Genomic DNA, 72,089 nt, shown 5'->3' on the forward strand with positions numbered 1-72,089 from the left:
CTTGTTAATAGGTTAGTTCCGGAAAATGCACGAATATGACATAAAGTGTGCATAAAACATGTAGGTATCATCAATAATATGGCATAGAACATAAGAAATTATCGATACGTCGGAGACGTATCAGCATCCCCAAGCTTAGTTCTCGCTCGTCCCGAGCGGTAAAACGATAACAAAGATAATTTCTGAAGTGATATGCCATCCTAACCTTGATCATACTATTTGTAAACATATGTAGTGAATGCAGCGATCAAAACAATGGTAATGACATGAGTAAACAAGTGAATCATATAGCAAAGACTTTTCATGAATAGTACTTCAAGACAAGTATTAATAAGTCTTGCATAAGAGTTAACTCATAAAGCAATAAATCAAAGTAAAGGTATTGAAGCAACACAAAGGAAGATTAAGTTTCAGCGGTTGCTTTCAACTTGAAACATGTATATCTCATGGATAATTGTCAACATAGAGCAATATAACAAGTACAATATGCAAGTATGTAGGAATCAATGCACAGTTCACACAAGTGTTTGCTTCTTGAGGTGGAGAGAGATAGGTGAACTGACTCAACATAAAAGTAAAGAGAATGGTCCTTCAAAGAGGAAAGCATCGATTACTATATTTGTGCTAGAGCTTTTATTTTGAAAAAATGAAACAATTTTGTCAACGGTAGTAATAAAGCATATGAGTTATGTACATTATATCTTACAAGTTGCAAGTCTCATGCATAGTATACTAATAGTGCCCGCACCTTGTCCTAATTAACTTGGACTACCGGATCTTTGCAATGCACATGTTTTAACCAAGTGTCATAATGGGGTACCTCCATGCCGCTCTGTACAAAGGTCTAAGGAGAAAGCTCGCATTTTGGATTTCTCGCTTTTGATTATTCTCAACTTAGACATCCATACCGGGACAACATGGACAACAGATAATGGACTCCTCTTTAATGCATAAGCATGTGGCAACAATTATTATTCTCATATGAGATTGAGGATATATGTCCAAAGCTGAAACTTCCACCATGATTCATGGCTTTAGTTAGCGGCCCAAAGTTCTTCTCTAACAACATGCATGCTCCAACCATAAAGGTGGTAGATCTCTCTTACTTCGGACAAGACGGACATGCATAGCAACTCACATGATATCCAACAAAGAATAGTTGATGGCGTCCCCGAAGCATGGTTATCGCACAACAAGCAACTTAATAAGAGATAAAGTGCATAAGTACATATTCAATACCACAATAGTTTTTAAGCTATTTGTCCCATGAGCTATATATTGCAAAGGTGAATGATGGAATTTTAAAGGTAGCACTCAAGCAATTTACTTTTGAATGGCGGATAAATACCATGTAGTAGGTAGGTATGGTGGACACAAATGGCATAGTGGTTGGCTCAAGTATTTTGGATGCATGAGAAGTATTCCCTCTCGATACATGGTTTAGGTTAGCAAGGTTATTTGAAACAAACACAAGGATGAACGGTACAGACAAAACTCACATAAAAGACATATGGTAAACATTATAAGACTCCATACCGTCTTCCTTGTTGTTCAAAACTCAATACTAGATGTTATCTAGACTCTAGAGAAACCAAATATGCAAACAAAATTAACAAGCTCTAAGTATTTCTTCATTAATGGGTGCAAAGTATATGGTGCAAGAGCTTAAACATGAGCACAACAATTGCCAAGTATCACATTATCCAAGACATTATAGCGTTTTACTACATGTATCATTTTCCAATTCCAACCATATAACAATTTAACGAAGAAGAAACTTCGCCATGAATACTATGAGTAGAGCCTAAGGACATATTTGTCCATATGCTACAGCGGAGCGTGTCTCTCTCCCATAAAGTGAATGCTAGGATCCATTTTATTCAAACAAAACAAAAACAAAAACAAACCGACGCTCCAAGCAAAGTACATAAGATGTGACGGAATAAAAATATAGTTTCAGGGGAGGAACCTGATAATGTTGTCGATGAAGAAGGGGATGCCTTGGGCATCCCCAAGCTTAGACGCTTGAGTCTTCTTGGAATATGCAGGGGTGAACCACCGGGGCATCCCCAAGCTTAGAGCTTTCACTCTCCTTGATCATATTGCATCATACTCCTCTCTTGATCCTTGAAAACTTCCTCCACACCAAACTCGAAACAACTCATTAGAGGGTTAGTGCATAATAAAAATTCACATGTTCAGAGGTGACACAATCATTCTTAACACTTCTGGACATTGCATAAAGCTACTGGACATTAATGGATCAAAAAAATTCATCCAACATAGCAAAAGAGGCAATGCGAAATAAAAGACAGAATCTGTCAAAACAGAACAGTCCGTAAAGATGGATTTTATTAGGCCACCAGACTTGCTCAAACGAAAATGCTGAAATTGAATGAAAGTTGCGTACATATCTGAGGATCATGCTCGTAAATTGGGTTAATTTTCTGAGCTACCTACAGGGAGATAGACCCAGATTCGTGACAGCAAAGAAATCTGGAACTGCGCAGTAATCCAAATCTAGTACTTACTTTACTATCAAAGACTTTACTTGGCACAACAAAACATAAAACTAAGATAAGGAGAGGTTGCTACAGTAGTAAACAACTTCCAAGACACAAATATAAAACAAAAATACTGGAGTAAAAACATGGGTTGTCTCCCATAAGCGCTTTTCTTTAACGCCTTTCAGCTAGTAGCACCAACGGTTCGAAGAAAAGGTCTTCCCAATATAATGGGGCAAGATGCATTGCATTCAATATCCAAGACAACAAAATCAACTGGGACAAGGTTATTGTTAACCATAATATGAACATTATCAACTTTCCCCAAAGGTTTCTTTTTAGCATTATCGGCGAGATTAACATCCAGATAACAGTTTTTCAATGGTGGCAAGTCAAGCATATCATAGACTTTTTTAGGCATAACAGAAATACTTGCACCAAGATCACATAAAGCATTACAATCAAAATCTTTAACTATCATTTTAATGATGGGCTCCCAACCATCCTCTAGCTTTCTAGGAATAGAAGTTTCAAGTTTTAGTTTTTCTTCTCTAGCTTTTATGAGAGCATTTCTAATATGTTTTGTGAAAGCCAAATTTATAGCGCTAGCATTGGGACTTTTAGCAAGTTTTTGTAAGAACTTTATAACTTCAGAGATGTGGCAATCATCAAAATCTAAATCATTATAATCTAAAGCAATGGGATTATCATCCCCAAGGTTGGAAAAAATTTCAGCGGTTTTATCACAGAGCGGTTTCAGCGGTTTAGCGGTTTCAGGTAATTTTGCGCGCTTTGCACTAGGAGTAGAAGTATTGCCAACACCAATTATTTCACCATTGATAGTAGGAGGTGCAGCAACATGTGAATCATTAGCTTTGCTAGTGGTGGTAATAGTCCAAACTTTAGCTACATTTTCCTTTTTAGCTAGTTTTTCATTTTCTTCTCTATCCCACCTAGCACGCAGTTCAGCCATTAATCTTATATTCTCATTAATTCTAACTTGGATGGCATTTGCTGTAGTAACAATTTTATTTTCAATATCCCTATTAGGCATAACTTTAGATTTCAAAAGATCAACATCAGAGGCAAGACTATCAACTCTAGAAACAAGAATATCAATTTTATTGAGCTTTTCTTCAACGAGATTTGTTAAAGGCAGTTTGTGTACTAATAAATTATTTAAGCATGGCTTCAAGTCCAGGGGGTGTATTCCTATTTTGGTTGTAAGAATTCCCATAAGAATTAGCATAACCGTTACCATTATTATAAGGATATGGCCTATAGTTATTACTAGAATTGTTCCGATAAGCATTGTTGTTGAAATTACTATTTCTAATGAAGTTTACATCAACATGTTCTTCTTGGGCAACCAATGAAGCTAATGGAACATTATTAGGATCAACATTAGTCCTATCATTCGCAAGCATAGACATAATAGCATCAACCTTATCATTCAAGGAAGAGGATTCTTCAACGGAATTTACCTTCTTACCTTGTGGAGATCTTTCCAGTGTGCCATTCAGAGTAATTAACCATCATATTATCAAGAAGCTTTGTTGCTTCACCAAGAGTGATGGACATAAAGGTACCTCCAGCAGCTGAATCCAATAAATTCCGCGAAGAAAAATTTAGTCCTGCATAGAAGGTTTGGATGATCATCCAAGTAGTCGATCCATGGGTTGGGCAATTTTTAACCGAGAGATTTCATTCTTTCCCAAGCTTGAGCAACATGTTCATTATCTAATTGTTTAAAGTTCATTATGCTACTCCTCAAAGATATAATTTTAGCGGGGGATAATATCTACCAATAAAAGCATCCTTGCATTTAGTCCAGGAATCAATACTATTCTTAGGCGAGAGATAGCAACCAATCTTTAGCTCTTCCTCTTAATGAGAAAGGGAACAATTTTAATTTTATAATGTCACCATCTACATCTTTATATTTTTGCATTTCACATAGTTCAACAAAATTATTGAGATGGGCAGCAGCATCATCGGAACTAACACCGAGAAAATTGCTCTCGCATAACAAGATTCGATAAAGCGAGGTTTAATTTCAAAGAATTCTGCTGTAGTAGCAGGTGGAGCAATAGGTGTGCATAAGAAATCATTATTATTTGTGCTAGTGAAGTCACACAACTTAGTGTTTTCAGGGTTGGCCATTTTAGCAATAGTAAATAAAGCAAACTAGATAAAGTAAATGCAAGTAAACTAATTTTTTTGTGTTTTTGATATAGCAAACAAGACAATAAATAAAGTAAAACTAGCAACTAATTTTTTTGTGTTTTTGATATAGCAAACAAGACAATAAATAAAGTAAAACTAGCAACTAATTTTTTTGTGTTTTGATATAATGCAGCAAACAAAGTAGTAAATAAAATAAAGCAAGACAAAAACAAAGTAAAGAGATTGAGAAGTGGAGACTCCCCTTGCAGCGTGTCTTGATCTCCCCGGCAACGGCGCCGGAAAAAGAGCTTGATGGCGTGTATTTCACACGTTCGTTGGGCAACCCCAAGAGGAAGGTATGATGCGCACGGCAGCAAGTTTTCCCTCGAAAGAAACCAAGGTTTATCGAACCAGGAGGAGCCAAGAAGCACGTTGAAGGTTGATGGCGGCGGGATGTAGTGCGGCACAACACCAGAGATTCCGGCGCCAACGTGGAACCTGCACAACACAACCAAAGTACTTTGCCCCAACGAAACAGTGAGGTTGTCAATCTCACCGGCTTGCTGTAACAAAGGATTAACCGTATTGTGTGGAAGATGATTGTTTGCGAGAGAAAATAGTAAAAACAAGTATTGCAGCAGATTTGTATTTCAGTATTAAAGAATGGACCGGGGTCCACAGTTCACTAGAGGTGTCTCTCCCATAAGATAAAGCATGTTGGGTGAACAAATTACAGTCGGGCAATTGACAAATAGAGAGTGCATAACAATGCACATACATGACATGATAAGTATAGTGAGATTTAATTGGGCATTACGACAAAGTACACAGACCGCCATCCAACTGCATCTATGCCTAAAAAGTCCACCTTCAGGTTATCATCCGACCCCCTCCAGTATTAAGTTGCAAAGCAACAGACAATTGCATTAAGTATGGTGCGTAATGTAATCAACAACTACATCCTCGGACATAGCGCCAATGTTTTATCCCTAGTGGCAACAGCACAACACAACCTTAGAACTTTCTGTCACTGTCCCAGGTGTCAATGCGGGCATGAACCCACTATCGAGCATAAATACTCCCTCTTGGAGTTAAAAGTAAAAACTTGGCCAGAGCCTCTACTAGTAACGGAGAGCATGCAAGATCATAAACAACACATATGTAATAACTTGATAATTAACATGACATGGTATTCTCTATCCATCGGATCCCGACAAACACAACATATAGAATTACGGATAGATGATCTTGATCATGTTAGGCAGCTCACAAGATCCAACAATGAAGCACAATGAGGAGAAGACAACCATCTAGCTACTGCTATGGACCCATAGTCCAGGGGTGAACTACTCACTCATCAATCCGGAGGCGACCATGGCGGTGTAGAGTCCTCCGGGAGATGAATTCCCCTCTCCGGCAGGGTGCCGGAGGAGATCTCCAGAATCCCCCGAGATGGGATCGGCGGCGGCGGCATCTCTGGAAGGTTTTCCGTATCGTGGTTTTTCGCCTCAGGGGTTTCGCGACGGAGGCTTTAAGTAGGCGGAAGGGCAGAGTCGGGGGCCAGACGAGGGGGCCACACCATAGGGCGGCGCGGGCCCCCCCTGGGCCGCGCCGCCTTGTGGTGTCGCCACCTCGTGGCCCCACTTCGTATGTTCTTCGGTCTTCTGGAAGCTCCGTGGAAAAATAGGCCCCTGCGTCTTCGTTTCGTCCCATTCCGAGAATATTTCGTTACTAGGATTTCTGAAACCAAAAACAGCAGAAAACAGGAACTGGCACTTCGGCATCTTGTTAATAGGTTAGTTCCAGAAAATGCACGAATATGACATAAAGTGTGCATAAAACATGTAGGTATCATCAATAATATGGCATAGAACATAAGAAATTATCGATACGTCGGAGACGTATCAGCTACCCTCAGTTCGAGCCACGAGCGCCGCCCGACGACAGCGACGACAGCAGCGACGACGACGGCGACAACTTAGAAGGCGACGACTACCAGTACAACGGCGGCGACTATGAAGACTACGAGTATGCATATTATACGCCTAGGCAGGAGTATGACTAAATCACTCCAAATTTCATGTATCATCAGTGCTATCTCGAATCAATCGAATCATTCGAAAATGGACACGAGAACACATCACGGATAATATAATTCACATGATCCATTCAACAAAGTTTGGCACAATAAATTATTACACATCATTTCTTCCGTTGTGTCCCTGCTTGCTTACGATTGGGCCGTATCCATGGAGCATCCTCATCATTTAACTTAATGCTTGGCTCGGTGTTCACTTTGAAGGGCGGAATTTCACCAAACATATTATAATCTTCTGACATGTCTGTCTTGTCCTCCACTCCCACGATGTTTCTTTTCCCTGAAAGAACAATGTGGTGCTTTGGATCATCGCATGATGTATTGATCGTTTTCTTATCTTTCCGTTTCCTCGGTTTGCTAATCATGTCCTTCACATAGAAAACCTGAGCGACATCTTTCGCTAGGACGAATGGTTCGTCAAGGTAACCAAGATTGTTGAAATCCACCATTGTCATTCCGTATTGCTGGTCCACCTTTACCCCACCTCCTGTTAGCTTGAACCATTTGCACCGGAACAAAGGGACCTTAAAGGAGGGTACATAGTCAAGTTCCCATATCTCCTCTATGTAACCATAATATGTGACCTTTTGCCCATTCTCGGTTGCTACATCAAAGCGGACACCACTGTTTTGGTTGGTGCTCTTTTTATCTTGGGCGATCGTGTAAAATGTATTCCCATTTATCTCGTACCCTTGGAAAGTCGTTATAGTCGAAGATGGTGTCTTGGCCAACATGTACAGCTGATCTACAACCTTATTGTCATTCATTAAATGTTTTCTCAACCAACCGCCGAAAGTCTCCATGTGGGCCTTCCTAATCCAGGATTCAGGCTTCCCGGGTTGTCCGAGCGTAAAATACTCTTGTGTTTCTCAAAGTACGGAGCCACCAAGCTGGAATTTGTCGAAGCTGTGTGGTGTGCTTCGGTCGGAGAATGGCCATCCATACATATCGTTGATTTCCTTCCGATCGTGCCTTTTCCACTTAGTCTCCCCTCGTGCCGCGATCGAGGAAGACCAATCGGCTTAAGGTCGGGAACAAAGTCAACACAAAACTCAATTACCTCCTCATTTCCATAGCCCTTGGCGATGCTTCCTTCCGGCCTAGCACGGTTACGAACATATTTCTTTAATACTCCCATGAACCTCTCGAAGGGGAACATATTGTGTAGAAATACGGGACCGAGAATGGAAATCTCTTCGACTAGGTGAACCGGGAGGTGCGTCATAATGTTGAAGAAGGATGGCGGGAACACCAACTCGAAACCGACAAGACATTGGACCATATCGTTCGTAACCGTGGTAGAACTTTTGGATTGATTACCTTCGAGAGATTGCATTGAGGAATGCACATAGCTTCACAATGGCTACTCGAACATTTTCCGGCGGGAGCCCCTCAAAGCAATCGGAAGCAATTGCGTCATAATCACGTGGCGGTCGTGAGACTTCGGGTTTTGGAACTTTTTCTCCGCCATGTTTATTATTCCCTTTATATTGGACGAGAATCCGGATGGGACCTTCATACTTGCTCGGGCATTCAAAAAAGATGACCTTCTCTTCTTTGGTCGGAGCGTAGGCGGCACGACCTTGAAACCATTCCGGATGCCGGTTATCGGGGTCTTTCAAACGTTCGCTGGTCCTGCCGTGCTTCCTTTGTATCATTTGTCTTCCCATACACGCCCAAGAAGCTTAGGAGGTTCACGCAAATATTCTTCGTAACGTGCATCACGTCGATTGCAGAGTGGACTTCTAGGACTTTCCAATATTCTAGCTCCCAGAATATAGATTTCTTCTTCCACATGGCTGCGTGCCCGTCAGCTCCCTTCGGAACTGATTGTCCACCAGGACCCTTTCCAAAGATGACTTTCAAATCCTTGACCATATCAAATACCTCAGCACCAGTACGTTCGCTGAGGCTTCGGCCGGTGATCTGCCTTGCCATTGTAATGCTTGCCTTTCTTTCTTACTTGGATGAATTTTCGGAAGAAATCGACGATGCCCAAGGTACACGTTCTTCTTACAATTTGGCAAATGTACACTTTCAGTCTCATGTAAGCGGTGCGTGCATGCATTGTATCCCTTATTTGACAGTCCGGAAAGGTTACTAACAACGAGGCCAATCGTTGATGGTTACGAAAAGCAACGCTCGTAGGTCAAATTCCTCTTCTTTGTGCTCATCCCACACACGGACACCAGGTCTGCCCCACAGCTGTAAAAGTTCATCAACTAATGGCCTTAGGTACACATCGATGTCGTTGCCGGGTTGCTTCGGACCTTGGATGAGCACTGGCATCATAATGAACTTTCGCTTCATGCACAACCAAGGAGGAAGGTTGTAGATGCATAGAGTCACGGGCCAGGTGCTATGGCTGGAGCTCTGCTCGCCAAAAGGATTCATGCCATCTGTACTTAGACCAAATCTTATGTTCCTTGCGTCAGCTGCAAAATCTTTGAACTCTCTGTCGATCTTTCTCCATTGCGTTCCATCCGCGGGGTGTCTCAACTCCCCGTCGGACTTACGGTCCTCTTTGTGCCATCGCAACAACTTGGCATGCTCTTTGTTCCCGAACGGACGTTTCAACCGTGGTATTATAGGAGCATACCACATCACCTTGGCGGGAACCCTCTTCCGGGTTTCGGCCCTCAACATCGCCACCGGGGTCATCGCCTCCGATCTTATAACGCAATGCGAGTGCATACCGGGCGTTCATTCAAATTCTCGTATTCACCGCGGTAGAGGATGCGATCGTTGATGCATGCATGTATCTTCGGAACCTCTAAACCTAGAGGGCGAGACAACCTTCTTTGCTTCGTACGTATCGGCGGACAACTCGTTATTCTTTGGAAACATATTCTTCAACATTTTCAGCAAGTTTTCAAATGCCGAGTCAGCTACACCTGCATGTGCCTTCCATTTCAGCAAATCCAGTGTGCAGCCCAGCTTTTTCAGACCATGATCGCATCCGGGGTACAGCGCCTTTCTGTGATCCTCTAACATGCGATCCAAATTCTCCCTCTCCTTTTCAGTTTCGCAGCGTCTCCGTGCATCAGCAATGGTCCGACCAAGATCATCAACGGGCTCATCACGTGCCTCTTCTTCACCTTCCCCTTCACCTTCCCCTTCACCTTCGAGCATCCTCCATGAAAGTATCACCGAAATGAGCAAGATAGCTTTCATCGATGAAATCATCCCCTTCTTCATCTTCTTCCATTATAACCCATCTTTCTCCATGCTTGGTCCAACAATTATAGCTTGGCATGAAACCGTGCCGAGCAGGTGCATGTGAACATCTCTTGAGGAAGAGTAACCCTTCCGATTCTTACGGTTAACACATGGACAGATAACAAAACCCCCTGCTTGTTCGCATTAGCCACTACGAGGAAATCTTTCAAACCCGTAGTGAACTCGCCGGAGAGTCGGTTACCGTACATCCATTGCCGATTCATCTGCATTATTATAATATAAATATATAATTAACCATCATGCATTTGTTAAACTAACTAGCTACAAACAATATAAATTAAACAATGAACTACACACATGCATATTTTATCAATGACACATGAAAAGGTTCAAGTTGCTAACCGCGATCGAGGAGGAAAAATAAATAAGGAAGCTCAAGTGTGGCTCCAACACTTCATATCATGTTTGTTTCATGCTCTTGGGGCATTTTTATCAAACACCTTGTGTGCATAAGAGGAACCAAAAGCAAACCTACATCCCTTGTGAAGCTTGTGAAGAGAAGTGGCACCAAATGGCTAAGTGCTGTGAGCTGAGGCCCTTTTATAGGGATGGGCCTTTAGTCCCGGTTGGCCTGGCCAACCGCGACTAAGGCCTTCGAGGACTCTAGTCGCGGTTGGCCTGGCCAACCGCGACTAAAGCCCCTCCCGTCCACCAGCTGGCCGGTGAGCGCGGCTGGGCCCAGCTCTTTAGTCGCGGTTCGCCACCCGAACCGCGACTAAAGACCCCATTAGTCGCGGTTCCTATATTTTGGCGACTAATGGGGCTTCCCGGAAGGCCATTTTTCTACCAGTGTTTACTTTCTAAAAATATTATAAGCATAACCTTTGGGATAAAGGTAGTATTATGTCGGGTGTCATTACATTCCCACACCACACTCACCTTTTTTTCGAAATGGGGGTGTACCCCGGCTTCTGCATCATGACGATGCACACGGCCTTTTATTAATGATAAGTTTCAAAAAGTAATGTTTACAACTCACGCATGACCGAGGATTGATACAAGAATCAACCATCGAAAACAAGACATACTACGACTAGAACTCAACATAGTCTTCTAGTATGCTGCCAACCAGCCTGGCACAAGATATACTGAGCGACCATCAAGAGACGTGTGCATCCAGAAGCCATGATATCCCGCATTCCCTCCGGGGAAAGTAGAGCTCAAAGATGGACCCAATGGAAAACCATGTGAATAACCTGTAAGAAATGAAAAGAGACTTTTTTATTAAATATTATATCATTTCTGATCCTCCAAATGGCCGGACCAACATAAAGCGGAAATCCCAATCCAGATAAACGCCTTAGATTTTCTATCTACACCCCACTCACCTGACGCGGGGAATCAAACAAACCACATTCAGTTAACTCTCGAATAATCTCATGAGCCGGTCGAATCCACGGACAATCTACCAGATTAGTGCAACGAATCTGGTTTACTTATTCTTTCCTGGAAAGCCTGATTGGCCTTCTTTCTGCAAAATGTCAAACTATTTTTTTAAAGTAATGTCAAACTATTTAATCGTTGAGAAAGTGATGCTTTTGCCTTTGCCATTGCCAGGGCACCAACACTAATCTATTCCGCAGCTAGTTAAGTAAGATAGAAAGTGCGCACGTTCGCACCACGTGCGGCGCCGATCGAGGGGATTTGCATGCGTGATTTCACAAGCTGGATACACTCAACTAGTCCACGAATTGACGACGATGATGACCACGACGTATCGATGGATGAGGTGAGCTTCCAGCTCGCCAGCATATCGATGGATTGTCACGGCAGCGTTCGCAAGTCATCGTGCATGCCATATCGGGAAACTCTCATTTGCAACTAGTTGCGCCCGCACTCTCATACCATACCCTGTCAGTTACATTTGAAGTGTTCGACTTTAGCTCCTGCAGCAGCTGCAGCAGAAGGCGTCTCCATTGTCTTCTGGCGTACGTGGCATTATATCATGGCATGGAGTGCATGGAGTGTGAAACACGGCTCGTGCTTTGTATTCACGCACGGCATGAACCTTGCGTGCATCACTACCGGAAAAACAATCACTGTCGTGATGCGATACTTTGCCGTGAGCCGTCCGCACGGTAAAGAAACCTTTGTTGTGCACAACCAAGAAAATGCACGACAAAGCACACAAGAAATGCACGGCAAAGAGGATCGCACAAGAAAAGCTCGATGAAACACACGGCAAAGAAAGACCACACGGTAATGACACAAACTAGCGCACGGCAAAGAATCGCAACGACGCTCGGCATTGCCGTGCCTTACCATTTTCCGTGCGCGAGGCTGTTACGCACGGCAACGACGCCTTTGCCATGTGTTCTGCCCTTTGCCGTGCGCCACATGGCATTTTCGTTTCTATTTTATTTCATTCAATACTCATATTGATTTTTTCAATTAGCTTTACTTTTTGTTGACTATTTATTAGTGTTACTTAAGACAATGTGTATATACCCATAATTTTTGCAATACAACAAGTACTCTACATCTTCATCCCCCACATATATCGGGGTTTCGGAGCAAACCACGCTTCGGGGAATCTGCTAAGCGTTATCGCCCGAATGCGAGGAAGATCACACCGGGGAGCAATGTTTGCACCATTACACCTTCCACCACACTTTCACACATATCATAGGTTCACATGAAATATTTGGTGGGATTCCGGTGCTCCGGCGGCCATACCCCCCCCCGAAAATGGCGATACATGTGCCCCGGCGGGTTTACCCCCTAGATTTCTCCGCACGAGGTTCCACCAATGTAATTTTTCATAGGTTTAGGTTTCTTTAGGCCACAGACACATGGAAAACTAGGTTTGTCACCCTTTGGCACATTCTAGCCTCCAGTATACCAGCAGCGGGACACTCAGCGAAATCTTTCAATTGTTATCGCCCGAATGTGAGTAAGGTCACACCGGGGAGCTATGGATTGCACCATTTGGTGAATAACACCTTCCACCATACTTCCACACGTATCCGATGTCCACATGCAAAATTTGGTGGGATTTCGATGCTTCGGTGGTCACTTTCCCCCAAAAATTAGCAGTATGTGTGCCCCGGTGGGTCTACCCCCACCCCCACAGATTTCTCTCTGTGTGAGGTTCCACCAATGTAATTTTTCATTGGTTTCGATTTGTTAAGGAAATAGACACATGGAAAACCAGTCTTGGGACCCCGTGGCACATTCTAGTGTATGGATTCGTAGCATAGAAAACAAAAAATTTCCTACCGCAAGAACGAATAACAAGCCAATATCTAATCTAGTAGATGATATCAACGAGGTGAAGATCAACATACCCTCGAAGATCGCTAAGCGTTAACGAGATAAATCTCGTGGTTGATGTAGTCGATCACTTGCCGCTTTTAAAAGCGCGTGGAAGATCTTGACGGTGCCACAGTCGGGCGTCACCTCCGCACTCGGTCACACGTACGGTGTCGATGAAGATGTCCTCCCTCGTTCCTGCGGGCAGCGGATGTAGTAGATCCTCCTCGGAATCCCGACAACACGACGGCATGGTGACGGTGGTGGTGGAGAACTCTGGCAAGGCTTCGCCTAAACCGTGCGGGAGGTATGAGGAGGAAGGGGTAGGGTTTGGGAGAGAGGGGGCTTGGGGCACCGGGTTTGGGTGCCCTGGGTGGTGCGGCTACTTGTGGTGGCTGGCCCCCTCCCCTCTCCTCCTCTATATATAGGTGCAAAACCTAGGGTTCCCCCAAAAACCACTTTGGAGTCCAACTCCAAAACTTACCAAAATTGGAAACGTAGAGGGAGAGGGATTCCTCCCTTTCCTTCTTGTTTGGCCGACCAAGATGGTGGAGTCCACCATGGACTCCACCTTCCCACTTGGTGGGTCGGCTAGGGCTGGTGGAGTCCCTTCGGGACTCCACCTACCATAGTGAGTTGTTCCGAATGATTCTAGAACCTTTCTGAACCTTCCATAAATTCACCGGACCATTTCCAAATTTGGAATGTGACTTCCTATATATGAATCTTATTCTCCGGACCATTCCGGAACTCTTCGGGATGTCCTGGATCCCATCTGAGACCCCGAACAATATTCGAACTCCATTCCATATTCCTTATCTACTTAAAACGACATCGAACCTTAAGTGTGTCACCTACGGTTCGTGAACTATGCAGACGTGATCGAGATACTTCTCCGGTCAATAACCAATAGCGGGACCTGGAGATTCATAATGACTCCCACATATTGAACGATGACTTCATGATCGAAAGAACCATTTACATACGATACCGATTTCCTTTGCCGCACGATATTTTACTCATCCAAACTTTGATCATCGGTATCTCTATACCTAGTTCAACCTCGTTACCGATAAGTAGTCATTACTCGTACCGTGATATGACATCCCTTGTGAGCTAGTCACATGCTTGCAAGCTAATTGGATGACATTCCACCAAGAGGGTCCAGAGTATATCTATTTATCATTTGGATGGACAAATCCCACTATTGATCCACGTGCTTCAATCTATACTTTCCAAACACTTAATGCCACCTTTATAACAACCCATTTATGAAGTAGTGTTTGGTGTCATCAAAGCATCCATCCGGTGTAGGTGATTAACATGATCTCATGATCGATGGATTAGGTTACTCTGTATCTTAAAGCTTGAATTAAAGCTTGAAGCATAACAAACTTAATGACTTGATCATATGCTACACTTACTATGGGTGTATGTCCATCACATCATTCACCTAATCATATGATCTTGTTATTAATAACATCCAATGTTCATGATCATGAAACTATGATCATCTATTAATCAACAAGCTGGTTTAACAAGAGGCTTACTAGGGACTCTTTTATGTTTACAAAACACATAAGTATTAATATTTCCGGTTAATACAATTATAGCATGGGATGAAAATATTTATCATAAACACAAAGATATAATAATAATTATTTTATTATTGCCTCTTGGGCATATCTCCAACATCTAGCCCCGCAGCGGGACATTTCCACCTTTTCTATGTTTAATGCTTGTTACTAGAGCCCGAGTGACATGATTCAGTACTGAACCTATATTGCTTTATCATATATATGAGGTTGATATCTATTTGCAAGGTGTATTACTTAATATTATGTTGACCATGTGAATCGCTAAGGTGACGGATAGGGAAAACAAGAGGAATATGTGATAGTTCGAGGATTATGTGTGTTCATGAATCTTAATGCTTTGTTCCGAGATATTTGAAAGGGTAGACTTAATTGCTTGTAGTTGCAAGTTGGTCCCAGTAAAATGGGCGAGCATGATTAAAGATGTTATGCATGCATGACTTAATTTGAATCACACACCTACACACAACTAAATTAGACATAAATGGTATATTAGTTGGATTAAATTATATGATCAATATCATCCGCCGCGCACCGCGCCAATCGAGTGGATTTGTATGCGTGATGCCAAAATTTGGTGGACACCATATCACACAACTACTTACTCCACAAATTAGCGACGACATACCCTAGCAGCTTCCGCGCATGCGTATGCCACCACCCGTCAAAAAACGGCGACAAATTTAGCAAGATCGTCAACTCGACGACGACGCCAGGTCGCGCACGCCAGGTCGACTCGCACAACCACTTTTCCGGCCCCCTTTCCCCACCGTTTGTTGCTCTGTCTCTTGCATCAGCCGAAGCTTGAAGATACATATAGAGCACGACACGCATCCAAACTAGCTAGCAACGAACGATCTATGACGCTCTCGATCAGCCGTTTGTGCATCGTCTTCTCGCGTGGCATGCAAGCATGGCTCGTCACGTACGTGTTGTGTTGTATGCTTGCAACACACACGGACTGTTAGGATTTAATTAGTTTACTTAATTAAAGGGAATCCTCCCTATGTAACCGTCGTCGTGCGGTTGCTTCGGCAACCGACGCGACGCTCCCTCACACCCCCACGATCAGTCGCGTCTCCTCTTCGCGACGGTTGACCTTGTATAAATACCCGATTGTCAATGGAATAAAGAACACAGTTGATTCATTTGCTTCTCTCTCGATCGCTCTCAGTTTTCCTTCGAACACGTTATCAGCACGCTCTCAATCCTGAGCGATTTCGAGATCGGAAGAGACAAGAACAAGAAGAAAAGGTGAGAAACAATGCCTGCAGGAGGTTTCCTTGGATTCCTCCTTCGTCTTCTTCGCCAGGAAAGTCACCGGAGCCGCCTCGTCGCGCGCCGCCGCCATGGTGCTGGTGGACTTCGCCGCCACAACCGCCATGTGCAGCGCCTTCGACATCTTGGTGGCCGTCGCCAAGTCTTTCGCCGGAACGAACGCCATCGCTATGGCTTCCACTGGTATGGAGGTCGCCGCCATGGCCCTCGCCGCCATGGCCCTCGTCGTGGTCGTGGAGGTGGTGATGGCGCAGGGCCATCAAACGCCCAAGTCGTCCCATCCACATCCGCCCCACTGGAGATGCCGGAGGCACAGCCGCTGCCGGCGTGGATTCTCGCCGGACCAGCCGCGCCAAATCTCTACGCCGACGAGGAGATGGAACCGGCGGACGACGACGTTGACATCGACGACTCGGCCCTCGCCGCTCCGCCCCCACCCCTGCCTTGCCCGGTGCACGGCTGGGCCTGCCCGAGGCTTGCACAACAGGGAATCCATGTCCAGGAGGAGGCCGAGCCCGTGGTGCCTGAGGCGGCGTCGCCGGACCTGCCATCCCCAACTCCGGCGCACGAGCCCGGCCCGTCAAGCGTCGAGTCCGCCACGCCAAGCGCTGGACTCGCACCGATGGCCGTGCGTGACGCCGTCCTCGACAACGACGCGGGAGGCTCTGCCGCCGCTGCACAGCCTCCTCAACGCCGCCTCCGCTTCATCGTGCCGCGCGCCGTGCTGCAGGCCAGCCGCGCTGGCCGGCGGCCGGGGGAGTGGAGCCCGGCGAGGCTCTCCAACGGCCACTCCAACGGCGTCGCCCCGGGGACCCTGCTCCCTGGAGGATCCTCCGACGAGGAAGAGGACGGCCAGAACATCCGTCGCCGGTGATTGCTGATGCAGCCGGCCGGCCTCGTGCTCTCCGCGTGGTATTTGTCTGTGAGAATGGGGATGGAGAGCCTGGACTTGTTTCCTCTCTCTCCTTATCTCTTTGACTGACCAGGAGAGTGCATACGTGGCCATGTGCATGCGGAGACACCAGCAGGCCTTGCTGTCTACTCCGTATTTACTACTAGTAGCTATTTGCTTTATTGCTTCGTAGTACTAGTTCAGCTTATTAGCAAATTAGTCTTATAACAGTGGTTCTAATTTAGTCCTGTTTAGACTCTGTTTAATTCAGTACAAGTTTTTCGAGTACTGTTTTTCAGTTCAAGTACTATGTGTATTACTGAAAATGTGTGATGTAATACATTTCCGTGTGTGCACATGTTGAGATTTATTACATTCACTGTTTGCAATTGAGATTGTAAATTTCTTGCAAACTGAAATGCAAAATTCAAAGTGATTTCCTTCAAATTGATGTTTTGGGATCACAAGGTGGAAAAAACTAATTAAGCCTACATTTTGTCATGATTGACATTTTGATTGCTTAAAGTGCTCTTCCATACATTTTATTAAGTTATGACACAAGGTACTAGAAATATGAGTATCTACTGATTTTATCAGATTATACTCTCTAGTGCTGAGAGATGGACCCCGAAATTTTCTTTGGGGAGTATCTACAACGTGTCATACTTAACAATTTGAAGTTCATCAAGCCCACTCCTTGAAATCATCATTAATTTTGCAACCTTCATTACAACATAACCATGATGGTTTTTGGTTTACCAAGTGTAAATTAATAATCTCTGGTTTACCCATGTAGGTAACCGATGGCTCGAGAATTTGAGGCACTCGCCCTCAATGGCCACAACTATCCTACTTGGGCCATGGACACGAAGATCGCTCTTGCATCTCGTGGGATAGTGCGTGCAATCCAGGCTGAGCAGGATCCACTGCCCGCTGGGGTCACGCCACTAACAGATGAACAGAAGTATACCGCCTTATACATTATAAGGCACCATATTCACCCAGATCTCAAGTCTGAGTACTTGGAGGAGGAATCCCCTAGTACCCTGTTTCGGGCCCTCAAAACGAGGTATGAACAGCGAGAGGCGGTTGTCCTGCCGGAAGCACTCCATGATTGGACTCACCTCCGTCTTCGGGACTTCAAGTCCATCGGAGAGTACAATCACGAGGTTCATAAGATCGGTTCCAAGCTGCGCTTTTGCGGGAAGGAACCTGCGATGCGGAGAAGATAGAGAAAACTCTGTCGACTATGCTCCCATCTGACGAATCCTCCAGACAGCGAGTACCGTGCTCGCGACTACCAAGTCTATTCCGATCTTATTCATATCTTACTTCGGGCTGAAAAGCATGATGAGCTACTCGCTAAGAATGGCTCTCGGCGTCCGGTTGGTTCTCAACCTCTACCCGAAGTTCATATGAATGTCGCGAACGGACGAAAGTTTGATGGTGGTTTCAAAGGAAAGCCCTCTAACTTCAATGGTAAGCGAAAGCGCAACCGAACGAGGAAGCCCGAAACTCAGACCGTGGGAAAGGCACCGCAAAGTCCAAGTTTGACAAATCTAAGCTTTGCGACAAGTGTGGATGCTACACGCACCCCACTGACAAGTGCAAGACCCCAAGGCATTTGGCCATTCTGTACCAACAATCCCATGGACGCAACGCACCTCGAGGGAAAAGGTTTGAAGCCAACTTCAACCTTCATCCAGATGGCACCAATGGAGCTGGCTGTTCGCAAGACGTTCCCTCGGGACCAAGCAACGCCGTTACTCTCCTTCCATCAAAGGACCCTGCAGGAACGGAGGACATGATGGTTGAGTACACCTCAACCGACGTGTTTGGAGACTTCGACTAGTCCCGCTACCTCCTTAGTGACTAATATATTCATGTCCATTTGTGATGTTGTAATAGAACATAAGTATTGTTGTCATTTATATTGTATCGAGCACTTTGATATAGTAAGATTGTGATCTATGTATTTAAATCAAGGATTCTTATTGAAAATTCTTCATTTTTATATATAGTTCTCTACGGGGACAATCCGATGGAAGAGGAATTATGCCTTGTGGACGAGTGCTACCACAAACTCCATACCGAGGGAGTTAAAATATTTTCAGACTCGAAAAAGATGAATGGAGATATTTTAACTATCGCTGGACGCGATACGGTAATTGTTGGCACTCGGACGTGCCATATTTACCCTCCCAAACGGTACACAAGTGATCCTTGAGGATGCCTTGTTGTATCCCGATTCTTCACGTACCTTAATCAGTTATCGAGATATTCGTAAGAATGGATTTCACATCGAAACCCATGAAGACAACAAAGAGGAGTATCTACTCTTCACAAAAGATTACGGATATGGCAAGCAAGTACTTGAAAAAATTCCTTCTCTGTCGTCCGGATTGTACTATACGTACATCAAGCCCGTAGAACATGTTGCTTACAAGGTAATTTTCCGGAATGTTGATGCATTCCAAACCTGGCATGATCGCCTAGGCCATCCTGGTATCGGGATGATGAGGAAGATTACTAGCAATTCCATTGGTCATAATTTGCTTGAGTCCAAATTTCCTCGGTCTTCAGATTTTGTGTGCACATCATGTGCCACGGAAAGCTTATTTTAAGGCCTTCGCACCTCAAGATACAAGCTGAACCACTTCAATTTCTTGAACGAATTCAAGGAGACATTTGTGGTCCCATCCAACCATTATCTGGACCGTTTAGGTATTTCATGGTTCTTATTGACGCATCTACACGATGGTCACATGTGTGCCTTCTTTCCACACGGAATCATGCATTTGCCAAGATAATGAGGGAAGTAATTAAGTTACAGGCCCATTATCCAGAAAGTCGAATTAAATCAATTCGCATGGACAATGCTGCAGAATTCTCCTCACGTGCTTTCAATGACTATTGCATGGCCCTGGGGATTGAAGTTCAGCACTCTGTTCCATACGTCCACACTCAAAATGGTTTGGCTGAATCCCTAATTAAGAGGATCAAACTCATTGCAAGACCTTTGTTGATGAATTGCAGCTTGCCAACATCGTGTTGGGGTCATGCAGTTTTACACGCTGCCGACTTAATACAATTGCGACCTATCGCATATCACGGTACTTCCCCTCGCAATTGGTACGTGGAAATCCACCTAGCATTTCCCATCCGCGTAAGTTCGGATGTGCTACATACATCCCGATCTCACCACCTCAGCGGACATCCATGGGCCCACACGAACCGGGGATCTATGTGGGGTACAAATCACCGTCGATTATTAAGTACCTGGAACCCCTTACTGGGGATCTATTCACAGCCCGTCACGCTGACTGCATATTTGACGAGGAACACTTTCCGGCATTAGGGGGAGATTTCAAGTACCAGAAAGAATGCCCGGAAATTGATTGGAATGCTCTTGCCATTTCAGCCTCCGATCCACGTACCCAAGAGACTGAACTACAAGTTCGGAAAATCATAAATTTGCAACATCTTGCAAATAATCTGCCAGATTCATTTACTGATTTAAAAGGTGTCACAAAATCCTTGAATCCGGCCAGAAATGCGCCCGAAAGAGTGGAGGTACCAACTAAAACCACTCAACTACCCGTTCCCAAAAAGAGGGGGAGTAGTACGGCCTCTGACCAGGATCCTGCTTCTCGCAAGCAGCAAAGGAGAGTGAGGAGAAACTCCTCAAAGTCAGTAGATGCAAGTCAACTCAACGTTGACAAACACCTTATGGGTAGTATACACCCAGTGGAAGGGCAACCTCCACAACCCAGCTCCAGCTTGCACACACTTGGCTGGGACATCGGAACACCTAGACTCACGCGTATTGGGAAATCACGAAGAGTTATCAACGGTGCACGAGATATCCATCAACTATATCGATTACGGGGAATCATTCAACCGTAAGTCTACGATTGTCGACACTTATTTTTCTGCTACAATTGCAAATACCCTTCTTAATGATCATGATCCAAGGACTATCGTTGAGTGTGAAAAACGCTCCGACTGGCCTCAATGGAAGGATGCAATACAAGCGAGAATTAGCCTCGCTTAATAAAAGGAAGGTATTCACGAAGCAATACCTACACCTCCCAATGTTTTCCCTGTGGGATTCAAATGGGTTTTCCTCCGGAAACGGAATGAGAACAATGAGGTGGTGAGATACAAAGCAAGGCTCGTAGCACAGGGTTTCACGCAGAGACCCGGCATTGTTTTCAATGAGACATATTCTCCAGTGATGAGTGGTATCACTTTCCGATATCTAATATCTTTGGCAGTGCAAAATCGTCTATCTATGCAGTTGATGGACGTCGTGACCGCATATCTTTATGGGTCACTAGATTCGGACATTTACATGAAGGTTCCAGAAGGAATCTCTGTTCCGGATGCAAGCACAAAACGCAACATGTACTGTGTAAAACTGAACAAGTCTCTATACGGCTTGAAACAGTCGGGACGGATGTGGTACAACCGACTTAGTGAGTTCCTTCTTCGCAAGGGTTACTCCAACAGTGATGACTGCCCATGTGTCTTCATCAAGAAGTCCTCTTCAGGATTTTGCATCATTTCCGTGTACGTCGATGATCTCAACATCATTGGCAACACACAAGATATTGATGAAGCACGCAATCATCTAAAGACAGAATTTGAGATGAAGGATTTGGGTCAAACCAAATTTTGCTTGGGTCTCCAACTCGAGCACCTTCCCTCAGGTATAATGGTACACCAAGCTGCCTATATCCAGAAAATATTGGAGAAATTCAATATGGACAAATCCTATCCATCTAAAACTCCCATGGTGGTTCGTTCTCTAGACGTAGAGAAAGATCCGTTCAGGCCGAGGGATGATGGAGAAGAGTTGTTGGGACCCGAGGTCCCATATCTCAGTGCCCTTGGAGCGCTAATGTATCTTGCAAGCTGCACGAGACCTGACCTTGCATTTGCAGTGAATCTACTTGCTAGATACAGCGCAGCTCCCACCAAACGACATTGGTCGGGAGTCAAGAATATCTTCCGATATCTCCAAGGCACAAAGGATCTTGGCCTATTCTATCAGTTTCAGAGAAATCTGGACTCCGATGTGATTGGATATGCTGATGCTGGCTATTTGTCTGATCCCCACAATGCCATATCACAGACCGGCTTTGTGTTCCTACATGGTGGAACTGCTATATCATGGAAGTCTTCGAAACAGACTCTAGTTGCCACTTCCACCAATCATTCTGAAATAATTTCATTATATGAGGCATCACGCGAATGCGTGTGGCTTCGCAGAATGATAAACCACATACAACAGTCATGTGGAATCGGTTCTATCGAATCACCTACCATTATCTACGAAGATAATGCGGCTTGTGTTGCACAGATGCAAACAGGATATGTCAAGAGCAATATCACTAAGCATATTGCCCCTAAGTTGTTTTATCCCCATGAACTCCAAAAGGGTGGGGAAATAAACATCTTGCAAGTCAAATCATGCGATAACCTCGCTGATCTATTCACAAAGTCTCTACCAACTTCAACGTTCCAGAAATATATTCATGGAATTGGTATGCGCCGACTTCGGGATTTGCAAGAGTCAGGGGGAGTACCTTCCTGAACTATTCCTGTTCAAAGCATCATATTACACTCTTTTTCCCTTTATGAGTTTACTTTACAGGTTCTCATAAAGGTTTTTAATGAGGTAATATCAACATAAGATTATATGTCATATTTTCTGTTTTCCCCACCGGGGTTTTTAGGAAAGTATATACGACATATTTATTGCCCTCTAAATTCTATGGATATACTTCATATCGAGTTAATGGAGGCAGTAATCATTATATGTTGGATCATTTTCTCCTTATTTTCCCACAGGGTTTGAAGGAGTTTTACCAGCATATCCTACACTACTTCTCATATTTTTCCCACAGGGTTTTTGGAGAAGATTATTCCAAGGATGATCAATCACAAGTACAAGGAAGGATTAGGGGGAGTGTTAGGATTTAATTAGTTTACTTAATTAAAGGGAATCCTCCCTATGTAACCGTCGTCGTGCGGTTGCTTCGACAACCGACGCGACGCTCCCTCACACCCCCACGATCAGTCGCGTCTCCTCTTCGCGACGGTTGACCTTGTATAAATACCCGATTGTCAATGGAATAAAGAACACAGTTGATTCATTTGCTTCTCTCTCGATCGCTCTCAGTTTTCCTTCGAACACGGACCATGCGCCGATAATGAAATGAAGCATGCATGCATACATACCACGTGGGAAATTAGGGACGATGCCATCAGGCGGCCGCCGCGCGTACGCTAACTTTTACCTCCGTTCCGTTCCGAAATACTAACATTTTATAAAAAAAAATTATATTTTAGAATGGAGGTGGTAGTACGAATTAGCTCCTACCATGAATAATTTTATTCTACTCCCTCCATTTGACCAAGTTTTTACATAAAAATAGCAACATATATAATATTATATTATTATATTATTAAGCTATATATCCAGATGTATCCAGTGATATTAATTTAGTGTTATAAATGAAACTACACATTTTCAAGTGAGTTGGTCAAAGTTAATTAAGTTTGACTTACGACATATTTACATGCATATTTATTTGTGTACGGAAAGAGTAACCGAGTGACAACGAATTAGAGCATCCCACTCAAGTCGGTTATTGGTGGATACAAAAGAAGTGTCTGCCCATCGATCCAACTCAAGAGGGTTATTGTAGAGCTCACCCTCCACGACGACGGCCTGGTGGTGCTGAAGAAAAAGAACACAATGGGCTTCGAGAACACAAGGGGTTGCCTAGGTGCACCCTCGGTGCCGTCATACAGAGAATATCTACCACGAGGAAGCTCCACTTGTGCTCGTCATCTTTGTGCTAGCCAATCGACCCCAGTGCCATGCTTTCCACATTTTTGTGCTAGCCATTTTTGTCGTATCATTGGCCAAAAAAAGGAGCCGAGGCTCCCGACGAAGAAGCCCTCCGAGAAGCAGAGATGGGAGGTGTACGCCCGACGTTAGAAGATGTTGCGGTGAATATCCTCCCGTGCGGAGCGCCAATCTCTACCATTACTCTCGCGCGTTTGCGTTCTCGAGTCTCTGCTTCTCATTCTCACAAAACGCATGCAAAACCTGCATGGTCCACATTGCGCAGAAGAAACCTCCAGAGCCTTAGGTATATCACCATATATCATTTGACTTCTTTTGTTTCGATCTGTCATACGGTACTCCCTCCATTCACAATTACCTAGTAGCATTCTAGGTTTAGTCAGAATTAAAATTTCACCAAGAATAGAATAAAAATATTAATATTCAAAATACAAAATGCATATAATTTGAAAATATACTTTATAACAATTATAATACAATAAATTTCAGATTATAAATGTTGATATTTTCCTAAATATTTGATTTAATTTTATGGAGTTTGAATTTGACTAATTTCAGAACACAAGATGATTGTGAACGTAGTAGAGTACCATCTCTGATGGTCCCCGCTAGCTGTCTCGAAAGGCCAAACCAGCAGCCCGTGCGGCCGAAACCTAGCCGCCGCGGCAGCTTGGTAGCTGTCGTCCTCTGCATGCGGCCGCGTCAGCAGAAAGAAACCAAACCCAGCAAGAACAGCAGCAGGAGCACCTGGGGGAGGCACGCACCCAAGCTCCAGCGCGCGGTTTCTTTTCTCCGCTCCCCTCCCCGTCCCCGCCCGCCGCCTATATATAGCTCCTTCATCTACCCTCTCCTCGGTCGCAGTCTCACAGCTAGCATCCAGCAACAGAGAAGAAGAGAAATATTGAAACCACTCTGTAGTGTTCACGCAGAGAGTTCTGCTAGAGAAGAAGATAAAGGAGGCACAAATCCGTGTGTTTCATTCATCATGAGGCCGGTGAGAGAAGGCGCGGCGGTGCTGGTGGGCGTCGGCGGCGGGGAGGCGGCGTCAGCAGCGGCGGCGCACACGCACCCGGATCTGTGGAGAACGCCGACGCCTTACCTCTTCCTCGGCTTCGCGCTCATGATGGGCCTCATCGCGGTGGCGCTGCTCGTGCTCATCTGCACGAGCCGCAAGCCCTCCGGCTCGTCACGGCGCGGGAGCGGCGCCACGGCGGAGTCGGCGTCGGCGCGGGGAGCGAAGATGGCGCCGCTCGACCGGGAGCCAAAGGTCGTCGTCATCATGGCTGGGGACCAGATGCCGTCCTTCATCGCCAGCGCCAGGCCGTTCGCTTTCGGTTTCGCCACCGTCGCCGTCGCTGATGCCGGCGAGCAGCGCAAGGCGGAGGTGGCTTAGGAGCGTCGCGCCGCGCCGCGTGCCCGTGAGGGACGCGGGACCAATTTTGCTCGTGAGGTTTCTAGGATTACCCCTGCGAAATTTTGTCTCTAATGGTAGGAAGCAGGGACGATGAAAGTTCTCTAGTTTTGAGTTTCTTGGTGAGGTAGCGAGCGTGATGCCAGCGCTCGGCGGCGTCGAGATCTGCGATTGTGAAATCGAATGAAGTTTTTGCTAGATAAATGCCTGATGCCTGCTCTGCTAACCGCCAATCCGTTTCGAGATCATTTTTTGCTTCAAGTTTCTGATTAATTCGTGACTAAGCATTAACGACCTAGCTCCAGATTGATCTGTTATGCTAACACGGAAAAGTTTGTGCGATATGACACACAGCGCACTGGCCCACTTTTTTTGTAACTTACCTGGTGGACATGGAGTGCATGCTGCATGCCACTGCCGGTTGCAAGCAAGTTGAAACGTACTCCAATACGGAATGTAGTACAGTACCGTACAGTCTGTACTACAATACAGCAAACTTTTTGTTGTTTTTTCTTGAACACAAGTAACTGCACAAAAAGAAATTAGTACTAGGGGTAGTGCACAACAGCAGGAGCAGGAGTACATCAAGTTAATTCAAAAATGTCCACGGTGGGGCAGCTGAAACAACCTGTCATGTGTGCATCTGATGTATTCCCTCCGTCTTACGAAGATTGTTTGAAACTTATTAATATTTTGATAAATTTTGATAAATCTGGTAGTACAACTTTCATAAAACGAAGGGAGTAGATCACTCACTATTTTGCGTTGAATGACCACAAATATGCAAAAGAGAACTGCATTTGTCCTGCAGTGGTAACGAAGGTCGGGGTGGCGAGGGCTGAATGAAAACCATGTACTAGGCGACTATAGCTAGCGCGTCCTTAGAATTTATGCAACATATAGTATGCGCTTTAGCAAGCCTAGGTTCCATCACCACTATTTTGTAACTAAGGTTACTTTTAGAGGACCAAATAAAAATAGGTATTCCCTACATTCGCTATTATAAATTTGTTGCGGTCAGAAACCCACCGGCGAGCAGCGACGGGCAACACAGTAGAGCCGGGAGGCTCCCAGGACTGCGGCTGGCCCTGGTCCCTCGAGCGACGGCCCGCAAAGCCTCGACACACACATCCGATGCTGGTGCAAGGGCGTGCCACCTGACCTATACCTGGTCAGGAAGGTAATGGATTTGCTTCGCTTACACTAGTAGGAAAATGCTTATAGGTGGAGCTTAGTTCTGTGGCGCACCAAGAAAACTGCGCCACAGAAAGTTTTTTTGTGGCGCACGAGACTGTGTGCGCCACAAAACTAGCTTATTTTTGTGGCGCATTGCTGAACCTTGCGCCACAGAAACTATGTGGGGCCCACATCCTGGCACTCTCAATTATTAGCGTAGGTATTTCTGTGGCGCACACGGCCTGCTGCACCACAGAAATAACTATTTACGTGGCGCACTTGCTGCGGTGCGCCACGGAGTTGTTGATTCCGTGGCGCACTTGAGCCGGTGCGCCACGTAAATAGGGGAACTTATATTATCCCCGTACCCCTCCCCGCGCCCTCATCCCCTCTACCGCCGCGCCGCCTCTCTCCCTTCTTCCCCTCCGATCCGTACCAAGGCGCGCCGCCATGGTCGTCGCCGTCGCCATCGCCGCCGCCTTCCTCCGCGAGGGGCGCATGCCCCCACGCTCCACCCATCCCCGCCAGCAGCAGCACATGCCGCTGCGGCGTGGAGGAGGAGGGGCCAAGGCGTGCAGGAGGAGGGTCCGGCGCCGCCGCATCAAGGAGGAGGCCGAGCCGCCGCGTCCTCCACCTCCTCCACCCCTGCCATCGTCGTCAAACTCCTCCTCCACCCCTGTTTTCGGTGAGCTCCACCTCGCCCTCCCCTCCCTCTTCCTCTCCCGCGCGAGCACAAGGTGCTCGATGAAATGCTCGGATGCTTGTTTCTCGGTATCTCCTCAATGCGAGAGGGGGAGAACTCGCTATGGTAGCTGAATCCATGCAATTGCTTGGTTACGGACATTGGGTGATTCAATCTTCACCTTTGCCAGGTTGCAATTGATGTCTAATGCAATTGTAATTAATCGCTTATCACCTTGTATGTGCACGGGGATTGAATTATGATCCCATTGCTTGCGGTTGTTGCCTGTCAAGAAGCTGCATGAAAGCCTTGATTGCTTTACTCGAAGCTTTGGCTTTAGTAAAGTGTCATGTGCAGAGTCATGTCTGCTATTGCTTGATTAATTGCTGCTATGCTTGTTACTGGTGGAGCTATAGTTGATTAATTGGTGCTATGTTTGTTACTGATGCTGCTATATTGCTTGATTAATTGGTGCTATGCTTGTTCTTATTAATGAACCATGTGTTGGTGATGATTCAGTTAAACTAAATGGATTTGATTTGTTTTCCAACCTTTGTTGGAAACAAATCCAAAGTTTGAACCTGTATAAGGTGATGAGGACTTGTTTACTGGTGTGGATTGCTTATGTTATCCAAATAGATATATTCACAGTAGGGAATCATGTAAATGAATGCCACTATGGTATCCTTTGAAGAAAATAGGAAGTTTCTGATGGTTTAAAAGACTAGGTGATGCTAGGTTATTCAGTTGGATGTCAAGTTTGGTTTTATCTGGTTAACATGGATTGGCTATGTGCTCTTGCTTACTTATGCATATCCATCTCTACTGGATTGACTAGCTCATGCTTGGCCTCTCTCTTGCCAGCATCACTTTGTTACTACCAAGTGATGAGTAATCCCTTATGGACCCTAGATTTGTTTTGAACTCAACTGAATAATGATATATTTCTTTTTCTTGTTGGCTTTGATGAAATTAGAGATATCCACAGTAGGGGATCATGTAAATGAATGCCACTGTGGTATCCTTTGAAGAAAATGGGAAGTTTACGATGGTTTAAAAGACTAGGTGATGCTAGGTTATTAAGTTGGTTGTCAAGGTTGGTTTTATCTCGGTTAACTTGGATAGGCTATGTGTTCTTGCTTACTTATGCATATCCATCTCTACTGGATTGACTAGCTCAGGCTTGGCCTCTCTCTTGCCAGACATCACTTGGTTACTACCAAGTGATGAATAATCCCTTATGGTACCCCGAGCTTTGTTTTGAACTCAAGCGAGTAATGATAAATTTCTATTTCTTGTTGGCTTTGATGAAAATAGAGATATCCACAGTAGGGGATCATGTAAATGAATGCCATCTGTGGAATCCTTTGAAGAAAAAGGACTGTTTCGATGGTTTTAAAAGGCTAGGTGGTGCTAGGTGATTAAGTTGGCTACCAAGACTTGTCTCATCCGGTTAGGTTGGGATATGCTATGTGTTGTTGCTTGTTTAGGCATATCTATCACTTACTTGGATTTACTTGGTTCTTGATTGGCCTCTCTTTTGCCGAGCATCACTTGGTCTATACCAAGTGATGAATAATCCCTTTGGAGCATCTGCTCCATGCATGCTATGTGTGTTTGAGCATCTTGACTTATGTCACCATGGTTGCTGGTTTGGTGGTGTTTTTGTACTTGTTGATGATTAGATGGTTGGTTGATCACTCGTACACTCCGGGGTGTCGCTAGTGAGCCTGGTGTGATGGCAAAAATATCAATCTCTTGTGCATCCTACCTGGCCTCACTGACGCCATCCCGGGATGTTCATATTTGTTTCGACCAACAAAGTATGAGGCATTCCATTTAGTTCATACTAGCTACTTCTTAATTGCATTGGCCTTTCTTCCATTCTAGTGCCGATGATTAAATTGTTTGGTCACTTGTACACTCCGGGGTGGGGCCACCGAGCACGGTGCGATGGCACAAATATCAATCTCTTGTGCATCCTACCCGGCCTCGCGACCCCATCCACGAATGTTAATATTTCTTTCGACCAACAAAGTATGAGGCATATGATATCTAGTTGAGATACCACTTGGCTCTTTCTTCCATTTTAGTGCCGATGATTAGAATGTTTGGTCACCTATACGCCGCAATATACTTTGTAGACGAGCCCCCTTTCCCGGCCGCCGTTCCGTGAACGAGTCCTTGATGAGACAACAACGCCGACATGCCTCTCCGGCGCAGCACCACTTTCTTCTCTCGCCGTCCGGTACGTGAACGAGTCCTTAATGCCAAGACGGTGCCAGCCTCCCTAGCATCATGCCGACCCCGTTGTCGCGCTTCGGGCCGTGTCGATCACGCGCCCTGCACTCTTTGCCTTTTGCCCGGTGAACGAATAGACTAATCGTTGGAATAAGGAAGCCGATGACGGCCGATCGCAATTTAATCTTGCGACCGGCTGTCATCGGTTTCCTTATTCCAACGATCAGCCTATTGGTTCACCGGCAAGAAGGCGAACGATGCGGGCGCGGGACACACGGCTTGAAGCGCGGCAACACGGCCCGGCATAATGCTGGGCAGGCCGGCACGGTCTTTGCATCAAGGACTCGTTCACGGGACAGCGAGGGACTGGCGTGGTTCTGCGCCGGAGATGCAGATCGGCGTTGTTGTGTCGTCAAGCACCCGTTGACGGAACGCCGACCGGGGAAAGGGGCCCTTACGCAAAGTATACGGCGGTGTATACTGCAACTATGATTTCTGACCATAGTATTTGTGTTGACCAACAATGTATGAGGCACATATTCTATTTTGTCATTCCATTTGCTTTGAGATTTTCAAAATGTCGATGATTAAAATGTTTGGTCACCGTACACTCGGGGGTGGCGTAAGTGAGCCTGGTAAGATAGCACAAATATCAATCTCTTGTGCATCCTACCTGGCCTCGCTTACACCATTGATACGCCTCCGATGTATCGATAATTTCTTATGTTCCATGCCACATTATTGATGTTATCTACATGTTTTATGCACACTTTATGTCATATTCGTGCATTTTCTGGAACTAACCTATTAACAAGATGCCGAAGTGCCGATTGCTTGTTTTCTGCTGTTTTTGGTTTCAGAAATCCTAGTAAGGAAATATTCTCGGAATTGGACGAAATCAAAGCCCGAGGGCCTATTTTTCCACGAAGCTTCCGGAAGTCCGAAGGAGAGACGAAGAGGGGCCACGGGGAGCCAAACCCTAGGGCGGCGCGGCCCCCCCCTTGGCCGCGCGGCCCTATGGTGTGGGGCCCCCGTGCCGCCTCTTGACCTGCCCTTCCGCCTATAAAAAGTCTCCGTGACGAAACCCCCAGTACCGAGAACCACGATACGGAAAACCTTCCAGAGACGCCGTCGCCGCCGATCCCATCTCGGGGGATCCAGGGGATCGCCTCCGGCACCCTGCCGGAGAGGGGAATCATCTCCCGGAGGACTCTACGCCGCCATGGTCGCCTCCGGTGTGATGTGTGAGTAGTCTACCCCTGGACTATGGGTCCATAGCAGTAGCTAGATGGTTGTCTTCTCCCCATTGTGCTATCATTGTCGGATCTTGTGAGCTGCCTAACATGATCAAGATCATCTATCCGTAATTCTATATGTTGCGTTTGTTGGGATCCGATGAATAGAGAATACTTGTTATGTTGATTATCAAGACTTTGTCTATGTGTTGTTTATGATCTTGCATGCTTTCCGTTATTAGTAGATGCTTTGGCCAAGTTGATGCTAGTAACTCCAAGAGGGAGTATTTATGCTCGATAGTGGGTTCATGCCTCCGTGAATCTGGAGGAGTGACAAGAACCACTAAGGTTATGGATGTCTTGTTGCCACTAGGGATAAAACATTAGTGCTATGTTCAAGGATGTAGTCACTAGTTACATTACGCGCAATACTTAATGCAATTGTCTGTTGTTAGCAACTTAATGCTGGAGGGGGTTCGGATGATAACCTGAAGGTGGACTTTTTAGGCATAGATGCAGTTGGATGGCGGTCTATGTACTTTGTCGTAATGCCCAATTAAATCTCACTATACTCATCATAATATGTATGTGCATTGTCATGCTCTCTTTATTTGTCAATTGCCCAACTGTAATTTGTTCACCCAACATGCTTGCTTGTCTTATGGGAGAGACACCTCTAGTGAACTGTGGACCCCGGTCCAATTCTCTTTACTGTAATACAATCTACTGTAATACAATCTACTGCAATACTTGTTCTACTGTTTTCTGCAAACAATCATCTTCCACACAATACGGTTAATCCTTTGTTACAGCAAGCCGGTGAGATTGACAACCTCACTTGTTTCGTTGGGGCAAAGTACTTTGGTTGTGTTGTGCGGGTTCCACGTTGGCGCCGGAATCCCTGGTGTTGCGCCGCACTACATCTCGCCGCCATCAACCTTCAACGTGCTTCTTGGCTCCTCCTGGTTCGATAAACCTTGGTTTCTTTCCGAGGGAAAACTTGCTGCTGTGCGCATCATACCTTCCTCTTGGGGTTGCCCAACGAACGTGTGAAATACACGCCATCAAGCTCTTTTCTGGCGCCGTTGCCGGGGAGATCAAGACACGCTGCAAGGGGAGTCTCCACTTCTCAATCTCTTTACTTTGTTTTTGTCTTGCTTAGTTTTGTTTACTACTTTGTTTGCTGCACTAAATCAAAATACAAAAAAATTAGTTGCTAGTTTTACTTTATTTGCTATCTTGTTCTCTATATCAAAAACACACAAAAAAAATAGTTTACTTGCATTTACTTTATCTAGTTTGCTTTATTTACTGTTGCTAAAATGGCCAACGCTGAAAATACTAAGTTGTGTGACTTCACAACCACAAATAATAATGATTTCTTATGCACACCTATTGCTCCACCTGCTACTACAGCGAGAATTCTTTGAAATTAAACTCGCTTTCTTGAATCTTGTTATGCGAGAGCAATTTTCCGGTGTTAGTTCGATGATGCTGCTGCCCATCTTAATAATTTTGTTGAACTATGTGAAATGCAAAAATATAAAGATGTAGATGGTGATATTATTAAACTAAAATTGTTCCCTTTCTCATTAAGAGGAAGAGCTAAAGATTGGTTGCTATCTCTGCCTAAGAATAGTATTGATTCCTGGACTAAATGCAAGGATGCTTTTATTGGTAGATATTATCCCCCTGCTAAAATTATATCTTTGAGGAGTAGCATAATGAATTTTAAACAATTAGATACTGAACATGTTGCTCAAGCTTGGGAAAGAATGAAATCTCTGGTTAAAAATTGCCCAACCCATGGATCGACTACTTGGATGATCATCCAAACCTTCTATGCGGGACTAAATTTTTCTTCGCGGAATTTATTGGATTCAGCTGCTGGAGGTACCTTTATGTCCATCACTCTTGGTGAAGCAACAAGGCTTCTTGATAATATGATGATCAACTACTCTGAATGGCACACGGAAAGAGCTCCACAAGGTAAGAAGGTAAATTCTGTTGAGGAATCCTCTTCCTTGAATGATAAGATTGATGCTATTATGTCTATGCTTGTGAATGATAGGACTAATATTGATCCTAATAATGTTCCATTAGCTTCATTGGTTGCACAAGAAGAACATGTTGATGTAAACTTCATTAAAAATAATAATTTCAACAACAATGCTTACCGGAACAATTCTAGTAACAACTATAGGCCATATCCTTATAATAATGGCAACGGCTATGGTAATTCTTATGGAAATTCTTACAACAATAATAGGAATTCACCCCCTGGACTTGAAGCCATTCTTAAAGAATTTATTAGTACACAAACTGCCTTTAATAAATCTGTTGAGGAAAAACTCAATAAAATTGATATTCTTGTTTCTAGAGTTGATAGTCTTGCTTCTGATGTTGATCTTTTGAAATCAAAAGTTTTGCCTAATGAGAATTATCATGATAAAATTACTACTACAGCAAATGCCATTCAAGTTAGAATTAATGAGAATATAAGATTAATGGCTGAACTGCGTGCTAGGTGGGATAGAGAAGAAAATGAAAAACTAGCTAAAGAGAAGAATATAGCTAAAGTTTGGACTATTACCACCACTAGTAATGCTAATGCTACACATGTTGCTGCACCTCCTACTCATACTAATAAAAGAATTGGTGTTAGCAATGTTTCCACTTCTAATGCAAAGCGCGAAAAACTGCCTGAAACTGCTAAAGCTGCTGAAACTGCATGTGATAAAGCTGCTGAAATTTTTTCCAACATTGGGGATGATGATCCCATTGCTTTAGATTATAATGGTTTGAATTTTGATGATTGCCACATCTCTGAAGTTATAAAGTTCTTGCAAAAACTTGCTAAAAGTCCTAATGCTAGTGCTATAAATTTGGCTTTCACGCATCATATTACAAATGCTCTCATAAAAGCTAGAGAAGAGAAACTAGAGCGCGAAGCCTCTATTCCTAAAAAGCTAGAAGATGGCTGGGAGCCCATCATTAAGATGAAGGTTAAAGATTTTAATTGTAATGCTTTATGTGATCTTGGTGCAAGCATTTCTGTTATGCCTAAGAAAATTTATAATATGCTTGACTTGCCACCACTGAAAAATTGTTATTTGGATGTTAATCTTGCTGATCATTCTACAAAGAAACCTTTGGGTAAAGTTGATAATGTTCGCATTACCGTTAACAATAATCTTGTTCCCGTTGATTTTGTTGTCTTGGATATTGAATGCAATGCATCTTGTCCCATTATATTGGGAAGACCTTTTCTTCGAACCGTTGGTGCTACTATTGATACTAGATGATACCCCGCGCGTTGCTGCGGGACTTTCTACCCCCTCTAATAAATTTCGATGAAAAGTATACACCGAAACTAAATATGACAATCAAAGATCAAACAACATATGGAGCAACTTCAAGGAAAACAAAAAAGAACATTTTCAACAGAATACACCCACACTCATGCGTGTAAGTACGAAATTTATTTCCGAATACTTATATGTACATGTGATTACAAACTTTTTGAGATGACACTATCATGAAGTACAAAATTTATTTCCGAATACTGATATGTACATGTATTCCTGATATGTACAAAATTTATTTCTGAATACTGATATGTACATGTATTCACTTTGGCTTATAAGAGCATTGAAACCATTCTTATTTAGTCACCAAGCAAGATGTGAGCAGCCTGCTGATGTTGTAAATACCCGAAGGTGCCTACAAATACATCTGAATGTGCGATGAAATACATAAAGCTGTTTAGAGCTTAATATTGCCAAGGAAGCAGAAATATCCACAAATATAAGTAATAGAGAAAATAATGATTTAATTATTATGGCAAGAGATCTATTTCAGAAAGCATACAACTGCAAATCATACATTGTTGCTGACAAAATTTACTGAATAGAAAACTTCTCTCTTATTAATTCTAAAATAGGAACAATAAAGAATCAGCAAGCGAAGTGAGATGTGCATTTTACATGAGTCATATGATCCAAGCTAAAAAAAATCATGATAACAGGCAGCTAATATTTCCGGGCTATAGGAATATACAGAACAATTTTGTTACTTACCTGGGTTGTGCTTGGCTGTCTAATAATAAGAAAAACTTTGGGAAATTAAAATAAGAACTAACTTTGGGAAACTAAAATAAGTACTAACTTTGGAAAAATGACCTGAAGGAGTCTTCATAGGTATTCTGAATGTTTTTGTTCGTAACCACTCGTTTAAGATCTCCGATGAGTGGGGGAGGCTGCAACACCTTCAGGTAAAGCTGAGGCCATGACCGTGCGGAAGCAGATGATTGGAGAATCGGAAAGAAACTTTAAACATGAGCTGTTCATGGTGTCCCATTATGTTAAGAACAATGTCCACAGTGCTCAAGGATGGCTTCACAAATCTGATGTAACTATTTCTCTTGTTTTGTCTTGCATGCCTTGTAATAACAGTCTATTCGCAATAGGAAAAGTAAGACAATTTGGTACTGTTTACAGTCAAAGTGCACTACTGAATTCCAACTCTCGTGGCTCCATTCACCATAACAATATATGGTTCCGTGTTGTAATATGAGAAATCAGTACCACGAATTGACAACAATTCAGAAGACCATTCGATACAGGCACCGTGAGGTGGAAAATAACACAGAACACACAGTCATCTATGGAATAATTACAGAAGGCATTGAAGTATACAATCCACAATTCTCCATGATAATTTCACGGTAAAGTAGCAGGACAATTCCACAGGATTGAAAATATAGCCATATATCCAGCGATGGAGGAATCAGTAAGACGTGCTGCATCAAAACGTCAGTTTAATCTCGTCAGGGAGGCATCCGTTTATGTGTAGTAACAGACTACACAGATATGAAAATAACTGCAAGTGAATTTAAATTAAGAGATCTAATCGGGGATTAACCTGCCCAGAGGTGTTTTGTGATGGAGATGCGAGAGACTGAGAGTCGATGCCACACGACTCATCAAGCGCTTCCCTTGTGCTCAGGGAGGTAGGTACCAGCTCCTCCAGATTCGCCTCTCCATCGCGTTGGTGCTGAGGCCATGGGAGCGGTACCAGCGGGAAAGAGGCGGACGGGTAGTAGACGATGGAAATGGATGGAGCACAGATCCGTCGCTTAAAAAGCTTAAATAGAGAAGGGAGGATCCATCGGTTACTCTTGCATTCACTTGGTGGGGAAGATGAGGAGAGGAAACTGATTGGTTATGGAGAAGACGAAGAGCAACCGACTGCCAAAGAATTCAATCGGGACAGGTCAAGGAGCAACACTGCGGGAGATCTGGAAAATGAATTGACGACGACACGCCTCGACCCCATGTGGAAAAAATGTGGGATGCGAGACCGGAAGGGAGTGGGGAGAGACGCTACGCGCGACGTGTGGGCAAAAAACTGATGACGTGGCCTCATGAGAAGAGAACAAAATCTTGTAGTGGGGGTCTCCTATTTAGATATAAAAGATGAAGAAAGGTAATGTTAAATATCAATTTCCTCTCAAGAAAGGTATGGAACACTTCCCTAGAAAGAGAATGAAGTTACCTTATGATTCTATCATTAGAACAAATTATGATGTTGATGCTTCATCTCTTGATGTCACTTGATACAAACTTTCTGCGCCTAGCTGAAAGGCGTTAAAGAAAAGCGCTTATGGGAGACAACCCATGTTTTTACCTACAGTACTTTGTTTTTATTTTGTGTCTTGGAAGTTGTTTACTACTGTAGCAACCTCTCCTTATCTTAGTTTTGAGTTTTGTTGTGCCAAGTTAAGCCGTTGATAGAAAAGTAAGTACTAGATTTGGATTACTGCACAGTTTCAGATTTCTTTGCTGTCACGAATCTGGGTCTATCTCCCTGTAGGTAGCTCAGAAAATTATGCCAATTTACGAGCATGATCCTCAGATATGTACGCAACTTTCATTCAATTTGAGCATTTTCGTTTGAGCAAGTCTGGTGCCATTTTAAAATTCGTCAATACGAACTGTTCTGTTTTGACAGATTCTGCCTTTTATTTCGCATTGCCTCTTTCGCTATGTTGGATGAATTTCTTTGATCCACTAATGTCCAGTAGCATCATGCAATGTCCAGAAGTGTTAAGAATGATTGTGTCACCTCTGAATATGTCAATTTATATTGTGCACTAACCCTCTAATGAGTTGTTTCGAGTTTGGTGTGGAGGAAGTTTTCAAGGATCAAGAGAGGAGTATGATGCAACATGATTAAGGAGAGTGAAAGCTCTAAGCTTGGGGATGCACCCGGTGGTTCACCCCTGCATATATCAAGAAGACTCAAGCGTCTAAGCTTGGGGATGCCCAAGGCATCCCCTTCTTCATCAACAAATTATCGGGTTCCTCCCTGAAACTATATTTTTATTCGGCCACATCTTATGTGCTTTTTCTTGGAGCGTCGGTTTGTTTTTGTTTTTGTTTTGTTTGAATAAAATGGATCCTAGCATTCACTTTATGGGAGAGATACACGCTCCGCTGTAGCATATGGACAAATATGTCCTTGGTTTCTACTCATAGTATTCATGGCGAAGTTTCTTCTTCGTTAAATTGTTATATGGTTGGAATTGGAAAATGATACATGTAGTAATTGCTATAAAAGTCTTGGGTAATGTGATACTTGGCAATTGTTGTGCTCATGTTTAAGCTCTTGCATCATATGCTTTGCACCCATTAATGAAGAAATACATAGAGCATGCTAAAATTTGGTTTGCATATTTGGTTTTTCTAAGGTCTAGATAATTTCTAGTATTGAGTTTGAACAACAAGGAAGACGGTGTAGAGTCTTATAATGTTTTCAATATGTCTTTTATGTGAGTTTTGCTGCACCGGTTCATCCTTGTGTTTGTTTCAAATAAGCCTTGCTAGCCTAAACCTTGTATCGAGAGGGAATACTTCTCATGCATCCAAAATACTTGAGCCAACCACTATGCCATTTGTGTCCACCATACCTACCTATACTACATGGTATTTTCCCGCCATTCCAAAGTAAATTGCTTGAGTGCTACCTTTAAAATTCCATCATTCACCTTTGCAATATATAGCTCATGGGACAAATAGCTTAAAAACTATTGTGGTATTGAATATGTAATTATGCACTTTATCTCTTATTAAGTTGCTTGTTGTGCGATAACCATGTTCATCGGGGAACGCCATCAACTCATTGTTGAATTTCATGTGAGTTGCTATGCATGTTCGTCTTGTCTGAAGTAAGGGCGATCTACACTGAGTTGAATGGTTTGAGCATGCATATTGTGAGAGGGAAAATACACGATAACCCCCCTAGTTCACACCCACTTCCATCATATGCCCCCCTTTGTGTCACTGACATGTGGGGTCCGGCCCCACATGTCAGTGACACAAGGGGGGCATATGATGGAAGTGCCACCAACTTGGGGGGGTTATCGTGGATTCTCTAATGAGAAAAGAATTAATTGTTGTTGAATGCTTAAAGCATTAAAAGAGGAGTCCATTATCTGTTGTCTATGTTGTCCCGGTATGGATGTCTAAGTTGAGAATAATCAATAGCGAGAAATCCAATGCGAGCTTTCTCCTTAGACCTTTGTACGAGGCGGCATAGAGGTACCCCTTTGTGAAACTTGGTTAAAGCATATGTATTGCGGTGATAATCCAGGTAGTCCAAGCTAATTAGGACAAGGTGCGGGCACTATTGGTACACTATGCATGAGGCTTGCAACTTATAAGATATAATTTACATGATGCATATGCTTTATTACTACCGTTGACAAAATTGTTTCATGTTTTCAAAATCAAAGCTCTAGCACAAATATAGCAATCGATGCTTTTCCTCTATGAGGACCATTCTTTTACTTTCAATGTTGAGTCAGTTCACCTATTTCTATCCACCTCAAGAAGCAAACACTTGTGTGAACTGTGCATTGATTCCTACATACTTGCTTATTGTACTTATTATATTACTCTATGTTGACAATATCCATGAGATATACATGTTACAAGTTGAAAGCAACCGCTGAAACTTAATCTTCTTTTGTGTTGCTTCAATACCTTTACTTTGAATTATTGCTTTATGAGTTAACTCTTATGCAAGACTTATTGATGCTTGTCTTGAAGTGCTATTCATGAAAAGTCTTTGCTATATGATTCACTTGTTTACTCATGTCATACATATTGTTTTGATCGCTGCATCCACTACATATGCTTTACAAATAGTATGATCAAGATTATGATGGCATGTCACTCCGGAAATTATACGTGTTATCGTTTTACCTGCTCGGGACGAGCAGAACTAAGCTTGGGGATGCTGATACGCCTCCGACGTATCGATAATTTCTTATGTTCCATGCCACATTATTGATGTTATCTACATGTTTTATGCACACTTTATGTCATATTCGTGCATTTTACGGAACTAACCTATTAACAAGATGCCGAAGTGCCGATTCGTTGTTTTCTGCTGTTTTTGGTTTCAGAAATCCTAGTAAGGAAATATTCTCGGAATTGGACGAAATCAAAGCCCGGGGGCCTATTTTTCCACGAAGCTTCCGGAAGTCCGAAGGAGAGACGAAGAGGGGCCACGGGGAGCCAAACCCTAGGGCGGCGCGGCCCCCCCCTTGGCCGCGCGGCCCTATGGTGTGGGGCCCCCGTGCCGCCTCTTGACCTGCCCTTCCGCCTATAAAAAGTCTCCGTGACGAAACCCCCCAGTACCGAGAACCACGATACGGAAAACCTTCCAGAGACGCCGTCGCCGCCGATCCCATCTCGGGGGATCCAGGAGATCGCCTCCGGCACCCTGCCGGAGAGGGGAATCATCTCCCGGAGGACTCTACGCCGCCATGGTCGCCTCCGGTGTGATGTGTGAGTAGTCTACCCCTGGACTATGGGTCCATAGCAGTAGCTAGATGGTTGTCTTCTCCCCATTGTGCTATCATTGTCGGATCTTGTGAGCTGCCTAACATGATCAAGATCATCTATCCGTAATTCTATATGTTGCGTTTGTTGGGATCCGATGAATAGAGAATACTTGTTATGTTGATTATCAAGACTTTGTCTATGTGTTGTTTATGATCTTGCATGCTTTCCGTTATTAGTAGATGCTTTGGCCAAGTTGATGCTAGTAACTCCAAGAGGGAGTATTTATGCTCGATAGTGGGTTCATGCCTCCGTGAATCCGGAGGAGTGACAAGAACCACTAAGGTTATGGATGTGCTTGTTGCCACTAGGGATAAAACATTAGTGCTATGTTCAAGGATGTAGTCACTAGTTACATTACGCGCAATACTTAATGCAATTGTCTGTTGTTAGCAACTTAATGCCGGAGGGGGTTCGGATGATAACCTTGAAGGTGGACTTTTTAGGCATAGATGCGGTTGGATGGCGGTCTATGTACTTTGTCGTAATGCCCAATTAAATCTCACTATACTCATCATAATATGTATGTGCATTGTCATGCTCTCTTTATTTGTCAATTGCCCAACCGTAATTTGTTCACCCAACATGCTGCTTGTCTTATGGGAGAGACACCTCTAGTGAACTGTGGACCCCGGTCCAATTCTCTTTACTCGAAATACAATCTACTGCAATACTTGTTCTACTGTTTTCTTCGCAAACAATCATCTTCCACACAATACGGTTAATCCTTTGTTACAGCAAGCCGGTGAGATTGACAACCTCACTCTTTCGTTGGGGCAAAGTACTTTGGTTGTGTTGTGCAGGTTCCACGTTGGCGCCGGAATCCCTGGTGTTGCGCCGCACTACATCTCGCCGCCATCAACCTTCAACGTGCTTCTTGGCTCCTCCTGGTTCGATAAACCTTGGTTTCTTTCTGAGGGAAAACTTGCTGCTGTGCGCATCATACCTTCCTCTTGGGGTTGCCCAACGAACGTGTGAAATACACGCCATCAACCATCCATAAATGTTAATATTTGTGTTGACCAACAATGTATGAGGCACTTATTCCATTTTGTCATTCCATTTGCTTTGAGATTTTCAAAATGCCGATGATTAAAATGTTTGGTCACCGTACACTCGGGGGCGGCGTAAGTGAGCCTGGTAAGATAGCACAAATATCAATCTCTTGTGCATCGGACTTGGTCTCACTTACACCGTCCCTGAATGTTAATATTTGTGTTGACCAACAATGTCTGAGGCATTTATTCCATTTCTCTTGTGCATCGGACTTGTTGGTCTCACTTTCTTCCATTTTCATCTTAGTAGGAACTGGATGAAGGACCCCGATGCAAGCGAGCCTGGTGGGTAGAGATGACGGAGCAAAGGAGGAACCGGATGAAGACTACTTTGTATCTCGAAATTGTGAATTTTGTATGAATTAAGAGTTGTATGCAAAACATTTGACACTTGCCACTATATATGTATCTCGATCGGGCTCTAAGTAATGTGATGATGATGTCTATGTTATATCTGTGCAATGTACATGATATTTATATTATATCTGAATGTTGCTGTATATAACCTGTGTATCCGTGTATCCGTATTGTCTGTCTATAAACCGCATGTGTATAGCGAGGCAGCACAAAATCGTGTATAATACAAGCAAATTCTGTGGCGCTCTAAAAACCAATTCTGTGGCGCACGCTTTTCTGTGGCGCACCTAAGAACAAGTGCGCCACAGAAACCTTAATTCTGTGGCGCATGGGTATGTGCGCCACAGAAACCTTATTTTTGTGGCGACATTTCTGTGGCGCACCTCCCATGTGCCACAGAATTCATTTTTGGTGCGCCACTGATGAGGCTTTTCCTACTAGTGTTAGTTTCCTGCATGGCATACACGTAAACATTAAATACGAGCCTCGATCGGCTCTCAGGTTGTCCTGTGAATCGGCTCAAGGAGCCGATCCACCCATGATCCGTATGAGGTATACGATCACATGGTGGTCCTGCTTGATCAATATAAAGCTAAAACGACCTACGATGATTTAGGGTTTTCACCACATAATCGGAACATCCTACGCGTGATTGAGCACTGGCAGCCACGCACGGTGATAATAAACCGACCCTAGACAAGGCCTAAAAACCAACATGAAGTTGATCCCCGGAACATCTCATCTAGGGCTAGCAAACTACACCCTACGTGCTACTGGATCCTTCAACCCGTTTGCAAGGCCTAACTATGCAGATATTAAACTAGTCCTTGAAAAACAAGGAGCAATCATAACGGATCGGATCTACTAAATAATGATCAAGCGAGGTGCCGCCCTTACACCTAAGATAGGTGTAAAGGCGGCTAGACGTCTAAGGGTTGCATGGACGAAAGCATGTGACACGATGAAACAATGCTAACCCTAACACATCTATGATAACTACGTTGCTCGCCATCAACAAGGCTTCAGCATGAGCAACGCATGAACAACGAATAAACGTGTACTGCCTAGATCTCAAGATGCGATCTAGGCAGCATGATGCTTACCCTGAAGAAACCCTCGAAACAAGGGGTTGGCGATGCGCCTAGATTGGTTTGTGATGAACGTGATTGTTGTCTTTCTCAATAACCCTAGATACATATTTATAGTTCGTAGACTTTCTAACGTGGGAGTAATCCAATCGTGCACGAGCCTAATTCTATCTAACCGACACATATCCTACTATATTTACAGATATATGGGCAAACTAGGGGAGTGGTGTTTTGGAACATGGGTGCATATGCTCCCTATATTTTGAAATACATGTTATGAACATTTTAAATTTCAAAAAAATTGAAACAAAAAATTTTGTACGTACATCTACACTTGCTACGCGCTCACAAAGTCGTTTCATAAAAAATCGACTTATCATGTGAAGTGTGTAAAAAAGACAAAATTCAGTGATAAAAATAATGCTTTTCACAAGATAAAGTTTCACCTTTTTACATAGACCACAAAAAATATTGGTTTTTCGTGAAACTTAGCGAATGCACATACATTATGGAGATGTACATGTAGAATTTTTTATCCAAATTTTTTGACATTTCGAAATATGTTTTTTTGGTAGAGGGAGCATACGCACCCGGGAGCCGAATTGAATTTCCCGGCAAACTAGCCCAAACTTTATATACAAGGCCGATTCATGTATTTCTTCCAGGTATATTCTTCAAGCCCATCTTAATCGCGGCCCACCTCTGATCCGGTCAAATTCTGGTGATAACAAAATTATTATAAGATTTTCTTTTGAAAAAAATTATGTATCTAGACGAATTTCAATATATGGGTTCACTAATGTATATCTATTCGATATTATAATATCTAAAATATTTTAAATTAGTGAATGGAGGAAAAAAACTACAATCCCTTAATTTGGTGAATCTGTTAATTAATAATTGGCTTTAAAAAATCAAATCATAGCAGATAAACTACTGAGCTATGTCAATTAATTTGGATGTATAGTAGATCATTATACCATGAAGTGCTATATGACTTATTTCAAGCTAGCCAAAAAATATCATATGTGATGCGACTTTGTAATCTAGATCAATCATATACGTGTTGCTAAGCTAATCAGATATCCTTCATCTGGAATATATTATCTAACAAAGTACCATTACAATATAATTAGCATGCTCTTTGGCAAAGGTGTTTCGATCCTATTCCCCACCATAAAGGAGGAAAAAATGGCGTGCTTTGAGTTCCATTGTCGTCTCCATATGGAAATCTCGACACGATCTCAAAGAACTGAAGATTATGTTTTGTTTTGCACTTCTATCATGGTTGATGAAATGAAAAGCAAGAAGAAAAAGAAAACAAAAGGGAAAAGAGAAGCAAATAGAGAGGTCCAAATCCAGTAGCGAATTGCTAATACCAAGTCAAGTCACCTGGGCCCTGCAGCAGCCCACTACTTCCCAAAAGAGACGCCTGCTTGCTTTTGTGTCTTGTTGCGGGATAGCCTGGAAGCGGCGCCTCGAGCCCGTAGGTGGCTGGTGAGTGATGACAGCAAAGTTTATGCTCTTCCTCCCTCCTTCCTTCTCACCATATTCTCAAGCTACAGGCTAGCTAGGCAGCACAGAACTACGGAAGTGGTCCTCGGTCTTATCAACCTGTCTGCATTCGATAGGAAACTACATGGCATCTCATGGATGAGATCAGAATAATAAGCAGCAATTCCGTCCATAACCCTGCTCGATTTGTTCTTGATCTTGTGTATTGCTAGTGGAAGCGGCGCATAGAAATTTGGAGGTTCATGGGTAAGTTGTTTAGGATATAGCTGAACCCTTATTCGGGATTGGGGGCAAGAACAGCTTGCTGTGTTGTCTACTACATTACTAGCCGACCATCTTCATCATTGCCTCTTCCACCGACGAGAGTTTCCTGCGCTTTGCTGTGCAGAATATCCCGGAGCATATGACTTGCGCTTCTCCGCCGTCCTTCCATGTTGCCGTACGCGGCCCACCAAGGCCATCATTCCCAGGGAGAAAATGTTTAGACCCTGATCAGTGATTAGTTCAGAGTCAGAGATGCTGATGCACTTTTGTAGCTGCTCTTTCCGTCCTTTGCGTGATGCTTTCCAGTTCAGAGTTGGTTTGCGTTTGGATCATTGCGGTTGCAGTAAACTTGGCGGAGTCTTCGTCTGCGTTCACCGCGAGTTGAAAACAGTGAGAACTAATACAAGTATACAACACAACCACAGTTTAGGCTTAATTTAGTGTGATATAAGAGAACTAATGTACAGCGTTATACACTCGCTTAAGATCTGGCTTTGCAATTTGCACAAAGGGCGATTCCAACAGGTTGCGCGTGTACGTGCGGCCAGTGTGGGATGTCACATAAAGCTAGGGAAGTAAGGCGAGCTTGGAACTTGGCACAAGCATTATCCTCGCGAATATCCTGGCTATGTACTATGTTGGATGTACCACTGTAATCTCATCTGCTGCAAACGATCGAGCAGTGTGTCCACCCACGCAGCCCTAGCGCGCCGTAGCGGGCGATCCTTTCAATGACGATGAGCCGACAGCGGTGCTGCTTAGGAACGTCGAGGCGAGTGTGGATCGCTGGAGGATGGGAATGACGACGCGGATATGACACCTTTCATCAAAGACGTGTCCATCTGCAGGATCGCAGGCCTGTGAAGCCACTCCTGGGCAGAGATCGCAACGTGAGAGAATGTTTTCGGCCGATGCAATGGACAAATTCTCCTGCTCCGTCACTCTCTTCCAGTTCAACAGGAAGAGACCCGGCCGGTGGATGCCTGGCGAACAAAACGACACCACCGCCGCGCATCACCAAAAGCGATAGAGCTGAGTGATGGATCCATCAGCTGGATTCAGCAACATCTATCACGCCAAAACTATGCGCGGCGAATCGAGCGGCCGAGATGGGTCGTAGGTAACCGAACTACTGGAGCCGATGGAAGCCGTGATCCTCCTGCTGTCAGTATTTGACCTAGCTAGCCGTGTGTAGAGGGCAGGGAATGAAGAATGTCATTATTCTCTCCATGTGTACTAGTGGCCGTCGAGCCGCCGCGCGCGCATCGCCGAATCGTCTTGACGGTGACGCTTCTTGATGGGATCTGTCCAAGATCGAGCACTAACAGCGGCCGGCCGGCTCCTTTCGACTCAACCGACGCGACGATCCCTTCATGGATTTCTCAAGTGTTTATTTTCAGTATATAGCCACCGTGATCGAGCTGTACTGCAGGTTCCGCACCATCATCTCTGGACATGCGAATCGAATTATTTACTTAGCACTCATCTTCTTCTTTCTTTTCTGCCGTGTCGACACTAGCTAGCATGTTGATGCTCGGTTTCTATGTTGTAGCTGAAAAGTCGACAGTGACTAGCTGCATTTTTTAACCGTATGAACGGCATGCATGATTTTCTTTTTTTTTTGCGTAAAAAAAGATCCTAGTATCAAGTGAAACCTTCAATAGTACAAAACACCTTAATAAAAAGAAAAATTGCAAGAAAAATTATGAGATGCCCTTCGTGTCAACCTCTAAACCGTGTTGACGGCTCGTCGCCGCTGCCGCTTCTTGCTGAGTCGGCTTGGCGTTGTTCGATGCTCAAGGAAAGTCGCCGACATGGTCAAGAAAAACGCATCCATCCTACAGATGAGGAAGAAGGTAATTGTCGATGAAGCTTCATGATGATCCGAATCCGAAGATCCTCCCCAACTAGAAGAGGTAGCTGAAGTTTTATAGATACCATATAATATTTTTTTATTATATATCTAATAATATTTATTTTATATTTTGCATGTTAATGGTTTTTGGTAAAAAAAGTGAAACTTAACATAATTTTACTTTCTAAAAATATTATAAGCTTAACCTTTGGGATAAAGGTAGTATTATGTCGGGTGTCATTACATTCCCACACCCCACTCACCTTATGTGGGGAATCAAACAAACCACATTCAATTAACTCTCGGATAATCTCATGAGCCGGTCGAATCCACGGATAATCTACCAGATTAGTGCAAGGAATCTGGGTTAATTATTCTTTCCTGGAAAGCCTGATTGGCCTTCTTTCTGCAAAATGTCAAACTATTTAATCGCTGAGAAAGTGATGCTTTTGCCTTTGCCATTGCCAGGGCACCAACACTAATCTATTCCGCAGCTAGTTAAGTAAGATAGCTAGTGCGCACGCCCGCACCACGCGCGGCGCCGATCGAGGGGATTTGCATGTGTGATTTCACAAGCTGGATACACAAGAACTAGTCCATGAATTGACGACGATGATGACCACGACGTATCGATGGATGAGGTGAGCTTCCAGCTCGCCAGCATATCGATGGATTGTCACGGCGGCGTTTGCAAGTCGTCGTGCATGCCATACCCTGTCAGTTAGTGTTTGAAGTGTTCGACTTTAGCTCCTGCAGCAGCTGCAGCAGAAGGCGTCTCCATTGTCTTCTGGCGTACGTGGCACTATATCATGGCATGGAGTGCATGGAGTGCATGGAGTGTGAAACACGGCTCGTGCTTTGTATTCACGCACGGCACGAAGCTTGCGTGCATCACTACCGGAAAAACAATCACTGCCGTGAAGCGATACTTAATTTGCCGTGAGCGCCGTCCGCACGGTAAAGAAACCTTTGTTGTGCACAACCAAGAAAATGCACCACAAAGCACACAAGAAATGCACGGCAAAGAGGATCGCACGAGAAAGGCTCGATGAAACACACGGCAAAGAAAGACCACACGGCAATGACAGAAACCAGCGCACGGCAAAGAATCGCAATGACGCTCGGCATTGCCGTGCCTTACCATTTGTCGTGCGCGAGGCTGGGACGCACGGCAACGACGCCTTTGCCGTGTGTTCTGCCCTTTGCCATGCGCCACATGGCATTTTCGTTTTTATTTTATTTCATTCAATACTCATATTTATTTTTTCAATTAGCTTTACTTTTTGTTGACTATTTATTAGTGTTACTTAAGACAATGTGTATATACCCATAATTTTTGCAATACAACAAGTACTCTACATCTTCATCCCCCACATATATCAGGGTTTCGGAGCAAACCACGCTTCGGGGAATCTGGTAAGCGTTATCGCCCGAATGCGAGGAAAATCACACCGGGGAGCTATGTTTGCACCATTACACCTTCCACCACACTTTCACACATATCATAGGTTCACATGCAATATTTGGTGGGATTCTGGTGCTCCGGCGGCCATCCCCCCCCCCCCTCCCCCAAAATGGCGATACATGTGCCCCGGCAGGTTTACCCCCCTAGATTTGTTTAGGCCATAGACACATGGAAAACTAGGTTTGGCACCTTTGGCACATTCTAGCCTCTAGTATACCCGCAGCGGGACACTCAGCGAAATCTTTCAATTGTTAACGCCCGAATGTGAGTAAGGTCACACCGGGGAGCTATGTATTGCACCATTTGGTGAATAACACCTTCCACCATACTTCCACACGTATCTGATGTCCACATGCAAAATTTGGTGGGATTTCGAAGCTTCGGTGGTCACTCTCCCCCCAAAAATAGCAGTATGTGTGCCCCGGCGGGTCTACCCCCCACCCCCACAGATTTCTCTGTGAGAGGTTCCACCAATGTAATTTTTCATTGGTTTAGATTTGTTTAGGAAATAGACACATGGAAAACCAGTCTTGGGACCCTGTGGCACATTCTAGTGTAGGGATTCTTAGCATAGAAAACAAAAAATTTCCTACCGCAAGAACGAATAACAAGCCAATATCTAATCTAGTAGATGATATCAACGAGGTGAAGATCAACATACCCTCAAAGATCGCTAAGCGTTAACGAGATAAATCTCGTGGTTGATGTAGTCGATACTTGCCGCTTTTAAAAGCGCGTGGAAGATCTTGATTGTGCCACAGTCGGGCATCACCTCCGCATTCGGTCACACGTACGGTGTCGATGAAGACGTCCTCCCCCGTTCCAGCGGGCAGCAGATGTAGTAGATCCTCCTCGGAATCCCGACAACACGACGGCGTGGTGACGGTGGTGGTGGAGAACTCTGGCAGGGCTTCGCCTAAACCGTGCGGGAGTTATGAGGAGGAAGGTGTAGGGTTTGGGAGAGAGGGTGGCTTGGGGCGCCGGGTATAGGTTCCTGGGTGGTGCGGCTGCTTGTGGTGGCTGGCCCCCTCCCCTCTCCTCCTCTATATATAGGAGCAAAACCTAGGGTTCCCCCAAAAACCACTTTGGAGTCCAACTCCAGAACTTACCAAAATTGGAAACCTAGAGGGAGAGGGATTCCTCCCTTTCCTTCTTGTTTGGCCGTCCAAGATGGTGGAGTCCACCATGGACTCCACCTTCCCACTTGGTGGGTCGGCTAGGGCTGGTGGAGTCAGGGACTCCACCTGCCATAGTGAATTGTTCCAGATGATTCTAGAACCTTTCTGAACCTTCCATAAATTCACCGGACCATTTCCAAATTTGGAATGTAACTTCCTATATATGAATCTTATTCTCCGGGCCATTATGAAACTCCTCGTGATGTCCTGGATCCCATCTGAGACTCCGAACAATATTCGAACTCCATTCCATATTCCATATCTACTTAAAACGACATCGAACCTTAATAGTGTCACCCTACGGTTCGTGAACTATGAAGACGTGATCGAGACACTTCTCCGGTCAATAACCAATAGCGGGACCTGGAGATCCATAATGGCTCCCACATATTCAACGATGACTTCGTGATCGAAAGAACCATTTACATACGATACCGATTCCCTTTGTCGCACGATATTTTACTCATCCGAAGTTTGATCGTCGGTATCTCTATACCTAGTTCAACCTCAATACCGATAAGTACTCTTTACTCGTACCGTGATATGACATCCCTTGTGAGCTAGTCACATGCTTGCAAGCTAATTTGATGACATTCCACCAAGAGGGCCCAGAGTATATCTATTTGTCATTTGGATGGACAAAACCCACTATTGATCCACGTGCTTCAATCTATACTTTCCAAACACTTAAGGCCACCTTTATAACAACCCATTTATGAAGTAGTTTTTGGTGTCATCAAAGCATCCGTCCGGTGTAGGTGATTAACATGATCTCTTGGTTGATGGATTAGGTTACTATGTATCTTAAAGCTTGAATTAAAGCTTGAAGCACAACAAACTTAATGACTTGATCATATGCTACACTTACTATGGGTGTATGTCCATCACATCATTCACCTAATGATATGATCTTGTTATTAATAACATCCAATGTTCATGATCATGAAACTATGATCATCTATTAATCAACAAGCTAGTTTAACAAGAGGCTTACTAGGGACTCTTTTATGTTTACAAAACACATAAGTATTAATATTTCCGGTTAATACAATTATAGCATGGGATGCAAATATTTATAATAAACACAAAGATATAATAATAATTATTTTATTATTGCCTCTTGGGCATATCTCCAACATCTAGCCCCCGATATACCCGCAGCGGGACATTTCCACCTTTGCTATGTTTAATGCTTGTTACTAGGGCCCGAGTGACATGATTCAGTACTGAACCTATATTGCTTTATCATATATATGAGGTTGATATTTATTTGCAAGGTGTATTACTTATTATTATGTTGACCATGTGAATCGCTAAGGTGACAGATAGGGAAAACAAGAGGAATATGTGATAGTTCGAGGATTATGTGTGTTCATGAATCTTAATGCTTTGTTCCGAGATATTTGAAAGGGTAGACCTTAATTGCTTGTAGTTGCAAGTTGGCCCCGGTAAAATGGGCGAGCAGGATTAAAGATGTTATGCAAATTCTCTTAGTTAGCATGCATGACTATATTTGAATCACACACCTACACACAACTAAATTAGACATGAATGGTATGTTAGTTGGATTAAATTATATGATCAATATCATCCATACATTACCTCATTGCTACCTTATGCCTACGATTTTAGCCACTGAAAGTTACATTGCATCGCGTGAGCCGTTGTGAGCGGGATATTTTGAGCGGGAGCGAGACCTTCGGCCTCCGCCTCCACCTCCCCTACTAGGCAGTTGGGAGGGAGATCTGCGAGGGGGCTGATGAGACTTTTTGCTTCCACCTTCAGATTCCCCGTGTCCTTCACGATGCTGACTCTAGCTACGGTGGCTACCTTCGCCATGATGGCGGTCGCCTCCCTCGTTCTGGTTTCTTTGGGCTCAGGCTCACATTCTTCGTTCCGGCTCCGACGGGGCTTAGGCTCACGTTCTTCGTTCTGGCTCCAGCGGGGCTCAGGCTCACGTTCTTCGTTTTGGCTCCGACGGGGCTTAGGCTCACGTTCTTCGTTCCGGCTCCGGCGGGGCTCAAGCTCACGTTCTTCGTTCCGGCTCCGACGGGGCTCAGGCGTGTGCTCCTTGTTCCGGCTCCTCGGGGGAACTATGTTGTTGTGGATGTTAATTCCATAAGGCCCATGGGGCCCGCACTAGTAGGAAAACCGTTATAGGCGAAGCTTAGTTCTGTGGCGCACCGTTTTGAGTGCGCCATAGAAACTTATTTTGTGGCGCACGAAGCTCGGTGCGCCACAGAAATAGCTTAATTTTGTGGCGCACTACTAAACCGTGCGCCACAAAAACTTGGTGGGCCCCACACCCTGTCACCCCCAATCATTGGTTTTACAATTTCTATGGCGCACAAACCTCGGTGCGCCACGTAAATTACTTCTTCGTGGCGCACGGCGACGGTGCGCCACAAAAATAAGGTATTACGTAGGCGCACCGTCTTGTGTGCGCCACGGAAATAAGTTATTCCGTGGCGCACTGCGCTCGGTGCGCCACGGAAATAAGCTATTCCGTGGCGCACCGTGGTTGGTGCGCCACGGAATTAGCGAACCAGATCTACAAAAGTGAGCAACCTCCCACCTACCACACTACACAAGCCATTCTTCTTCCTCCATCTAGCTCGTCCCCCTTCTCTCTCATACCATTTTGACTCCACTTTTCACTTGCTTGGGTATTTATTGCACTTACTTTGGTTGATACTTAATTGGAGTTGAGGAGAAGGCTCTCCATACTCTCTCCTCCTCTCGAAGTCATCGATCGCGGTCTCGTCTCGGTATCGAATCTAGAAGGTGAGTAGTTGGAGGAGACATACATATGCTTGGAGGAGACATGCATATTCTTGTAGATCTTGTGTGGCCGTCGTGTGTATGGATGCTTGTTGCGGGTGAAGCGCTTGTGTGTGTGCCGGTGTGGTGCATGGATGTTTGCCGAAATGTTGATTCATTTCCGTTTCGGCAAGTTTTGCACTACCCATATGTCCTACTTTGAGGAGAGGTCATGCCGAATTTTTCCACTCCATGTAATACCTTGAGGAGAGGTACGGCCCATGCATGTGTGTGCATTTGGTGCGGTTCTAATTTCCTGTTCTATGTATACCATTTGCAGGCAAGCATGGTCCTCTCGATGAGTTCCGCTCGAATCTCTAGATACAAGATAGACGCGAAGGAGGACATGATTCGGAACAATAGGCGCCAGATAAGATGTCCGTGTCGATCATGCAAACTCGAGCGCTGGATCAACCCTGATTCCGGACAACCGGAGGAGCACCTGCTGAGGCGCGGTTTCATGCAAGACAACCAGGCGCGGCCGGCCCCATCAAATGGTGCGCATGAAGACCATGTCGAGCGAGATGACTATCATCATGAAGAAGACTATCATCATGCCGACGGGGACTATCATCATGAAGAAGAAGTCGACGGAGAAGATCATCATGAAGAAGAAGATGCCGGCGGAGAACATCATCATGATGAAGAAGAAGATTCCGGCGCGACCACGCTAATTTCGGCCTTGCGGGACTCTCATGTTCAAGATCTTCTCCTCCGGGAGACGAGCAACGATAGAGTTGCGGCTAGAGAGAGAGCCAAGCTGTCGCAAATGGAGAAAGACGGGATGACTCCGATCTTTCACTGGGTGTCGTCCGCAGGATACGCGCTTGCATGTAACGCTTGATTACCTGCAGATGAAGACGCAGAACAAGTGGACCGATTCCAGCTTCAGCAAGAGCTTAAAATTCCGGCACGATCGTCTCCCGGAGGGGAACACATTGCCAAGTAGTACCGAGGAGGCCAAGAAAGTCGTGTGTCCCCTTGACCTACCGCACGAAAAATACCACGCCTGCATTAATGATTGTGTGATTTATAGGTGCGAGTACAAGGACAGAACCACATGTCCGGTGTGTGGCCACGGACGGTACAAGGTTGGGAACAAGAAGGTACCTCGAAAGGTGGTATGGTACTTTCCTATCACTCCCCGTCTGCAGCGGTATTTCGTGGACCCTAAGGAAGCAAAGCTCATGCAATGGCACGAGGAAAGGCAGAAGCCCGAAGAAGATCCGGAGATGGGCTATATGCTGACACGCCCTTCAGACGCTGGACAGTGGCAAACATTGGACATCGCCTTCCCTAGGTTCGGGGCGACGCAAGGAACATCAGGCTGGGTATGAGCACCGATGGACTCAATCCGTTCGGCAACCGGAGTAGCACGCATAGCACCTGGCCTGTGTTTGTATGGCCTTACAACGTACCCCCGTGGCTGTGCACCAAGCAAAGGTACATACACCTGAGTATTCTCATTCAGGGGCCGAAACAACCAGGTGTCAACATGCATTTGTATCTCGGGCTGCTGAAAGAGGAGTTAGACACGTTGTGGAAGACGCCACCCCGTACGTGGGACGCCTACACTAGAACTTATTTCGATATGAGAGTCGCGTTGATCACGACGGTCACGGACTATCCTGGTTACGCATATGTATCTGCCCAGGTGGGCCACGGATTCAACGGCTGTGTGAAGTGCATGGACGATACCCCGCATCTACAACTACCAAGGGATCCCGGGTCCTCGAAACCGTCTACCCGAGGTGCTCGAAGGTGGCTTCGCTTGGATCACCCGTGGAGAAAACGCGGTGATCCGTTCAATGGTAAAGATGAGCCCGATGGACCCCCACGCCCGAGGAGCGGCGCGAAATCGATGATCTTCCGAAAAATTGGAAGGAGTGCCCGGCGCCGGGAAAGAAGCGACCGAAGCCGCAGCCGCTGCTCGGTGTATGGAAAGCGAGGTCCGTTTTCCACGACTTGGAGTACTCGGAAGGTCCTCCACACGCCCCACAGCCTCGATGTCATGCACATTACGAAGAACGTTACCGAGAGTCCGCTTGGCACTCTTTGCAACTCGGAAAAGTCCAAGGATGGACCGAAAGCAAGATACGATCTTAAACATTTTGGCATCGGGAAAGATCTTCAAGCCCCGATATCGACGATGATGATGATGATGATGATGATGATCGGACGGAAGGGACTCAACGTCTCCGTAAAAGGGCTAAGAAGAACGCGGTGCAGCTTCCCGCTGCCCGCTTCACAACGAGTCCGGAGGAGCTCGAGCAGTTTTTCAAGTGCCTCCTAGGAGTGAAAGTTCCTCACGGTTACTCGGGGAATATAAGCGAGATATCCGGACGTAGCGAAGAAGAGGTTCACCGGGATGAAGTCTCACGATTGCCACGTGCTAATGACGCGAGATACTTCCCGTTGCGATCCGAGGCATAATGGACGAGCACGTCCGTGATACGCTGTTTGGCCTATGCAACTTTTTTGACGTTATCACCAGAAGTCGATCGGCGTGAGGCAGCTCAAGATGCTACAGGATGAGATCGTGGTGATACTATGTGAGCTCGAGATTTACTTCCCGCCCGCATTCCGTGATATATGCGTCCATCTCCTTCTCCATGTCGTTGAAGACATCAAGCAGCTCGGCCCAACGTTCCTCCACAACATGATGCCTTTCGAAAGGCGAACGGTGTCATGAAAGGATACGTTCGCAATAGGGCCCGTCCCGGACGCAAGCATGGCCAAGGGGTTTCTAACCTACGAGTGCATCTCCTTCCGCCGAATTATCTAAGCACCGAGGACGACGAGGATCATGTTGGTCTACCACCCAGGACGCACCTTGGGAGGCTCGGCCGGAGTCGGTCACCGCGAGGGCTACCGCTCAGTCCATGTCGGCATTGAAAATCGACGCGACGACTTTGACAGGGCTCACCGGGTCGCGCTACAACACTTAAAACTGACCGAACCTTTCGTGCAAGAGCACAAAAGCATGGTCGAGCGAGAATTACATCGATATGGGCCGGCCGAGGAAGATGGGAGACGTAACCAAAAAGCACAACTCCAGCTTCACGCGTTGGTTCAAGCAAACTCAACCGGTTGAAGCACGGAGAAATACGCCTTCTACCGAAGATGAAAAACTCATATACACCTTATCACAGGGACCCGCGCATAACGTAAGGACCTATCAGGGGTACGACATCAACGGTTACGGATTCTACACCGAGGAAAAGGACAGAAATAGTGAAAATCAAAACTCGGGAGTAACTATGCTCGTCATACGCCGATGACGAGACTAATGTCAAGGAAAGATTTTTTGGAAGGATCGAGGAGATATGGGAGCTCAATTACTGTGGAGAGACGGTGCCAATGTTTCGTGTGAGATGGGCCAAGAAGGTCGAAAAAGAAGGTCGATATTTCACAACCATGGTTATACCCGATGCAAAATCGAAGAACGCATCCGCGAAAAATGAGCCATGCTTCTTCATCACCGATCCGTCGAGGCCTAGCCGTGTTGTCGTGAGGAGGGGCAAGAGGAGCATCATAGGAATGCAAGGAGACGCCAACGAGGAAGACTTGGACAAGAACGGTGACCCGAAGATGGAGGAGGAATTCGACGAGCACTTCGACATGCCTACTACTAGTAAAGTAAGAAGGAAGACCTCCCTACCCTCTAAAGGTTGTCCATTCACGCGAAGAAATCTCAAGGTGGCCGGCATAAAGTATTCAACCGCCAACAACCGAAAGGGCAAGAAGATTGCGAAGAGACGCTAGAGCTCGGAGCCGGGACGAAGAAGATCTTTTTTTGGTGTATGTGTGTGTGACAAGTACATGCATGTGTGTGTGAGAGAGACAAGAACATGTGTGTGTGAGACAAGTAATTTGTAATTGAAAATCTCTAGTAATTATTATTAAATGTTGTGTTGTTTCTTGAAAATGTAACAAAAACATTTTTAAAAAGGGAAAAAAGTAGGGGCAACCAGAGTTCGAACCCGGGTTACCCAAGCCCGCCGATGGGCTTAACCATCGGGCTAATGTTGTGTTTCGACGAACACAACATTAGCCCAGTTTGTTTACTAAGTCGATGAATTCGTGGCGCACCTAGTGCGCATGCGCCATAGAATTCCTTAATTCCGTGGCGCATGTCCCGCTTGGTGCGCCACGGAATTAAGGAATTCTATGGCGCATGCACAACTAGGTGCGCCACGAATCTACCGACTTGGTGAAATGAGCGGTTCGCTCTTCCCCCATCTCTCTCTTCCCCATTCGTATCCGCGTGACGAACCCTAGCTTCCACCGCCGCCTAGCACTCGCCACCGCCGCCTAGCACCACCGAGCAGGAGGAAGAGGAGGAGGAGGAGGACCACCCCGCCCACGCTGCGAGCGGAGGAGGAGGACCACCCCGCACACGCCGCGAGCGGGGAGGAGGAGGACCACCCCGCCGCGCCGCGGCAGGAGGAGGAGGAGGAGGAGGACCATCGCCGCGCTCGCCATCACCGCCTAGCGCCGCCGTCGGTGAGATCCCTCCCTCTCCCCTGTGCCTCCCTCCCTCTCCCTTGTGCCTCCCTCCCTCTCCCCTGTGCCCCGGCCCCTCCCTCTCCCCTATGCCTCCCTCCCTCTCCCCTATGCCTCTCAATTTGGTTCTCAATTTGCTTAATTTCTTGCTGGTGATGTAGTTAATTTTGATTGAGCAATTGACAATGTTGCATATACATATAGTCAAATAGAATTTTGATGGTCAGTATGAATTTTGATGTAGTGCTGCTATAGCTTATGTGGACATTCAATTTATGAATTTTGATGTGTTAGTCAAATAGAAATTTGATGGTCAGTATGAATTTTGATTTAGACAGATGATAAGAATTTTGAAAATGTTTAAAAGAGGGTTAACAGAGAGTCAGTATGAATTACTGGAACTATTTATTGAGAAGTAGATTATGATGATTGTTGGTAAATATCCATTATAATCTGAATCTTAGTAGATTATGATGATTGATGCTTTGGTTGTGGTTTAATAGCTTGGTGATGCTAGGGGCCACTTCCCAAACCTATGAATGCCTATGATCCTATAGCAGCCCAATTTTGCTTCCCCCAAATAATGCATTGGATGATGCTTTCATGAATATGTTGGCAGTAGCTACTGGTCACATGTCATGATATACCATTACTGCTTGGGGTTTCAAGATAATAATGCTACTAGTACATGAAATGCTGCTGTTTGAATTTAGAGATAAAAAAGCTACTGCCTACTATTTGAATGAACAAGCTACAACCTACTATTTGGGAATAAAAATAAAAATGAACAAGCTAATGTTGTTGTTGTTTCTCTGTCCGTAAATGATGCTCATGCTCACATGTTGGCGGTAGCTATCTGGTTGGCTTGCTCTATAAGCTTGTATTCTTGGTTATGAAGAAGCATATACTGCCTTTTTAAATTTAAGTAATTATCTACCAAAAATTTAAGTAATTATGAGTAATAGCATTTTCATTTGAAGACACTAGCATTTCCATATGATGCTCAAGCTTCGCTATTTAATTATCTCTGGAATTTTATATGTTGATGTTCTCTATTGCTACTCGCTAGCTAGGATTTGTTAGGTTTTTTAATACAAATGAAAAAATGAACAAGCTAATCATGAAATGATACTGCCTAGTTGATTTTGAATGAAATGCTACCGCCTACTATTGAAGTCATTTTTCTAAGTCATTAGCTACTGCCTTGGCTGCACTAAATATGCTACCAGTTGGTTAAAAAGATGCTCCAGGTTTGTTGTAGTGCTCCAGGTGATTGCTCCAGGTTTTGTTTGATGTATTGTAGATTCTCCAGGTTAATTTGTTGTAGATGCTCCAGGTTAATAATATTTGTTGTATTGATGCTCTAGGTTAATAATGCCAGCTGTATTGATGCACCAGGTTTTGTTTGATGTATTATAGATGCTTCAGGTTAATTTGTTGTAGTGCTCCAGGTTAAAAAAATAGGAACTATATATGTCCAGCAATATATGTCCAGGTTTTCTGGTTTATGGTGGATATGGTGGATATATGGTGTATATGGTGGATATGGTGGATATATGGTGTATATGGTGGATATTTTTGCAGGGATTTCATTGAGTTGCCCATTTCTCCCGAAGCGTTGATTAACTTCCGTTTCGGTTGAGAAATGGGCACTCCTACGTAGAAAAATTAGCAAAAGTCATGCCGAATTTTCTCGGTTGACTTTTGTACTAACTTGTTGCCTCTTTTTAATGAAGTGCAAATAAACATGTCGGGCAACACTTCTAAGCCCGGGAGCCGAACGAAGAAGCGAGAGAGGCCAACAAGGACTTCGGGAGGGCTACGAGCAGCCCCGGAAGGCCGCCGCCGAGTCGCCCGACGATGAGGAAGAGGGCCGGGACGCCGCCTCCGAGGGAGAGGGCCGGGACACCGCCTCCGAGGGAGAGGGCCGGGGGCCGCCGCCGACACCGGCGACGATGACGATACTCGGGACGACGCCGCCCGGACCGGTGAAGAGACGGCCGGTGAAGAGAACGCGGCCAACCGCACGGAAGGTGATAGCGGCGGCAACCCTCGGGAGGGTAAGAAGAAGAGGACGGCGAGGAGGCCAAGGAGGGATCGGAGGCCGCAAGTGCTCGCCAACGTCACCGATCATTTCACGGTAGTCTCCGAAAGTGGCCTACCCTTGGAGCCTTCGTGGGTTGCCAAAGGGTACGACATGCAACTAGGGTGCATCGTCCGTGAAACCGTGCCGATCCTAACTCAGGACCTCAGAAGCAAGGAGAACGAGGCTATCGCCCAATCCCTCCTCCGAAGCTTCACCAACGATACACGTTCCCGGAGCCGTTAAATAAGAAGGTGGACTCTTTAGCTCTCACGAAGATGAGCACCGCCTTGAGCAAGCTGGAAGAACCGGCTGAAGGGAAAGATCGAGGCCGGTGAAAGCTGGGAGAGGATAAGTAGCAAAGACCCGTCGCTCTCCTTAGAAGACTTTAATGCATTCAAGTCTTACTTACGGAGTGACGCTGTTAAAAAATGGACCGCCCGGGGGAAGAAAATGCGGGATTTGAACTTAGGGACCCACCATTGCGGAAGCGGCGGTTACCGAGGAAAACAGCCCACTTGGGACAAGGAGGATGCCGAGATGGTACGTCCGGGGAAAGAAAACCCACGGCACAAAATCCAGGATGAACAGGCTAGGAACTTTGTCCGGTCCCGCTACTACTTAGGCTCGGAAGACGGGGGAATTTATTACGGATCACGAAGACGTGAGGGATTTCGAGAAGTACCCGGTAAGGATAGTTCTATATTATTTCGCTCATCTTATTAGGCAATGAAGCCAAATGGGCTAACCTTAAGTTCCTTTGTCTAAAGGATGAAGAGTTGACGAAGGCTGGCCCGTCGTCCCGAGGGTCGACGGAACCGTGGGACACGCCTTTCAATAGGGCGATGAACAAGTACAAGGAGAGGGAGCCAGACAAGCCACCGACGTCGGGTGGCCGTGTGTCCGGCTTTGGCACAAGTATGAAGCTATCCGAGTACTACGGATCGGATGCCAAGACGAGAAAGTTGGAGAGGAGGTCATCGGCTAAGGATAAATCCGAGGTTCGGGAGCTGAAGAAGAAGGTGGAGTCACTAGAGAAGCTGGTGGCCGAAAAGCCTGTGGAGAACACGGAGATGATGAACAAGTTATTGGACGAGAAGATCCGGCGGATCATCCCCCCTGGGTTGATGGAGGGGTTAGCTGCTTGGAATGCGGGAGGTCAAGTGGGGCCGATACATGTGCCCAGCATTAGCGGCAGCAACTCAAGCTTCCACGTGTCGCCGACGGTGCCGCTCCACCCGACGCCGGCGTCGGGGCTCCACCAGACGCCGCCGCAGCTCCAACCGCCGCCGCAGCTCCAACTGGTCGCATCGACGCCCCCAACCGCCGCCCTTGTATCGACAGTAGCCGAGATCGACGCCATCAAGGAGGTAAACTCATTAGTTACTCCTTCGCGTCATCTTCTTTAACTATATATGCCTTTCGTGACTGCCATCTCACGATGCCCAACATGGCGCCCACGACTCGGGATGAACAATGCATACTTCGCAAACGGTGGAGCCCGGCGGCAAGTTGGTGGAAGTTGCTAGCGGCTTTGTCATGGCTTCCCGCGTTATGCACGGCGCTACATTGACGGAAGACGTGGCGAAGGTCAAGTTGGTAATGGTAGTGCCGGAGTACCGCTACGCCATCCCCCCTTTCAACCTTCGGGCACAGAAGAAGGCGAGGTTTTGCCCCTTGGGGATTGCACCTCATGGCTTATGAAATGGCCGAAGAACCAGATTCGTCGGGGGGGGGGGTCTTCCGAGTTGTAAGAGAAGCACCGGCGCCACCTCCCTATCATCGGGCCCAAGATCGCCAACGCCGACGACACCCTTAAGGAAACGGCGGTCGCCGCCCCACTACCCTCGAAGGAACCGACGGTCGCCGCCGCCACCCGGAAGGAACCGACGATCGCCGTCACCACCGGACGCCACAAACGGTTGTTGGGAGCGCTACCGCAACGACCGCCTACTAGACGCACGGTACGCCAAGCGGCGGCATCGCAACCGCCACCACCTAAGGTCCAGGACATGGCGCCACTTGATGGCAACGATGTAGATGATGATGATGACATCGATGCCTACATCAACACTGGCGCCGCAGCCAAGATATGTACATGCCTCCTATGGATGAACAAGCCTTCCGCACACACGGCGATCAACTTAGTCGTCCCCCTACGGTCACGAAGCAGCGCCTCGGTCTTCACGGGTCTTTCTCAAGACACTCCTCCGGAGGCTGGCAATCCAGCTCAAGTCAAGCCTCGCTACCGTTTTCAGCCCTAACACGCTGCGTAAGACGATCATCGGGGATCCACCCAAATCAACCCCAGCAACCCCAGAAGCACCACCAGCACCCGAAGCACCACCATCAGCACCACAAGCACCCCCAGTAGGTAAAGTGAAGAAGGGAAGGAAGAGAGGAGCCAGGAAGGGCGCATCTTCGAGCCAGCCTGCTCCTAAGAGGATCCGGGCCGACGACATGGTACCACCTACACCGGATGGCTTGCCCCGGTGTCATGAAGCTGGTAAACCTATACCGCCTCCGGACATGGAACACCTCGCAAGTGGACAAATGCTCCCTTTGCAGCACTCTATTCATTATCAAGAGAGCGTCCTTCTTAAAGAAAAGGATCCAAATTACCCGGTGTTCTCGGTCAAGGTGCCGTCCAACCAGAACTTCGTCAATGAAGACCCCGCGGATATCTTCTTCATAGCGTTCGAGGACGTCTTCAATCTATTTCACTCGAAACGGCTCGACTATAACTTGGTCCGCCTATACGCGATTAATCTTCGAGATGAAGATCAACAGAGAGAGACCCCGCCACATCGCGGTAGCGGATCCCTACTACATGCGCGATAGCCAGCTCCGGGACGGCTCAAGGACACGGACCAAGGCGGTGCGGTACCTCCGTAACTTCATGCTCATGCACAAAGAGAGCAACACCATTCTTACTGCTCGTCTTTCCCGAGTAAGTACACATCCGCTCACGGCCGTCGTAACTTATGCTTTCTTATATATTTCTTCCATTGCCGATCATTTCCAACATTCCATTTCAATTGCATGTGTTGAGCAGGGACAAATACGCACACTCATCATCCTAGATCCAAAGTGGTCACTAGCCCAAGTATTTCGACTCGTCGAGTACGACGACGAAGAAAGACTACACGAGAATAAGGGGTGTTCTCGATGAGGCTATCCTTGGCTACTCCAAAAGTGGAGGCACCTTCGACAAGAATGGGCAATATATCAGGCCGGACACTAAAAAGATCGGGTTCAAGCACGTGATCAACTTCCCTTGTATCAAGCAGCCGGTCGGCAGCATTAAGGAGGCCTTCTATGTCCTCCATCACCTTAAAGGGTTTGTCGAGGATGCAGAGATGATGTCTCCGCCACCTAGTAAGCGAGACCCCATTAAAATGTCGAGGGAAATCAGTGATGATGATCTTAGAGAAGACTTCCATCGCATCCAAGTAAAGCTCTCGGAAATTATCTTACAAGATATATCCAACGGATCGGGGCTCTTACACGTAGCCAGAGCGTTGCCTAAGAGGGATATCGAAGAACGCCTACATAAGCGGGGTGATGGAAGGACGTGGACGACGAAGGACTTGTACAAGCCGTTCCCGGAGCCGCTCAAGAAGACGTCTCGTTGACCGAGGCCGATGTGCCTAGCATTACTTTGAATCGATAGACAATTTGCACCGTGTTGTAAACTAAACTTGCTTAATTTGCTCGAAACGGTGGTCGTCGTTGTTGGACTTCAGTTACTATTGTAGTCGTTATCGTTGAACCATATTACTTATGTGATACCGATGCTATATTTCTTTTAGGTTTATTATTATTTCCTTGCTTTAATTCTTGTGAATATGTATGCATGTGAACCCTCTAACTCTTTCCATTGCGTTATATACTAATATTCCTTGTGTCCATAGAGATGACGTACTACGTCGTGTTCGAGGGGAGGGTTCCAGGAGTGTACGAGGAGTGGGAGGAGTGCAAGAAACAGGTGCACAAGTTCAGCGGGCAACCGCTACAAAGGGTACCCGACTAGACACGAGGCGGTTGCCAAGTGGAGGGCGCACCAAGCGAACAAGAGCAAGATGAAGACCTTCCTTGTGCTCTCGCTCTTGCTCACCATCGTCGCGGCGGTACTCTATTTCATCCTAGTGTAGGCGGCGGCCGGTGTCACTTCGTTTGTATCTAGAGATGATGAGAACTTTCTTAATTTGCATGGATTATGAGTTGTATGGAGCTATATGTATAACTCGATCGGGCTCTAAGTAATGTGATGATGATGTGATGATTATATATGTCCATATTATATCTGTCTATATTATATCAGTATATAACTTGTATACGGTGTATAAAACCAGTATAAAACCTGTATAATACACCAGGGAGCACAAAATCGAGTATACCTGTACATAGTTCCGTGGCGCACCAAAAAATAATTCCGTGGCGCACCTGTTTCGTGGCGCAGCTACATCACATGCGCCACGGAACAACTTATTTCTGTGGCGCACCTGGCCCGGTGCGCCACGAAACCTTATTTCGTGGCGCACGACCAGGTGCGCCACAGAAAGCTTATTTTTGTGGCGACGTTTCTGTGGCGCACCACCCGTGCGCCACAGAATCAAATTTTCGCGCGCCACTGATGAGGCTTTTCCTACTAGTGCCGGCATTTCCAGCTAGACTCCATCGGCGAGGTGGAGGAGGAGAACGCGGGTTCCAGGGAAAAGGTGATAGGTTCCGGTACTTCTCCCTGCCAGCATACATCAGATTGTTTCCCTTGTTCTTGTCTGTCGGAGGAGTTTCCGAGGGTATGGGGATCGGATCTAGATGTTCCCTAGTTCTTCTTCTGCGCTTCGTGGATCCGGTGCACGACTGTTCGTCACGACGCTCCGTTCCCGAGGCGTTCTTCTACGCAGTGGATATGCAAAGATCCGGGTTGGATTCCATCCTGCGCGAAGTATCCACCCTACTCTGTTGCTTCATTGCTGAAGCGACGAGTGTGCGGAGGTGGTTGAGGTCGATTTCTTCATCATTATTGGCCAGGATCTCCGTAGGCTTCTTCATGTTATCCTTTGGAGTTGCGAGCGGCCGATGATTGGTAGGGCTCTCAAAATTGATCCTCCGGGGGTGATACGTCTCAAACATATCTATAATTTCTTATGTTCCATGCTACTTTTATGATGATACTCACATGTTTTATACACACTTTATGTAATTATTATGCATGTTCCGGCACTAACCTATTGACGAGATGCCGAAGAGCCGATTCTTTGTTTCTGCTGTTTTTGGTTTCAGAAATCCTACAAAGGAAATATTCTCGGAATTGGACGAAATCAACGCCCAGGGTCTTATTTTTCCACGAAGCTTCCAGAAGACCGAAGGGATTACGAAGTGGGGCGACGAGGCGCCGACACCACAGGGCCGCGCGGCCTGGGTGGGGCCCGCGCCGCCCTATGGTGTGGGCCCCTCGTCAGCCCTCCAACGCTGCCCTTCCGCCTACTTATAGCCTTCGTCGCGAAAACCCCAGTACCGAGAGCCACGATACGGAAAACCTTCCAGAGACGCCACCGCCGCCAATCCCATCTCGGGGGATTCAGGAGATCGCGTCCGGCACCCTGCCGGAGAGGGGAATCATCTCCCGGAGGACTCATCATCACCATGATCGCCTCCAGATTGATGTGTGAGTAGTTCACCCCTGGACTATGGGTCCATAGCAGTAGCTAGATGGTTGTCTTCTCCTCATTGTGCTATCATGTTAGATCTTGTGAGCTGCCTATCATGATCAAGATCATCTATTTGTAATGCTACATGTTGTGTTTGTTGGGATCCGATGAATATGGAATACTATGTCAAGTTGATTATCAATCTATCATATATATGTTGTTTATGTTCTTGCATCCTCTCCGTTGCTAGTAGAGGCTCTGGCCAAGTTGATACTTGTGACTCCAAGAGGGAGTATTTATGCTCGATAGTGGGTTCATGCCTCCATTGAATGCAGGACAGGTGACGAGAAAGTTCTAAGGTTGTGGATGTGTCGTTGCCACTAGGGATAAAACATCAATGCTTTGTCTAAGGATATTTGTGTTGATTACATTACGCACCATACTTAATGCAATTGTCCGTTGTTTGCAACTTAATACTGGAAGGGGTTCGGATGATAACCTCGAAGGTGGACTTTTTAGGCATAGATGCATGTCTGGATAGCGGTCTATGTACTTTATCGTAATGCCCCGATTAAATCTCATAGTAGTCATCGTGATATGTATGTGCACTTGTTATGCCCTCTCTATTTGTCAATTGCCCAACTGTAATTTGTTCACCCAACATGCTATTTATCTTATGGGAGAGACACCACTAGTGAACTGTGGACCCCGGTCCATTCTTTACATCTGAAATACAATCTACTGCAAACTCTGTTCTTTACTGTTCTTCCCAAACAAACATCATCTTCCACACTATACATTTAATCCTTTGTTTACAGTAAGCCGGTGAGATTGACAACCTCAATGTTAAGTTGGGGCAAAGTATTGTGATTGTGTTGTGCAGGTTCCACGTTGGCGCCGGAATCCCTGGTGTTGCACCGCACTACACTCCGCCACCAACAACCTTCACGTGTTCCTTGACTCCTACTGGTTCGATAACCTTGGTTTCTTACTGAGGGAAAACTTGCTGCTGTATGCATCACACCTTCCTCTTGGGGTTCCCAACAGACGTGTGTCAACTACACGCCAGCAAGACTTTTTCTGGCGCCGTTGCCGTGGAGATCAAGACACGCTGCAAGGGGAGTCTTCCACATCCAATCTCTTTACTTTGTTTTTGTCTTGCTTTACTTTATTTTATTTACTGCTTTGTTTGTTCTCTATATCAAAAATACAAAAAAAAATAGTTGCTAGATTTACTTTATTTACTGTCTTGTTTGCGTTCTCTATATTAAAAATACAAAAAAAATAGTTACTTGCATTTACTTTATTTAGTTTGCTTTATTTACTACTGCTAAAATGAATACCCCTGAGAATACTAAGTTGTGTGACTTCACTAGCACAAATAATAATGATTTCCTATGCACACCTATTGCTCCACCTGCTACTACGGCGAGAATTTTATGAAATTAAACCTGCTTTATTAAATCTTGTTATGAGAGAGCAATTTTCTGGTGTTAGTTCTGATGATGCTGCTGCCCATCTTAATAATTTTGTTGAACTTTGTGAAATGCAAAAGTATAAGGATGTAGATGGTGACATAATAAAATTGAAATTGTTTCCTTTCTCCTTAAGAGGAAAAGCTAAAGATTGGTTGCTATCTTTACCTAAAAATAGTATTGATTCATGGACTAAATGTAAATATGCTTTCATTGGTAGATATTATCCTCCCGCTAAAATTATATCTTTGAGAAGTAGCATAATGAATTTTAAGCAATTGGATAATGAACATGTTGCCCAAGCATGGGAAAGAATGAAATCTTTGGTAAAGAATTGCCCTACCCATGGACTAACTACTTGGATGATCATCCAAACCTTTTATGCAGGACTGAATTTTTCTTCGCGGAACCTATTGGATTCAGCTGCTGGAGGTAACTTTATGTCCATCACTTTGGGGGCGGCAACAAAGCTTCTTGATAATATGATGATCAATTACTCTGAATGGCACACTGAAAGAGCTCCACAAGGTAAGAAGGTAAATTCTGTTGATGAAACCTCCTCCTTGAGTGATAAGATTGATGCTATTATGTCTATGCTTGTGAATGGTAGATCTAATGTTGACCCTAATAATGTTCCTTTAGCTTCATTGGTTGCTCAAGAAGAGCATGTTGATGTGAACTTCATTAAAAGTAATAATTTCAACAACAATGCTTATAGGAATAATTCTGGTAACAACTATAGGCCATATCCTTCTAATAATGGTAATGGTTATGGTAATTCTTATGGTAATTCTTACAACAATAATAGGAGTGTACCCCTGGTCTTGAAGCCATGCTTAAAGAGTTTATTAGTACACAAACTGCTTTTAACAAATCTGTTGAGGAAAAGCTTGGTAAAATTGATATTCTTGCTTCTAAGGTTGATAGTCTTGCCTTTGATGTTGATCTTTTAAAATTGAAAGTTATGCCTAATGAAGATAAAGATAATAAAATTGTTACTACAACAAACTGTAACATCCCAAATTTCAATAAAAGAAAGTTAGAAGAATTCCAGAGATCAAAATTTCAAACCAACAAAAACTTTTATTTGCATATAGTGCCCTGCATAGGACTTGTGCATCTGAGTGATATGCCATGATGATTGTTATATTATTTATGTGATAAACCCTAAAACCCTAATGTGATCAAGTGAAGATCACAAACCAAATAAATCAAAAAGAGAAAGAAATCAAATAAGAATAAAACCCTAAAACCCTCACATATGGTTTATGCCATTTTTGCAAATTTTTACCCTAGACCATTTTGGTCTTCACCATTAGTTGCATTATGTTACTAAACACTTATTACAACTTTTGGAATCAAATAAACACAAATCAAATCAAATTCAAACTCAAAATGGGATCACATCTGATAATGGTCAAATCTTCCATTTATAGTCTGATCCCTACTTTGAGCCCTTGCAATTCAAATTTTTCAAACTAAACTTTCCCAATTCTTTGCACCTCATCCAAGAGCACATCAAGGTGAACAACTTTGGTAAAGACCACCATGCCAAAATCATCTTGGATCAAATCCTATGCTCATGTAAAGTTGAGACTTTTTATTATGTGGAACAATCTCCAACTTTGCAAATTTGCCATTCTGTGATTTTGAAAATTCCACCACCACCCATCTTTGTCTCTGGTCATTTACAACTCAACCAAACACACCATTTTCAAATCTTGCAACCATATGAACTCAACCAAATTTGGGCAAAAATTGCAAATTACAAATATGGAATAAATAGAAACACTATAGCAAATAGTGATCTACCCTAAGCTACTGCCCTAATTCACTCCAAATGGTCCCCTGGTCCCCTCTCTCACCAATGCAGCATAGGAACCCTAAAGGGAGAGGCCTAGCAAGCATGTGCATGGCCATGCCGGCCATGTCGCCACCTTGCCGCATCTCCTCTCCTCCCCTTCCTTCCCTGCCCTGGCCACCGTGCCCAAACGACGCCACCTCGCTCCCTAGCACCGCCTACACCAGCCATTGTCGAGGTAGACGCCGTAGCATCGCCGGAAAACGCGCGCCCAGAATCGCCAGCATGTCGCTCGCGTCGCGCATGCGCCCGCCACGGACACGCACTGGCCACGCGCCGCTCCACCAGCACAAGCTCGCCCTGGCCCCGCTCTCAACGCGTTGAGCATCACCGTGCCACCGCGACCCCGCGAGACACGCTCACGGCCGAAACCCTGGACCGCCGCCGCCGGAGACGACGAGGAGATCCCGCAACCGCCGCGGCAGACACGGAAGAAATGCGAGCAATCCAGACGCCGCCCGACCGCGCTGTTGCCGCCAATAGCTTCGCCTGGACACGCTGAACAGCCCTGTGCCATCGCCTAGCTCCATAGCTCGCCGGAATCGCCGCGCACATGTCGACCCTAACCCTGCCCCGCAGCACCCTCTCCCCTCTATAAATAGCGAGATCCCCTGAGCAATCCAAGCACACCACCATCCTCTCCTCCCATCTCTGCTTCTCCTCGCACCGTTAGCCACCCCAATCGACGCCGGAGCAGCCCCAATTGGACGGTCGGAGCCGCGGAAGCCCTGGAGAAATCGCCGTTGATCCAGGCCGCCTCGAGCTCCGCCACTGCTACAGGCTGCTTCCTCATTGTCGATAACCTCGCCCTGAACACCGCCGCCGCTCGCCGGACCTCTGGTTAGCTCTCCGACCCCCTAGGCTCGCCGGAGAAGCTACGGCATCTCGTCGGAGACGACGATGCACGTGAGCTGTTAGATCGCGTTCTAATCCAACGCACCCCTTTGATTCATACCGTTTCGGGTTTTTAACTCGTTGACGGGTGGCCCCCACGCTGTCAGCAAGCCCACGCGCACTGGATGCGTTACTGGGCCGATTTGCTGTAATTCAAACCATTTCGGACCAAACTAGTTCCCGCCAGCCCGTTTAATTCAATTTTCGTTTAATAAATACAATTCAAATTCAATACTGGCTCCAACTTTGAAATTAAATAGAATCTGTTTGGCTTGGCCAAATTTAACAAATTTTATATTGTTGGAAAGCTATTGAAAAGTTCTACAACTTGCCACTGGTCTCACCTTGAGATCTGTTGTAGAAATAAAGTGACAAAAAGATGAAGGCAGGGACTTTTTCACATTCAATTAAATCCTAAAAATCAACCAAAAGTGATATTTAGTTAATTCCAACTCTAATAGCTCACATTTAACTTACACTAATTGTTTCTGCAACAAAATGGTGTGGTCACTTTGGATGATCATGCCCTAGTTTAAATAATGGACTATATGGCTAGTTTACTTAAGTGATATTGTCCAAAACTATTATGGAAATCATATGAAGTATTTTACTTCATTTAAATCTCATCCCAAGTACTTTCATATGAAGTTGAACCCCTGGTCAAATACTCTCACATGAAATACTTGGAGATTTTAAATCATAATAGGCATTGTTAAATAGTATGAGGTATTCTACCTCATTTAAATCATTTTCTCAAATGATGATGATGAATGGTTGACTTAGGTCAACATGAATTCAGGTATGATTGTTTGAGAAATTAAATCTTAAAGAAGATTCAATGAGAGGAAATTATTCCTCAAGAACTACATGGAAACTATCATTTACATATGTAATGAGAGGAAATTATTTCTCCTAAATAAAGACAACCAATGCACCAAATTTGATTAATTGTGTGAATAGAATAGTTTGTGTGAATACATGTGATGCTTAGAATAGCTATTGAATTTGTTGAGTGATTATACCTCGTATTCGAATTTAGACGCTAGCACCGAAGAGTACCACGAGGAGGAAGGATTCTACCAAGATGAGGAAGAGGAGCACCTTGAGAACTACCAAGGCAAGCTAATATTCTTGCAAAGTGCAAAGCCCTTTGGGGCAAGGCACCATGACTCTTACCTTTCTTACCACAAGCCTATCCCAAGTTTTTACCTTACAAGTTTTGACTTGTTTATTTAAAGAGTTACTTTTATAGTTAACTTTGGTCTAAGTTAAGAAGAGTACTAGAGTAGCAAAGTTAGTCTCAAGCTAGCCAAGCAAGATAGCACCCCTCATGATTAGTGCTAGTGCTAAATATTAAAACTTGACTACTCTAGATGGGAACATGTGACTTGAAATGAATTTGAAACCTTGGAATGATGAGTCCTTCCATTGAATGATTTTTGAAGGTGAATATGACCAAGAGAAGATGGTGATTTTTGATATAAAACTGATATTGGTTTGAATACGATACCTTTCCAATTTTGAGTACCCCCACAATACCTGATTATGGGTAGGGCTTAACTGGAAATTTATGCATCTTAGTATGGGTTCCCTCTGAACACACATCATAGGGGTTATGCTTGAGGCTGCCTCCGTTGTTGATGAATGATGTGAATTGAGGTGAATTGTACGGCCAAGCCCTGTGCAGTTCCCAGGTTGACAGTTGGTCTTCACTGGGAGGCCAAGCTCATGGGGAGAGGTGCTCATACTAGGGTTTGTAAGTGAAAGGTTATGGTTGATGATCCGCGTACTGTGTTACGATGATTCGGGGTTATCCCGACGGATGAAATCAAATGTTGTGGCACAAGTGTGCAACCTCTGCAGAGTGTTAATCTATTCGAATAGCCGTGTCCACGGTTACGGACGGTTGGAAAGGCCATACAGTTTCCGGTGTCAGATTCTTGAAAATATTGGTGAAATGAATGGTGAATTGGTGACTTGTTTTGAATCACAACAAATGTTGTGGGAATGACACTAATGTTCCCACTTGAGTTAGTTAGCACATAAAAAAGTCTTTATCAAATACTTGTGAACTAAAATTGGCTTTATGCAAATAAACTAGAGCTTAGCACCCCTTACTAGAATTGTTAGCACTTACACTAGTATTAATTAGTTTGCGAGTACTTAAAGTACTCACGGCTTTGTCCCTGGCTATTCAAATGGCCAGAGTATGAAGATGAACAGAACTACCAAGGAGATGACCAGCAGGACGCCTACGACAACTAGGAGTCTTCCGACGTCAAGCGTTGGCCTGTGGACGAGAGAGTCCCCTTATCTTTACGCTTCCGCTATGAACTTGTGTTTGTTCGTTGATCAATAGATCAACTATTTGTGTAATATGGATCATGTGATTCAAGTTGTAAGACAATATGGTTTGTAATGAATGATGACTACGATATTCAACTATTATGTCTCGCAACAACAATATTCCTGGGATTGCGATGAATGACATAATAGGCACCTGGACTTAAAAATCCGGGTGTTGACAAGTTGGTATCAGAGCCATTGTTTGACCTTAGAAGACCCTAGTTAGAATGGACGTTCAGAAAAACTTAACTTTGAAATCAAATGAAGGGAATATTTATGAAAATATATTCACACTCTTGTCTTTGAGATCTTTTCAAAAATTGATGAATCATGCTCTTTCTTGTTTGAATCTACTTAAAATTTTTCCACACTTGTTCACTCTCTAACTTACTCATCCATTTCGCTTTCAGATGGAGCCGAATGAACCCATCAACGCCAAGTTTTACCAGCTCGGGAACGGCGGGAGTCTGATTTTCGAGCACGACCTCGACGCCGTCTCGGACTTTCTTGGACGCCCACACCCCGAGTTCCACGGGATGCAGGTTGACGACCAGCCCGGAGGAGAGTTGCAGTGGATCATCACCGCTGACTTGAGGGGCAAGATGGAGCCTCCCACCTCGGAGAGGATCCTCTTCTCCTTCCGCGAGAGCAACTGGCTCGACGGACTCGCACGTGCCCTTCAGGAGGCACTTGCGCGTCTCTGTGGACAGAACGTGGTGCGCCTACTTGCGTCTCGCTTCGCGCATCTCGTGAGGCGTGATGCTATGGGAGTACCCATGGAGCTGCAGTCTCACCCTGAGTTGAGGCACCACGCTGAGCATCTGGATTTCATGTTGTACCACACTCAGCAGGATCTGGACAACGCCCGTGCGTACGCCAACCAGACTCACCTTGCATTGGGAACTCATGCCGATGCCATCAAGATGCTTGCCCAGGACCGCAAGAAGCTCCGCCTGCAGCGTGCCAAGAAGGACGCTACTATTGTGCGCCTTCGCGCCAAGATAGCATCTTTGGAGGCCACTGTCAAGGCCCAGGAGGACCAGCTGAGAGAGATGGAGGAAGACGATGGAGGTATCGACCTTCAGGGAGGAGGAGCCTTCCTGAGCGACGACGACGACTTTGAGGAGGACGAGTTCACCGAGGAGGAGGACTACGAGTTCCTGGAGGCAGGACCCGACGACTTCGTCCCCATCAACGTCGATGATGAGGAGTAGTTGCACTTGAGCACTTATGTAGGTGTGAGTTGTATCCCGTCCGTTGTATCGTAGCATGAGAAATGGTTCTTAAAACCATGGGAAGTGTTAAGTGTTAGTTTGTAATGTGTGATGTTGAATGAATGAATGTTTGTGTTTGACATCAAAAGCATTCAAGTTTTCAAGTTTTGAACTTACTCAAAATAAACCATAGAAATTTCCCTCTTATCTCATGATCTTCTCTATGTTCAGATGGCCCCTCCTAATCGCAACAACAACGACGCCATGATGCAACTGCTGCAAACCCTGCTGGCCGACAGGGAGACTGAAAGAGCTGAACGCCAAGCCAACATCGCAGCACTGCATAACCTTGCCAACCAAGGCCATGGAAATCATGACCACCCCGGTTCAAAACTCAAGAACTTCCAGAACACCAACCCGCCGATGTTTAGCAAGACTGAGGAACCCCTCGACGCTGACGACTGGCTCCAGACTATGGAGAACAACTTGGAAGTAGTCGGAGTAGAAGCCAACGAGAAGGTCTTGTTCGCAACCCACTACCTTGCCGGACCAGCCCGAGCCTGGTGGACTAGCACCCGTGCCATGAACGGAGGTCAAGTCATGACTTGGGCAGATTTCAAGCTCAAGTTCAGCAAGTACCATGTGCCCCCGGGTCTTATCAAGAAGATGAGGGATGAGTTCCGCGAACTCAAGCAAGGACGGATGACGGTGGTAGAATACCGCAACAGGTTCCTTACACTGACAAGGTACGCCCCCGACGAGACCGACACCACAGAGAAGAGGCAGGAGAGATTCCTGAACGGACTGCATGATGAGATGCAGACTGTCCTCGTCAGCATCCCCTTCGCCGACCTTGAAGCCTTAGTGTATTCCGCCATCCAGATGGAGGGCAAGTTG

At 45.2% G+C, this 72,089-nt stretch overlaps 1 protein-coding gene and 1 long non-coding RNA gene across 2 annotated transcripts; one reads left to right on the plus strand and one right to left on the minus strand.

Annotated features, from left to right (window-relative positions):
- The first annotated feature begins 24,890 nt into the window (after positions 1-24,890).
- Positions 24,891-25,298, plus strand: LOC124683963 (protein GLUTAMINE DUMPER 6-like). The gene has a single exon (XM_047218378.1). The coding sequence runs from the start codon at positions 24,891-24,893 to the stop codon at positions 25,296-25,298; it is 408 nt and encodes a 135-aa protein (XP_047074334.1).
- A 9,896-nt stretch (positions 25,299-35,194) lies between these two features.
- LOC124683964 lies at positions 35,195-36,061 on the minus strand. The gene is made up of 2 exons (XR_006996869.1): positions 35,574-36,061; positions 35,195-35,451 (listed from the first exon to the last, which is right to left on the minus strand). It is a non-coding gene; the product is annotated as an uncharacterized LOC124683964 (long non-coding RNA).
- Positions 36,062-72,089: the final 36,028 nt, after the last annotated feature.

The sequence above is a fragment of the Lolium rigidum genome, chromosome 1, assembly GCF_022539505.1.
Source record: "Lolium rigidum isolate FL_2022 chromosome 1, APGP_CSIRO_Lrig_0.1, whole genome shotgun sequence".
In the NCBI taxonomy this organism is placed as follows: domain Eukaryota; kingdom Viridiplantae; phylum Streptophyta; class Magnoliopsida; order Poales; family Poaceae; genus Lolium; species Lolium rigidum.

What these genes read in the sequence shown, in the direction of transcription:
- LOC124683963 (XM_047218378.1), top strand. Translation starts at nt 24,891, where the DNA reads ATGAGGCCGGTGAGAGAAGGCGCGGCGGTGCTGGTGGGCGTCGGCGGC.